Source organism: Equus caballus, chromosome 3 (genome assembly GCF_041296265.1).
Source record: "Equus caballus isolate H_3958 breed thoroughbred chromosome 3, TB-T2T, whole genome shotgun sequence".
Taxonomy (NCBI): Eukaryota; Metazoa; Chordata; class Mammalia; order Perissodactyla; family Equidae; genus Equus; species Equus caballus.
In genome coordinates, this window is record NC_091686.1 from 84,049,132 (window position 1) to 84,120,752 (window position 71,621).

General features: G+C 46.1%; 1 protein-coding gene across 5 annotated transcripts; it reads right to left on the minus strand.

Moving 5' to 3' along the window:
* Window positions 1–3,491: 3,491 nt before the first annotated feature.
* On the minus strand, window positions 3,492–47,747 carry PDGFRA (platelet derived growth factor receptor alpha). Of its 5 annotated transcripts, none has more exons than XM_005608767.4 (24): window positions 47,450–47,664; window positions 46,285–46,523; window positions 37,540–37,600; window positions 35,495–35,812; window positions 32,916–33,176; window positions 31,757–31,887; window positions 29,698–29,869; window positions 29,416–29,605; window positions 26,768–26,883; window positions 25,685–25,811; window positions 24,393–24,586; window positions 23,572–23,666; window positions 23,221–23,353; window positions 21,412–21,516; window positions 20,922–21,032; window positions 20,512–20,665; window positions 19,172–19,338; window positions 17,171–17,286; window positions 16,701–16,823; window positions 15,213–15,324; window positions 13,813–13,912; window positions 13,589–13,694; window positions 12,059–12,300; window positions 3,492–6,784 (listed from the first exon to the last, which is right to left on the minus strand). In XM_005608767.4, exons 3-24 carry the CDS (start codon window positions 37,586–37,588, stop codon window positions 6,637–6,639), a joined length of 3,270 nt encoding a protein of 1,089 aa, XP_005608824.2. In that variant the 5' UTR covers window positions 37,589–37,600; window positions 46,285–46,523; window positions 47,450–47,664; the 3' UTR covers window positions 3,492–6,636. The 5 variants fall into 5 exon arrangements, with proteins under 5 accessions (XP_005608824.2, XP_070118564.1, XP_001492327.3 ...); XM_070262463.1 differs by having other exon boundaries at window positions 46,285–46,548; window positions 47,450–47,620; XM_001492277.6 differs by lacking the exon at window positions 46,285–46,523 and having other exon boundaries at window positions 47,450–47,747.
* Window positions 47,748–71,621: the final 23,874 nt, after the last annotated feature.

The window sequence follows — 71,621 nt, forward strand, 5'->3', positions numbered from 1 at the left end:
GCTCCCCATTCTCAAATGTTCCAACAACACTTTGTGTCCTCTGGTGCAGAAAAGTTTTCGTTTCATCAGGAGGCTCCAGTAAGCGGTGCTCTATATCCTACTCCTCTGGCTTTTTGTGATTCCCAAGTAAGGACTGTGGCCTCCATCTACCACAATTTTCTGCTCTGTGCTGCTTTGCTCTGTGACGTAATGTTCCCCTCAGGTAATTAGCTGGTTGAAATCAACTCTGCCAGCTGCCTCACTTAGGCTTAAGCATTCTGGAGATCCAGTAAACAAAGAAGAGGCTGTTCTGTACAAAATATTTGTTGAAGGAATAATTAAAAAATGACTTTCTGTGCCAAGGTCATTGCCTCATGTTCTCGTGCATTTTCTCCATTAGGAAACCAAATCCCAACCTTTCCAGAAAGAAAGAAAGGATGTTGAATAATCTCAGGTTAACAAAAAGAGGCATCCACTCTGGAATTGCCTTCATACACACCAGATATTACACGCAGCCCTGCGGGATAGCAAGCTGAACAAAATGAGAAATGTGATGGAATACTCAGGACAGAGAAGAAAAAGGTTTTCTCCATTTCGAAGACTTACTTAATTCCTTAAATCAAGTCTAAAACTTTGACCACCCAAACGATCTGCAGCTCAAGCACTACACAGAAAATACTGGATCCGATTCTGTTTGGAGCAGTCAGCATGAAATGTAATGAAATTCAAAATAGACAGGATACACATGCTCCAAAGGGAAGTCATTAATACCCATGAATAATAATAAAGCAAAATACCATCTGCCAGGATAATGTGGCAAATCTTTTTAAAATTCCAATTAGTCTATACACCAGAAACAGGGAGCAAATATGCTCCCCATGCCATGCGAGACCATGTGTCCTTGATGTCTCCATCTCTTTATATGCAGACTAAAATGTGGGTGATAGGAACGTTACCCATGTATGAATATATTTTGGAGGATGCATTCATTATTCCTTAGGACACAGGTGCTATTTATGTACCCGGGTGGAACAGAATGTGCTAATTAAGGCCGCATATGTATTTTCACATGTATTTTAATTGCAGGAGTGTCTGTTATAAACACAGTATATTAATTCTCCCACAACAATGTGGTTGGGCTTAATCCTTATATGTATTTGGAGTCGGAGATAATGAAGCATTTCTATTGCCCTATTTATCCCAGGGAAAATTGCTCGTTTATGATGGATTCATATATTCTAAGCCATTTTCCTGAGCTGCATTTTATGAAGCACATAGCTATTAAAATCACAATATCCATTATCAGAACTATTGTACTATAGCCTGAAAAGAAATTGTTCTTATTACGAATGCATCAAATAGTTCTACAGGCCGACTAGTCCATCACTTGTCTTTTGAAATATCTCAAGAAGCAAAGCGACCTACTTCTGAACACTGACATTTCCCAGTCTCTCTTGATTTTCCATGCTCTGTTGTAAACAGCATCGGAATTAGTAGACTTGGAATTTCTCATCCCAGTGCTCTCATTACTCAGTTGTGTGCTTTTTAAAAGTCACTTGGTTTCCTCGTCTATAAAATGTCTTCCCTGTCTCAAAGGGAGACTATTGTAAAAACCAAAATAAGTAAATGTGAAAAGGATCTTTGAAAAAGTTTTAAAACCCTCCAGTAGTATAAGTCATTTTTTTATTGTCATGATGAGATAAAGTAGGCATAATTGTCTGCGGAGTATTAAGAGGTAGAATTATACATTAAAAGGAGGACAAAGAGATCTCTCACAGGCTTGCAGCACGGCCTGGATGCTAGATTAAGCATCTGTTGTTTAATCGGCGGGTTGCTGTTCTCGATGATCTGTCTCCTTCCTGGGCTGGGACTGAGGCGGAGCCGATCCCCAACCTGCGAGCTCCTTCCGTTGAACGCCAGGGAGGTGTGCTTTGATATGCAGGCTGTTTAAGTTTGGGTAATAGGAGTTACATTGGAATAGGGTGCTACATTCCAATTATTCGACTATTAACAACATAACAAATTTCCACTATGGATGAGTTGAAAACAAGGCGAGTTGTATGATTTTCTTTTTCATTCCTAAAGTCATTTGATTCAGCATGCTTCAGAACACAAAACCCACATCCTCCCACACATATCACATCACAGTTAGCAGGTGAGGCAGAGGAAACCCTGGGTAGCTGCAGATAACCTGCAAAGCAGGTGATTCGTGTGCAGATATTCAAGAACTTCCTGTGACAATCATATCTGCAGGCTTGGGCTCCATATCAATTTATGTCTGGACACCCTTTAGCCTAGCAATTTTATTTCTAGGAATCTATCCTAACAAAACTACGTGTGCACTAGGATATGTATGCAAGGATGTTCATGAAGTCCTTTAACAGCAAAGAATTGGAAACTATAAATGCATCTATAGGAACGTGATTCCATAAATTATAGTACACTAACATAATGAGAGAATACACAGCTGATGAAAAGGAAGGGAGGTCTATCCATATATACTTCTCACAGAGATCTCTAAAACAGAGCATTAAAAGAAAAGAGCACTGTGGACTCTGGTGATAATGATGTGTCCTCGTAGGTTCATCAGTTATAACAGACGTACCACTCTGCAGGGGATGGTGATAATGGGGGAGGCTGTACATGTGTAGGGGCAGAGGATAGAGGGGAAATCTCTGTACCTTCCACTCAATCTTGCTGTGAAACTAAAACTGATCTAAAAAATAAAGTCTAGGGGCTGGCCTGGTAGCATAGTGGTTAAGTTCGTATGCTCCACTTCAGCAGCCTGGGGTTCACAGGTTCGGATTCTGGGAGCAGACCTATACTCCCCTGAGCAAGTCATGCTGTGGTGGCATCCCACGTACAAAATAGAGGGAGATTGGCAAAGACGTCAGCTCAGGGACAATCATCCTCAAGCAAAAAGAGGAAGATTGGGAACAGATGTTGGCTTAGAGCCAATCTTCCTCACCCTTCCTCCCCAAAAAATATTTAAAAAAAAGAAAAGAAAAAGTACATTACAAAGCATTACATAAAGTACAATCCCATTTAGGTAAAATATGAAGTAAAAATAGAGATGTGTGTATATGCATATAAGCAGATGCACAGAGAGGGGGCCGAAAGGATAAAAGAACACACACCAAATGCTGCAGTGCGGCCTCTGGGAAATGGGACAGGGGCAGCAAAGAAGAGATGGTGGAAAAGGCGTTTAACCTTTTATTTTAGGAACTTCTACAATGTTTGAGTGCTGTCCAGATTAAATGCAGTCTCGTATGTCTTCTGAAGGGGAGAAAAACACCACACAATAAAACGCTATTATAACAAACAAACTAAATGATAGGATCAAAGATGAGCCAAGAGCCAGTCATCCTTTAAGTCAAATGCTGGGTCTGAAAACGAACTAGCTCAAATAAATAAGACAGAGTCCTCCTGGAATGCTGCTAACAAAATAAATTGAATAGGATTGCTTTAATCTATACGATCCAACTAAAGACAAAAATCCTGGAACCTTAGCATAACTTTAAATTATATATATATCTCATTTATTGAAATATAAAGATCTTCATTTACACGTTTTAAAACAAAAACACGAACAGGAGTATTTGTAATACATTTTGTATCGTAGACCCTTCCTATCGAGTTAGTTCTTCTCACACATTTACCACACCACTGTTTTGGGAACACTTACGTAGTTTTCTCTTTATTATTTCTAAAATATAAATTTTGGACATTCAAAAGTGCAACAGTTAATGTGCCTGTGGGGAATATCACAGTTAAAAAAATATAAACAAAGGCAGTGATACAGCTTGTCATAAACGTTTTGGCAGTATTCTCCAAGTCTATATAGAAATACATATATACACATTGATGTATAACATCATTTTATCTCACGTCCCTCTTCACAAAAACAGGACCACTTTGTACAGATTGGCAGACCACATTTTTAAGGACATCATTGATCATTTAAAAAGTCACAAATTGGGTTTCTCAGGCCAGCTTTGATTGTCTTCATAAAAATAGAAAGCAGGAAGGATTGGTAAATTTTCATCCGGGGGCTTTGCAGGAGGCCAAAAACAAAACGAATCTGTGATGCATTGAAAACACTGTTTAAAAAAAAATGCAGGGGCCACCTGGTGGCATAGTGGTTAAGTTTGCATGCTCTGCTTTGCCCAAGGTTCGCTGGTTCGGATCCTGGGCATGGACCTACACACCGCTCAGCAAGCCATGCTGTGGTGGCATCCCACATACAAAATAGAGGAAGACTGGCACAGATGTTAGCTCAGGGCCAATCTTCCTCACCTCCAAAAAAAAAAAAAATGCAGTCACATACAAACTCAGGTGGGAGCATTCATTAGGACTGGAACCTGCTGGTCTGAGAATTTTCATCCAGCCTCATGATGTCACACAAGACTCAAAGGAACATCAAAATGCAAAGCACCAAGAAAAGAAGGCTGTACATGGGAGAGTGAGTGGTAAATAGAATGCTCGAGCTGTGATTCTAGAAACACATATGTATTTCAAGTCTAATTGGTTCTACAGAACCTAGTCAGGTTTTCTTTTTTAATTGGCCAATCTGGCTCAGTCTTCACACTTACTATGAAAAAGGTGGATAAGAAATTCGGGGCTTGCATTGAGATTACACCAGTAGGTAGTCAAGTACCTTGTTATTGCTTCTCCATCTTCCAGAGCATCACCTGCCAGGAGCACATACAGTGATTGCAGTAATCATGCCCATGTTTCATTCATATGGTGTCAGCAATGTTAAGCCATACTGCAAAGAATGCCAATGAGCTCACACCCACCAGCGTGACTGTTTAGATGGATGCAACAATTTGTCCTCCCATTAACACCAAAATTTCAGTAAAACTTTTAAATTTTTTTCACCCAAAGATTGACCTGGTTACACAGAGACTCAGCACACAGAAGTGCGTCCTTTGTGTTCACGCCTTTTCCGGGGGAGGAGGGCAAGTTCAGTTCCCCCATTCAGAGAGAAGCAGTGTCTTTACTTTTAGAAGACCTGCCAAACCAAGATTTAGCTTTCCCAGCCTCAGCTAAGACTGGAAAGTTCAATTAAGGGTGGCAATTGCTAGATAGATAGCATTAAATGTCAACTGACCCAGCGCCAAGGATTCAAATGGTAGGTTTCCTATATGGTTGACTTCCAGCCCAGTTCCACATTTCAAATTATTTTTTTCCCATGGCAACTTCCTGTAACCCAAGCTGGTGTTTCCCAAACCTGGCTGATCAGAACAGGCAGGGAGTTTATAAAAACATAGGTTTCTGCTCCCCACCAGACCTAATGATTCGGAATCTTTGGGATGGGGACCTAGGATCTGGGGACTCTGGTTGCCAGTTACATTTGGGAACCAAGGATCCAGGCTCATGCACACACAGCCTCCACTAAACAATGCCTTTATAGTCTCAGGGTTTCAAACTACTCCTCTTTGGGGTAAGAGATGAAGGAAGGCAGCTGATGTGCAGGGCATCCTTCCAACTCTTGTAGGGTTTGTAGAATTTAAAAACTATGTATGTTAGGGCCCACCAAAGTTATCACTAGGCATGAAAAAACCTCTGCAAATCCAGTCTTTCTGCTGATGACCATATTTTCCATTGGTAACAACATGAGAAGTCCTGTTAGGCATAGGCCTGCCTTTCTATTGAGAACGTTTAGGATTTAGGGGGTTGGTTTGCTTTTCGAATCCCATTACTTCAGAGGGCAGTTGATTGTTTAGTACAAGGGACTAGGGAACCTACTCAGTACACAGTTAAAAACTCTGACTTCCTGGAAGACACTACTTTTACTTTGTTCTCTATGTTCAACTAAATTTAATCCACTAAAGCTATTACCATATTTTATAGAGAAACATATGTTATTTAATATAAATGTCAAAAACTGTCAAACTTGTCACCTACTTAGTAAGGATTTTTAAAAATTGTGCTTTCTCTGTAGGGAAAACGTGTTACATATTATACATTTAGCATTACTGATAACAGTAGTATTATTATAAACATAGATTATAGTATAAAAATGAGTTGCTGGGCTTCTAAATGACCCAAATCTATCAAATGAGTTCGGTTAATTGTTATCTTTTATCCTTTAACACTAAAAAAAAAGGAAAATGCTATAGTACCAGTACCTTTTAAGGTTCAAAAGTGGTTTTGCATGTACTTCATAAAAAATTTCAACAGCAGCTGACACCAGGTTTCAAGCGGGAAGTACATGGATGGGTTGAGTGGTCTTTTCAGAAGTCCAGAGAAGACAGTTAATACAAATCTAAACACGCCCTTGGTTAGAGTTATTTACATAATTACAATGCTGGAGTTTTGTTGCAGTAAAAAATGTGTATGTTGGAATCTCACCAATGCCCTTGAAATACAAAGTTCGTCTTCCACGGCCTATTATTTCCTTGTCCGTCTACTTCCAAACTTCACACACAGCTGAGATGCTACTAAAGCACTGCCAAGAGGCAGTGCTGAAAAAGTTCACTCCAAAATATCTCATCCATTCATATTTAGAAGGCTCCCTGAGGCCCTTGGCTGGGAACTTCTCTTTACACGTCATCCAAGTCCTCCTCTGAAACTCTGCACTGCAGTAAAGTGGTTTTCGTGAAAGGATCCAAGGTGGCTCCAGAGGTGGAAGGTACCCCTTGAATCTGCCAGTTACAGGAAGCTGTCCTCCACCAGGTCTGAGGAGTCTATGCCAATGTCGTCCATCATGTCGATGTCCTCAATGGTCTCATCCTCTCTCTTAATGAAGGTAGAACTGCTGGAACCTGTCTCGATGGCACTCTCTTCAGAGGTCTGCGAGCTGGAGGAGGGAGAGAATAGGAAAGCTTATGGCCCACGCACAGACCAACTAGACCACGGTGGCGTTTCTAAGGTGGCCCCCCAAAGGCAAAGGAGCTCTTCCTGTAAGATCCTTTGGCTTTCAAATTCAGTCTACTTAGTTGGGCAAGATTCTGCCACCAAGTCAGACAGCTACTCATCATCTGTTGCACTGCAGAGGTCCACATGGAAAACCCAGATCCACAGGTCATCTCCACACTTCAGCTTTCCTTCTCTTCTGCCAAATTTTTCATCGAAGTTGCTAACAGGCTGCAACAATCTCTACTTTCCCTACTGAATCCTAATGGGAGAGAAAATCAGCAATGCCCGATCAAAAGGGCATGTGAAGACTCCTTACTTACTAGACTAGTGGCTGCGAAGGTGCGTTCTAGAGTCAGAAAGCCTTAGGTCTGAAATGGTTCACCACTTACTAGCTGTGGGACTTCACACAAGTCACTGAACCCCATGAACTCTATAAAATGGAATGACAGTAATGCTTGACAATTTTCCTGTCTGTCAGGGTGATTCAATAAGGTAAGAACCATAAAGCACTGAGCACAGCGCCTAGAACATAATAAGAGCTCAATAAATGTTAGCTATTATTATTCAAACTCTTACCTGAATTTAAATAGGGCCTGGTTATTAGATGATGTCAGGGGATAGTTGTTCATTTGCTTACGTGTGATCATGCTATTATGGTTATGGAGGGGAGTATCCTTATTCCAACAAAATGTGTGCTGGAGTTTCAAATGATTTAGTAAGGAAAAAAAACTATGAGAGTGTGTGTGTGTGAGTGATACACCTATTATATCTTACAGCAAATGTGACAACTGCTCAATCTACATGGTAGATGTATTCTCTCAATTTTTCTCAATATTTAAAATTTTTTACAAAAATTTTTGGAACATAATCTTCCCGAAAGTCTCTAGCCTGTCACAACTCCCTGTGTCTTCTACCTTCTCTGAACTCCTACTGTCTTATTGTTATCTTGCCTTGTACTGATACATTTTTTTTTTTTTTGCTGAGAAACATTCAAGCTAACATTTCTTGCCAAACTTCCTCTCTCTTTTCCTTCTCCCCAAAGCCCCAGTATATAGTTGTATATTCTATTTGTAGGTCCTTCTAGTTCTTCTATGTGAGCTGCCACCACAGCACGGCTACTGACAGACATGTGATGTGGTTCTGCACTTGGGAACCGAACCTGGGCCACCAAAGCGGAGCACACTGAACTTAGCCACTAGGCCACCAGGGCTGGCTCGAGTGCTACATTTTTATGTATATCTTTTTGCTCCAAGCAGAGCATCATCTGCTGACAGGCAGGACTATGCTTCTCCTCCTCACTATGAGGCTGTAGCACTGGGCTATATACATAGCACATAAACTACACTGTTGGCTGGCCAGCCAGAGGAAGGAATCTTGTGCCCACATACCAAACAGGGGCTCTCAGCCCTTGCAGTTGTTTCCTGCCTATCAGGCCAGGCCTGATTCCTCAGCCTTTCTCTCCTCCTCTCCATTCAGTTTCCAAGCAGAGGACTGAACCCGGCCAAGTAGAAGCCTACAGGAAACAGCCTGCTGCCACCCACCCCAAGGCCCCTGTGGCTCAGAGAGCTCTTAGAACCTACAGGGCTACTGAACTGAGGTTTCCCTTCACAACCCCACAGACTCGGCCCTTCCCTGTGATGGAGCTTTTGCCTCACTTCCTGGTTTGTATTCCACTCTACCCCTGACTTACACCCCGGTCATGGAGCCTCCTTGTGAACCCTAGTCCACTTGGCTCCTCTTTTTTTTTTTTTCTGATTTTTCTCCCCAAATCGCCCCCCCAGTACATAGTTGTATATTTTAGTTGTGGGTCCTTCTAGTTGTGGCATGTGGGATGCCACCTCAGTGTGACCTGATGAGCGGTGCCATGTCCGTGCCCAGGATCCAAACCAGCAAAATGCTGGGCCGCCAAAGTGGAGCACTCGACTTAACCACTTGGCCACAGGGCCGGCCCCTTGGCTCCTCTTGAGAACTGTCTAGTCCTAAGAGCCCCTCTCCCCAGGAGGCCAGACCTGGTTCTTGGGGTCCTGGCCAATGGCTGGAGGCCTGAGTCAACCATTGGATATTGACCCCAACCCAGCTAGGACCTGCGTTTATGACACTTCCTTGGATGCTGTGATTTGAACTGCTGGCCCTCTCCTTGGGGGCGAGTTCTACAGCTGAGTCCTACAGTAGAGTCAGTCCCCCTGGCACTCACCTCCTGGGCCTGGCATACTTCTCTCTCTGTCAGTCCATCTCATAGAGAAAAGACAGGGGTGTGGGTACAGAAGAAGCTGACTTCCACCGAGACGAGCACCAGATCATCCTTGCTGCTTGTCAGGATTCGCAGTGGGTCCTACAGCTGATGACTGGGCCTACTTCTGGTTCCTGAGCCACAGTGCCCACCTTGTAGCCTGGAGCTTGGCTTCTGATAGGTTCTGACCTGTCACCACCAAGCCCTCTACAGCAAGGCCCTGCCTTCCTCACGCCTAGTCCTCTCCCAAGACCAAGCATCCTGAGGCTGAGGAGAGGGCTCCTCTGGACCACCATGCCGACTCCTCCTAGCCTGCCTAGACCCAGAGCATCCCAGCTCCGGGCTTCCCCTCACTTTTATGAGCTGAACTGTGCCCCCACCCCCAAATTCATAAGCTGAGGCCCTAAACTCCAATGGGACTATATTCAGAGATATGGCCATTAAGGAGGTAATTAAGGTTAAATGAAGTCACTAAAACGGGTCCCTAATCCCATAGGACTGATATCTTTATACGAAGAGGAAGAGACACCAGGGATGCACACACAGAAAAAAGCCGTGTGAGGACACAGCAGGGAGGCGGCCATCTGCAAGCCAGGACAGAGGCACTAGAGAAACCAAACCTGCCAACCCCTTGATCTTGGGCTTCCAGCTTCCAGAACTGTGAGACAATAATTTTCTATCATTTAGTGCCCCCAGTCTGTGGTCTTGTGTTATGGCAGCAGCCCAAGCTACGACACTCACCATGCTCAGCCCGCCTGTCGGGGCCACAGTCCCCCCTGACCTGGTGTAGTCGTTTGGGACATACCTTTTACAAGTCAAAGATCAGACGTACCACCCTTTCAGGAGTTCTCTTCCTCTAATACAACAACTACCTATCAACTAAAATTGTTCTCGGTCATGGAGCCTCCTTGTGGAAGAGGTATCAAATTCTGCACTCCAGCCTTGTGTACCCCTAGAAAAGTTCTGAGGACCCTTCTTATGTTATTTATCCCAATGTGACTTTCTAACTTTATTTAGAAGCAGAACTCTTTTTCACAACTGAAATATTATTCAGAGCCCACAAATACAAAGAAACCAAATGGATGGCAGATGTGGGCTTGAGCGCTCGGAGACCACTGCTCAGCCTTCTCCCATCCCCATGCAGTTCTACCACAGATCCCCAAACTTGGAGAAAGACTGTTGCATAAGGAATATAAGCATATTTTATAAACTGTCCTGAGCAAAGGATAATTAGATAGGTAAGTCATACAGGCCACTTTGCCCTATCTCCAAATCTCATAACACATCCCCAAAAAACAAAAACAAAAAAATCTTTGTACTTTTAAAATTACCTGGTGCATACAAATAAAGGCTGTCTATACCTTACACCTAAATTGGTTGAGAGAGGTCACAGCTCTAAGCCTCCAAAATAATAATGCAACGTGCCTAAATAATTGTATGTAGTCAACTGAACAACTGAAGAAGAAGAGAAAACAACATCCTAGACAAAGAGGGAAAATAAGAGACTCATAAGCAACTTGGACCTTGAACCTGGACCTTGAACCAGGGGACCTTAAACCTATCACCTTCTCCTGCCTCTGTTTAAAGGCTATGCAGAGAGCAGGGAATTGGGGCATGGTCTCCATCTGGACCACGTAAACCAATGGTTCTAGTCTTGGCTGTGCATTAGCAACACCTGGGTAATAAATTAACACATCTAGATAATGATCACCAGTGATTGTCAATGTCACAAAAAGACAACCGAAGAGTAGGGACCTCCTGATGGAAGTACACAACACCATCTCTGAAGCACGCCTGCCAAAAATCCAAGCTGAGTCAGATCAAGCCTCTAGACCAACTACCAGTTTACGACAAATACAGGAGACAGAAGCATGTGATAAACCACACTACGAGATGCAACCAGCAAAATTCTGAATGTGGGAATTCTAGAGGCAGACACTCTGGGTTCTTCACAAATAACACGTAAGAGGGCAAAAAAGAGGCATGATGAACTTAGAGACCTATCAACCAAATGCAACATGTGACTCTTATTTGGGTCTTGAATAGAAGAAACCAAATGTAAAATAATATTTGTGAGAGAATCATGGAAACTTGAACACTGACTGGATATCTGATGCTTTTAATGATTTATCGTCATTTTTGAGGGTGAGATAATGGTATTGTAGATATTTTTAATAACTTTTTAACTGTAGCTATTTTTAAAATAGAGCCCTTATCTTTTAGAGATATACACTGGAATGTCCATGGATGAAAGGATATGACATCTAGGATTGCTTCAAAATAATCTAGAGCGGGCAGGGGAGGAGGAGTAGATGTGATCATGCATGCAGATCAGCCATGAATTCATAAACACTGAAACTGAGTGACACATTGCCTGACAGTTCACTATACTTCTTGAATTGTGCATGTTAGAAAACTTCCACAACACAAAGTTAAAAAGAAAGAAAGAACAAATCAGCCAGGGAGCGCTTGGGCCCCACTCCCCCAGATTCTAATTTGTGGGTCTGGGTAAAGTTTGTAGATCAGTAGTTTTTAAATCTCCCCAGGTGATTCCAACTTGCAGCTAAGGTGAAGAACCACTGAGGTAGCATCAAATAGCCCGGTCCAGCCTCTCTCTCAACTTTCTCCTCAGTTTGATGACTGACTAAGAAAACAGCAAGAGAGGCTTCTATTATCTCAACCACAGCTGCTCTGTCAGTTTGATCAAATTATCTGAGGACTTACCTGAGGTCAAAGATTCTTCACCAGGGAAGCATGTCCCTCCCCACCCTACACCTCCCTCAGGCCCAGGGGGCACATAATAGAATCATCTGGGAAGCATTTTCAAAATTGAACTGACCCCTTGGGGATTGGTCTGCCCACTCCCCTAGAACAGATCCATCACCAGGGGAGCCTCATTGTCTGCAGCCATGGCCCCTCTCCTTTGGGGTGCTGGGGGAGGCACAGGTGAGCACCATGGGAAGCTGAGGTTGTGCCCACACCTACCTGTGTCTGTTCCTCTTGCCCAGGTCTTCCTCCTCCGGAACAGGGTCGATGTCCGGCAGAGGGATGATGTAGCCACTGTCCGCACTCAACCTCTGCTCGTCGAGGCCACCCTCCCAGTCCTTCAGCTTGTCTTCCTCATTTTTGTAGGTGACGCCAATGTAGGCGTTGTCAGAGTCCACGCGCATGCGTGCCACGGCGGGATGATCGCTCTTCAGGAAGTCCAGGTGAATCTTTTCATAACTCTGCAAACATTCATGTCACATAGTTAATCAAGTATTATTGACCAAACTGCAAAAAAGAATACAGATGCTCAGAACTTACTATTTTTTAACTGTCTGTGTTTCCAAACTACCTCACAGATATGGGATTTAGACACCTGAGGGTGTGTCAGATGTCAACTGTTCCTAGAGATGTGGAACATGAAAAAAGGACCACCAAAGGCAGAGATCTCCTGCTGGTAGATCTTAAGATACCAAGAGCCCCTTCTCCAAGTCAGTAGCTACAGCTGTGCCCCATACATACACACTCCCTGCTCTGGGACTAGCACCGACCCTCCGGCCCCCATCACACCATCTCTCCAGGGCTTGGATGGGCCCCGATAAGAGATGACAAGGACTTCCACTGGGAACAGCACACCTGAAGCCTTCCTGATCCTTAAACATTGGAGAAATCGAACTCAAAACTTAGAGACCTTTGATCTAAAAAGGTCTGCATTTCCAACAATAGTTCTAGTCTCTTCCCATCAACACATCTTCACCAACCAGAGTATCTGTGACTGACCTACAGTTAATTTCCTCCTGCCTCCTCACTGCCTCACTTATGGACTTGTAATGGGCAGTGAGATAATCAACGGACAAAAGTATTTAACTTCCAGTTCAGCGTGCAACCTCCTAGCACTGTTCCTCCTTGAGAAGAAAGAGAAGCAATAAGGATGAAATGTCTACACAGTGAAGAACCTGAATCTAAGAAGTTGAGTTTATTATACAAGTGCATCTGGGCTTCCTTCTCAGCATCTCCACAGGAAGTTGTTTCATTCATTAACATATCCTGCTTGGTTCCATGAAATTACATTTGTTCCTTTGAACAATGCTTCCTATTCCACAAAAAAACCAGCTGGAGCCACAGATAACAGCTGAGGTTGTTCCTTCCAGTCAGCTGGTAAAAGCCAATTTTGCATGGATTTAAGGGCATTCAAATTAGAGATTTAATGGCTGTGGATGCCCTGAGACTTCCAACTGCACAGTCGCTTCAGATACTCAAACATCTGGAGACTAAAGTGCTTCCAGGTGTTGCACACTTCAGATGAAACGGGAGCCCTGCGGGCAGGGGAGGGTTTTCATTCATCATCACTACCAGGGGCCCGCGGGGCCCTCCCTGAAGCCCGGCCACTGGATCACACAATCTTTATCCTCCTTTGAAAATGTTCTTTTAAAACAGTGTTGAACAATGCTTCTCACTGGCTTAACTACCAGCTACTATCTTCTCTCTTTGTCCATTCCTTTCCACCCATCTTAAGAGGCCCAGACAAACCTTTTTATATTGTCCAGGCAGCAGATTCTCCACAATCTCACTCAGGTGGTAAAAGGAGGGCCTCTTCTCCGGCTCACTGTTCCAGCACTTCACCATGATCTCATAGCTGGAGAAGAGCACAACTCAGAGTGGGTGCAGGGAGGAGCGTCAGGGGACCCCCACCCCCAACTACCACAGACCCACTGGGCATAACCATAAGCCCCACGGGATGGGGAGGGGCTCACACTTCACTGGTGGCATGGTCAGGCTTGGCCATCCGGTACCCACTCTTGATCTTATTGTAGAAAGTAGAATCCACCATCATGCCAGGGTAGGGTGTGCCACCTGGAAGCCAAAGAAGAAAACCCCCAGGATTAACGTGTGTGGGACACCATGGAAACACTTGGGGTCATACAGCACCTTTAGAAAACGTTTGTGGATCCCCACCTTGAAGTAGTGATTTTTTCTTGGAAACTAAGTGTTATCATCCTCTTGATTTCACAGCCTGCCCAGATCTTAAATTTAACCAGGACTTCTAAGTTGGTCAAGACCAGGCACCCTAGGCAAAAATTCTACATCTTTAGAAAAAGATAGAAGCGTTTTTCAATGTTTCTGACAATTGGATCTACACATACAAACCAAAAGAGAAAAGCAAGAGAAATTCTGAATCAGAGGCCAAAAGAGTCATTTTCACCAGAAATGCTCAAACAATTAAAGCAAAAGTCAAAGTTGGGGTCTGAAATGTCTAGATAATTCTCTGCTCTTAAGGGAGTGTGAGACTCAGTGAAGGCACACACTGGGCTGACCCACGTGACATCCATGGAGAGAGAGCTAAGACAGAAAAAGGAGACCAGGCAGGGAGGACCTTCACTATCACATCAGGATGACAGTAAATTCATGAAATAGTTCACATTTTTATGGTCAAAGCCAAGTCAAGTTTAGTTTCCTCTCTAAAGCCTTCCAAAACTAGTCCAGGACTCCTTTCTCCTTCCTCTGGACTCCCGCTACAATTTTAAATTAGGACCACACAGTGTATCAGTAAGTATGTAAGTCTCATCTCCCCAGATGAACTGTCTGCAGGTCGGGGTCCTAATTCACCCCTCTCTTCGGGCCCTCGCCTGGCAGCATGGGGCACCTGTGTTGTTTAGTACCTGGTGACTGACTGACTGACTGAATGAATGAATGGGAGCTTTCTCTCCTCCAGAATGATGACCAGGAAGGAGAGTCACGCCCTTTTCGTCCCCACACTAGTTTCATGTGAGCGTGATCACCATAAGGTGAGGGGGTGGGCAGCTCTGCACTGGTGAACCCATTAACCCAAAGTCCAAGATGAAAGAGCAGCTGGTGTGTGGATGTCAACAGGAGCATTTCCAGTGGGAGAAAGTCACTCTAGCATAGCCCAAAGGAGAGGGAGGGCAAAGGCTAGGGGTGAGGGCACAGCCCCCCAAGACCCCCATCTCAGTCCTCATGGGCACACCCCAGACATCACGAGTGTACAATGTGTGACATAAATGGGCTGCAGCACACTTGCGTCACACCGGGTATTTTCACATTGTTTACATTCCTGGAGCTTGGAAAAACACAGTGTTTCCCTTCCAGTGCTCTTCCAGAACAACCCAGACAAGCAGAGATGTCAGGCCCATACCAAGAGAAAAGATCTCCCAGAGCAGAATGCCGTAAGACCAGACGTCACTCAGCGTGGTGTAGAGGTTGTCGAAGATGCTCTCAGGAGCCATCCACTTCACAGGGAGAAAGGTCTGCGGGGAGGGAGGGAGGACATTAAACCCAGCGGACACACCAGGATCCACAGCAGCAGAAGTGGGACGGGGTTCTCTCAGGCCTAGTAACAACTTGCAGTGATAGCCTTGCCCCACACAAGCGTCTCCTGTGTGTGTTGTTCACCGCTGTACTCTCAGCATGCAGAGGAGGGCCTGGCATCCTAGTGGGTGCCAGATAAATATCTGACGAGTGATGAATGGGCGATGTTGCCTCTATGTCCTCCAAAGGAATAACATCCAAAAATATCTAACCCTGAATTTCGACCCAAAAGTGTGAGCCCTGAATGGACCTGTCCTCTCTTTTCAGGTGTTCCTAAGAATAAAACTAAGAAACAGATCCAGTGATCTGAAAGTCAATTACGTTTTTGAACTTTAAGAAGTGGTCATTTCCTACCACTACAAAGAGCGCGACAGTATGATAATTCTGCAGCCTCTTTTGCGAGGCTGGTCCAACCTTCAGTGGAAATAGTAAACTGAAGCAGACACATAAAGGAGCTGCGCCTTCGGTCCTCTGAGATGGCTAAGGAGATAACGGAGATTCATAACCTTTACGGACGGGTGAGAAATTGGCACCACCAAAGTCCATTGGTTTGTTCAGAGTGCCTGAAGCTACAGGTCATGGCCACACAGTACATGAAACACACAGAGCATGGACACAGGTCAGCATCCTTCTCTAGGCAGATGCAGCAACCCCATAGGTGTCTCAGGACCAGTGCAGTGGGGTGGTTAGAATGGTACCAAAAGAGGGCAGATGTAGCCCAAGTGACTTTATCTGCCTAGAGGTGGAAGAGGTGGGGAGAAAGGCTCAGGTATAAGGAAGAATGGCTATCTTTAAGGAAATTATGCTTCCAAGATATATTAACTCAAATGTTTTTAACATTTTTAGAGGTCAGAGATACCTTTTGAAAATTCGGTAAATTAGAGATGCCCTCCTTGGAAATGCACGTATGGACACACACCAAACAATTTACATATTAATAGTCAACACTTATTGGGTGCTTTTTGTGCCAGGCACTGTCCTAAGCATTTTACATGATTTCACTGATTTATTATCCCATGGCAACCCAGGAGATAGGTACTGTTATCACTTCCCAGCTACAAATAGGGAAACCGAGGCACAGAATGGTTAAGTAACTTGCCACAAATCCCACACTGGTGAGAGCTGGAGCTGGTGCTCACACCCAGGCAGTCTGGCCACAGAGTCTGTGCTTCACACTGACCCCCTGAAGCCCATTCATGAGTCTCATGGACTCGATGTTAAAAATATGGGCACCAAGTGGCTAGAAGCAACACCTGACTTCAGAGATTCGAGCGAGGGAGCGTGACAATGCCAAATGAGGGGAGAGAGCACGTACGCTGCCTTTGGACACGTAGTTGGAATCATGCATGATGTCTCTGGCCAGGCCAAAGTCACAGATCTTCACAATTTTCCCTTGTGCCAGGAGGACGTTGCGAGCAGCCAGGTCCCGGTGGACACACTGCCCAGAAAGAGAAGAAACAATGTCAGGGTCAATCTACCTGCCTCCAGACAGCATCACCCCTGCCGGGGGCCACTTCATGATAGCACACGGAGCTGCCTGGCACACCTCAGTGAGGCTGTCCTGGTACAAAGAGCTCACCTCCCCCAGGCTCTCATCCCAACCACTCCCAAGAGGGAGAAAGCTCTGGAGAAAAGTAGACACCAGAGGATGTCCACCTCCCTGCTCTGCTTTGGAGAAGAGGAAAGAGAGAAGCAGCCATTGCTACTGGTCTTCCAAGATCTACCTTCCACGCAAACCTCACTCTGAGATCTGTGGCCCAGATCTAAAATCTTGAACACACTTACATTCTTTGAAGCCAAAAACTCCATTCCTCGGGCAACTTGATAAGTGAAGCTCAACAAATCCAGCAAAGTTAGGCCTTCTGAGTTATCATCCGAAAGGAGGTTTTTGACTTCTGAGTCTGCAGAAAAGGAATTAAGTGTGTTGGTCCCAGTGAATCCCATGAAACATCACCCCCTGTGACACTCTCGTAGGGATGGGCCACTTGTCAGGCTACTGAGGCTTGTCCAAAAAACATCTAAATTATTTTTTATACAATTTCTAGACCACACAGGTGGGTATCTAAACTATGCAAAGGTTCCATCTTAAAAAAGAAATGTATCAGCAGAAACACATATCTGGTTAAAAAACATATATCTCCATAAGAACCAACCTACCGGGGTCTCACACATATTTTGTTGTTTGCCTTCCAAATTTTTTAGTTAGCAAATCACTTCAGCCACCTTTAAACTACACACACACACTAAAATCTTCCATGATGAATGTACATGAGGGCCCTTTGAAAAAGTAGCTTCCAGGAATTGCTTTTTTTCTTTTTAAAGCCACCTTCCTCGTAGCTGACTTATTTTGTGAATAAAATCACCCACCAGTCAGACCTGAGGTAGCAATCTTAAAGATCAGTGCCAATGACTTTGTGTTTAGTTCCCTTTGTTTCTAACGTGTCCACTTTCCCCGGTTAGTCCCATCTGGAAGGGTCCCAGGGTTTTCGAGGAAGAAGGCAACCCAGGCCAGCAGTTCTCAGTTCTTTTTGAAAATTTTCAGGCAAGTCAAGAGTAGCTGCAGCCATTCACATTTTTCCAGCCAGCGAGGGGAAGGCCAGAAAGCAGCAGTCTGCCTGCCAGCAGGCCTGGGCTGTGCATGAATCAGCTTCCCCTGCAGTCCAGAGCCAGGTCCAGCCTGGGAAGCAATGTAAACTATTTTTAACAACACAGGAGGGGAGAGGAAGCACTGGTTCCGACAACTCTCATTGGCTAATCTTTAAAAAGGGCCTGGAAGCTTACCCACTTGGCAATGGGAAGTGCGTGGAACTTGGAACTGCAGCAGTGGAAAATATTAATGCGTACTGAGCTTTGCAAAACAAGCACATTCTTTTTTTTAATGGATTGTACCTTTCACTTAAGAACCTTGAAAGCATTCAGAGCGCATTAGTGATTTCCAAAACAATTTCTATAGCAGCTCAACATTTTTTTGCAGTGACCAAAGGGAGGGCTCACACCCAATAATACAAGAGCAGGGACAAGTCAACATCAGACTCATTAGTAGGCACCCTCCCGTTCCCCCTCCAAGCCTGTGATGAGGCTAGAACCCTGGAGGGGCCACCTCCCAGCAGATGTGGGACAGTCCATCTGGTCTGGGCATCAGCTAGGCTCCCCGGAGTTTATCAATCAATTCAACCCCGCCACATGCTCATCTGCTTTGCAAACAGATGGATCTTCCTTCAAACAACATCCAGTAGAAACACTCAATGCCCCTGTCAGAAAATAAAACCTCAAATCATCTGCTTTCCAGTTTCTATCACAAATTGGATACTGGCAAAGCTAAAAGCGGGGGCTATTGAACTCATAGATATCAGAGGTATAAAACTAAATTTAAAAAATAATATTAGGAACCAATATAAGATTGCCAATTCTTAATTTTGCCAAATAAGGGCACTGAGAGAAAAAACACCAATTACCACCACACTCTCATTAAACAAAAGAAAAACATAACGTTAACACCAAAAAAGAAAGATCATTCTATCAGAATAACTAATTCTTTACAATGACTACATTATAGTCTGAAAAATTCATTATATGAAGTCTCTTTCTTCTTTTTCTTCTTTTCAACCCACAGGCTACAAACCTGTGAAAACATGTCACAGACTTGGTTGTGCAGACCTGCCTTTAGGGACCATGCAGACTGGTAGTTGTGCTTACCACGCTTCTCGCTTTCTTCTGAGTATTTTACACATCATAGTAAACCACTGGAAGATCACAACACCCAAAGAGCGAGCACAGACATTTTACCTAACATAGCTTTCTTCTTATATGAGGCTGGGCGATCATACAGCGACCTCTGGATGTCCGAATATTTAGAAACCTCTTTCCTCTCCAGCATGGGGACATACTGTGTGGTATCAGCTTGCTTCATGTCCATGTAGTCACCATTGTTTTCAAAAGATAAAATAACATAACTGTAAAAACAGAAAAAGAAACCTTACCAGGGGTCCCCCTCTGGAGTAGTCATTCAACATCCAGCAGATGATGACCAGGTGCCTACAGTGTGCAGGGCAACAGGGGTGAGCAAAAGCAAAACCAACCCACACCCTTCACGTGGGGTAGGCTTGCTGGGGAGATGAGCACTAATCAACAAGCATCTCAACTCAGGTGTGCTGTGAAGGAAGGAAGGTTTTGACAGCAGACAAGGAAAACGACCCAATCTGGGGGCTAAGGAAGCACTCTCTGAGGATGTAGAATGAATCCCATTTACAAAGATGGGAAAGACTCGGGGGATATTTGGAATGGTACCTGGCACAGGGGCGCCACAAATGTTAGCTGCCTAACATTATTATTATTTATTTACCTGTTTGCTTTCAGTGTCAGTGTCCTGCACATCTTCAGCAGGAGCATAGACATCCTGAAGAGCCAAATCCAAGACAGTGGGGCTCCCAGAGGCTTATAAAATTTTATGTCTATTACATTTAAAGTTTGAAAATTACATTACATTACGTCCATCGTTATTCTTTCTGTTTTTCAATTCACAGGCCATGAACCTGTGCTACGTGACATGCAGCCTGGGCAGACAATTCCTGCTACTCAATAAATTTAGCACCCATTTAGCACCCATTTGGTGGCCATCAAGTAACTTAATATGAAGGAACTCATTGGACTTTCTGATGTTACAGAACTTCCTATCTACAGAGATCTTTATAGCCACTGACAGGTTTCTACAGTGGGGATCACTATCACTGGCTTAATTTACTGGCCCAGGTTCAGCAAGGACCAGCATATCAAGCTTAGAGATGCTCAGACACTTTCTCACAAGATACAAGCTCCGAGGCATCCCTGGTCAGAGGTGCATTTTATAGGTCCTAAGTGAACCACACATCAACAGCAGAATGGCTCCCAGAATGATTCCAACTCTCGCTCTCATTCAAACCTATCAGCAAGGCTCCCTGAGTGACAGCCCAGTCCAAACGCCAGCAGGCATCATGTATCTCAGGGATGAAGGGGCAGGGTAATTGGACTCTAAGTCTTGCTACATCCTGGCACCGAATCTGCAGGTGTGGCCTCTCTCAGGACAAGCGTTCTCCTCACTGGTGAGGCTCGTAAGACCACGATTCACAGCAACATCGCTCTGCACCCACCTCCGTGTGCTTTCATCAGCAGGGGTCAATCCAAAGATGTCCAGCTCTTTCTTTGGCTTCTCTGGGTGGCGGCTCAGGAAGCTGTCCCTATTCTTATGCAAATAGTTGACCAAATCCCCATAGAAGCAGTACTCCGTGATGATGTAAATTGGGCCTGTGGAGACCAAAACCCGTTAGGAGATGAGTATGAAAATGAAGAAGAGAAAAGCCATGAATGGCTATGTTTGCACTGGCAAGAGATGTTGCTCAAAAACAATGAGCTTCCATGAGTTCAGTGGAATCCAGTCAACTCCATTCAAGGGACTTCTATTTGCTGGCATCTTTAGAGGTAGAGAACAGGGGTTTAAAAAGCCTGGTTCAACAGTTTTCACAGCCACAGGCAACCCTCACTCCCAGGTCAATAAGCCTACCTGACTTGGTACAGGCTCCCAGCAAGTTCACAATGTTTAAATGCGGCCCCAGGTGAGTCATTATCTTCAGTTCCGACATGAGAGCTTGTTTTTCACTAGATCTGGCTGTGGCTGTTGAAGAAATAAATCACATATCAGCTCAACTGAGCTACTTACTTCCTAGAAAAAGCCAAAACCTGGCTAATCCTGTGACTGGATTATTATTCTATTTGAAAAGAGTCTAAAAGAGAAACAGATAGTTACTCTCATGACTAATCTCTAGTCTTTAGGATAAAAAGACATCACTACAAATAACAATTCTTGATTTTCCAACATACAGGCAACAAGAACAAGCTACATAAACCTAATGGATGAAAGAGTCTAAATACACATAAAACCTAGACTCAAGAGAAGCAAGATCTAGTTAAATTTGGTATTTACTGGCTGTGTGATTTTGAGCAATTCACTTAATAGCTCCATGTTCAAAAAATCCCCAGGAAGGGGCACTTACGTTTTAGCATCTTCACAGCTACTTTCATGACAGGTTGGGACCGGCTTAATCCATAAGCAGTTCCTTCGACCACTTTCCCAAACGCACCAGATCCCAGGATACGACCTGTGGGCAACCAGAACCATTAACATACACAGAAGTCAGGCGTCTCAGCAGCTTTATTTACCAGCATCGGGGGTGCACAGCTGGGCGGTGTTTTTCCTGTACGGTGTAAGCATAATGATTCCTCCAAGTCATCATGTCAAAACCAGAATTGAACCCACAGGGAAGGAAATTAGTATAATTGCTTTTGTCAAATAACATTTGCAAGGGAAAGGAAAACAGACGGGGGGGAAAGGAGGGTGCAGCCCTCCCCGGTGTGAGCACTCTGTCTACCAGTTCGCGTGCTGAGCTAGACCGTGGGCTCCTTGTACTTGCTTTCTGTGGCTCTTGCCCAAACCTCCTGGGTCTCTACCCTTCTGTTTTCCACATGCAAACAGGGGCATCTTTTGCATCAGTAAATCCTTATCCACTGGAAATACTTCAGTATTCGAGATAGCCCTGATTCCAAGGAGTGATGAAATAAACTTCCAGCTGGTGTCCTCACTGTCTATTTGTCAGGGAGAGCAGAAACAGCAAAGACTCAACACGCCCTGGAAGCACAGCCCTTTGCTACATGTTGGGAGAGACAAAAAGAAAGGGAAGCTGTGGCCGCCATTCTCAAAAAGCTAACAGTCTAAAGGAACATTTCCCATAGTGGTCAGTCTCACCATGGAGAGCCAAGTCAAGGGCAGCCTCAGCTCACAGGGGACACGAACAGCCAACACTGCCTCTGACTGCCTGTCTGCACTGCTGGAAACCGTACCTGGAAAGGAGTTGCTTCCATAGCAACCTGCGAATACACAGGAGCAGCAAGACACAGAAATGCCTCCTGCCAGATTAGGGATGTTGCCCTTTTTTTCCCCATATTTTATTACTTTTTAACTTCCCTAAGCGCCTCATTCCTTTTGGTAAATCGGGGCAAAATATAATAAAGAAAGCTTAGTTCCCAGGTATAAGTATTTGAAATTGGGAGCAGCTCGGGTGTCTTGTTTGATTTCAGTTTAAGTAACTCTTTACAAGACCTAACCTTGCTGTTTTTTGGAATGAGACAAGCGGATAATTAAAAACCGCCTTTGGCATCCTGCAAAGTACATACCGTTAGAATATTCATAGCTCTAACTTTCATTTGTCTTTGTCCTGTCTCCATTCATTCAGGATGTGATTTAAAAAAGAAAAAAATCCCCTGGACTAAAGTTTATGTACTTGGTCTCAGCCCAAGATTGAAATATTTGAAAAGCGTGTCATAAGTTGGCTTGATTATTTTTACGTGTTTTTGCTTTAAAATGCACCTATATTTTTATATTCTATATTCTAAACATATATATTCTAAAGAAGTATCATACATCTTCAGAATGTACTGGATAAAAATATATTTTGTGGTTATCCTCATGCATTTCTCATCTGTTCTTTTCAGTCACAGAAATTCACCTCCTTTTCAATTTGTGTCATTTCCAAAGCAAATTGGAAGTGGCAGCCCGCCTCAAATTCTCTTCTCCCTTTGTAAAATTTTCTTTAACTATAATTTGCTATAGAATGAGATTAAAAAAAAATCATTTCAGTGATTCAGTGAACTCATTTTCAAGACAGAAAAGTATTTCTGGAAGCCAATTTCTATTCCCTCGCTCTCACTCATCACCAGCTCAGGTCCCTGTTCCTCCCCAGGCATATAGAGTAAAGTTGTGTACAAATCAAAAGGGAGCCTTGCGAGACCACCCGGGAGGAGCTTACCAAGCACGAGGCCATCTCTTGGAAACTCCCATCTCGAGTCATAAGGCAGCTGCATCGGGTCCACATAAATATATTCATGTCCATCAGGGCTGATTGATTCAATGACCCTCCAACGAATTTCGTACCTCGGTTTCTATAAACGACCAGGACAGGGAACTGGTGAATCCCCAAAGTTGCAATGCACCAGAGCTTAACTGCAGCAGCAAAGCCACTGGATACAGTAGGATCCAACAACACTCACTCAACATACAATTACTGAGCTCCTTCTCTGTGCTAAGCACTGAATTACGTTGCTATTCTTCTCGTTCTTATTGGTTTCAAAGATTTTTAGTTCTTTCAGAAAATATCTACCTGCTTCCAAATGACAACCAGGACAATAAGTGAGATGATCACAATCACCAACAGCACCAGGACCGCAGCTGCCACTGTGAGTTCAGAACGTAGAGCTAGAGGACGAGAGAGAGGCACAGTGGAGAATTCGCATGAACATGCAGGAGGGCAGGAAGGCAGGGTGGCTGTTTCTGGGCCAGAAATCTCTCAGTAAGAGGTGGGGCGAAGCATGAGAGCTGCCTGGCGCATTTTAGCGACGGGCAATACCATCTCTCAATTATCCACACCCATGAAATCACTGCAACTCTTCCCTTAGATGAGAAAGGGACAAAATTCCATTGGGAACACAATACTTTTTCCAAAGGTGCTCCAACATTAATCTCCCAGACAGAATGTGAATTGGAATACAAAGACTGATAAACAAGATTGAGAGCTCCTGGAAGTTCCAAAACTTCAGTTTATTTTGAAAGGCTGCATTTTGTTTACATTGTTTCAGCTTCATTATTTATTTATTTATTTTAAGAATTCAACCTGTCTCAACTGTTGCAAGGAGCAACAAGGCAGAAGATCCTCCTTCCTCATTCTCCCTCCTCATGCTCACACTAAGAGACCCGGTAGCTACACTGTTGGACAAGCAAAGTACCCAGGGGCCTCTGCAAGATGCAGTTTTGAATCTGAATCTGAAAGAAAGGGCTCCCACACAGGTGCCCAGAGGAGGCCCTTCAAGAGTACTCAAAGCTGAATTTCTGCCTTGGGACCTTCATTCCTATCGGACCCCATCTAGGATTCAAAGTCCTGCCTGAGGGAGAAAGGGCTCAGCTGATGACTGAGGAGCAACTCACTGGGAGCCACCAGCTTCAGCTCTCGGTTCTCAGCCCCAAGGAGATTCTTAGCCAGACACCGAACGGCAATGGTCTCCTCCACTTTGGCAAACGTCACTCGGCCCTCCACAGTACTCCTGTCTCGGGGGTGGACCTCCGTGATGATGTTTGAGATGTTGTTAGCCAAAATCGTCCACGAAGTTTCATTATTACATCTGGAGAACAAAAGGACATAAATATAGAGCCAATTAATGGGAGTAATGGAGGCGAGTGGGGCAGTGAGAATGATCTAGGACGGCAAGCAGTTCTGACCTCGTCTACATTTGGGGATGCTACAGGTTGATTTTCTTATTTTATGTGCATATTAACATTAAAACTAGTTTGCACACACCCAAGAGAGAATAACCTACAGGTAGATAACTGGAAAATTAACTGTTTATGAAGGTGAGGCAGAGATAAACAAGTTCAATCTAATGGAACTACCAAACCTAAGCCTTGAACCATAAGCAAACTGAACAGCTCAATTTCAAGAATGTTTATCCCAATTTCCCACCCCTTCAAAAAGTCTTGGGGCCCTCCCTTCTCTCCACCCACACTCTGAAGAGCCCCTAAGGTGTCACTTGGGTTGGAGCAATCCCCTGAGTGAGCTATGAGACCTAGATTCCAACTCCAGTCAAGATCCAAGTCTGGTCCCTTAGCCCTCGGAGGGGGTAGGTCTAGGAGTCTCAGCCTTTGGGGGAAGCAATCGAGGATTCTGAACACAGTTGCCATGGGCGGAAGTGAGAACACGTCGCTCATGTGCCCATTTGAGAAGGTTGAGGAATGGGAGACGAAGGAGGAACTGATGAGTTAACTGCCACCAAAAAAGCAGGTAGGCAAATGAGGTAGTGAGCAGTCACATGGGCAGTATTTTCATTTATGTTCACATGCCATTCTAGCCAGCAAACAAAGTTCACCATATAAGAAATGGGAGGTGAAAATGTGGGCCGGGGTAGTAGATATCCCCTTACAGCAGCAGTTTTTTAAGTTCATCTTCTTTTCAGATTAGAGACCCTTTGAAAATCTGATAAAAGTCATGGACCTTCTCCTTACAAGTATTCATGTACACACAAGTACACGTGCGCGCGCGCACACACGCACACACACAAGGTCCATGTTCGGAACCCTATCTTGTAGTTTGTGAGACTTAGGCCAAATAAGAATTACAAAAACAAAAAAGGGCCAGTAAAAGAAACAAAATGCATTTGAGGTACTTTGCGTCAAGGAAGAAACATTCTGACCACAAATGAAAAAGGAACATCTGGTTTCCATACTTCTTAATATCCTTGCAAATCATCCACTCAATGTCAGGAAGAGGGGTCCCTTCAGCTGTGCATCTCACAGTCTGACCCCCGGTAGAGCCATGGTGGTCGTCGACCAAGTCCAGAATAGATGAGGGAACTGCAAGAGGTGGAAAGAAGTCGGAATTGAGTGGTCCGTGTCCCCACCCTTCCAGGAACTACAAAGTGGAATATGAGCTCAGAACTGCCTTACGTAGCACTCGAACCCACAAATCAAGTAACCACCCGAGAGACAGCTGAAATGAGTTGGGCGCATAATCACACTCCAGTTTGGACAGACCCATTTGGTTAAGAGCATTTTCACAGCTTCAGTGTTTTGGGATCTGTGCCCTGTGGTGTTTCAAATCTGGAGTAGGAAAGCAAACAGCCCCTGTGGTTATTTGGCTTGAAAAGCAAGGAGACTCTTAATTATATTATGGCTTGGGATTCAACTAACAGATTCAGCTAAAGTGTAATCTACAGCATCATTTACCACAGTGCATCTGTGGGATATTATTAGGTTTTAAAGATGTTTTTTAATCCATCATCAAATAAGTTAGAAATACACTAATCCCTATATCACAGATTTACTGTGAGGGTCAAATGAGCCCACCTGAGACAGTACCTGGCACGTGGCAGGTACTCAGCAAATAGGTGCTGACCCTGAGTGTAAACAGACTTGGGCACTCCCTTCTAGTAAGGCCATTGTGCAATGAACGTCTACAAGAGAAGCTAAGCAAAAAGCCCAAAACTCTCTGGAACAATCTCAACTCATCTGGACCAAAAAGCATCATTTCACTCTTCCCAGAAATAAAGGTGCCAGACTGAGAAGCAGATGGTAAGGAAGTTGTTGGAGCCTAGGAATTCCCAGTCAGACTATTCTAGAGTAGCCTGGAACCTCCCAGAATTATGCGAATTCACAAGTCCAACAAAGTTATCCCTGACATGTGACATCTCCAGTCTCTGCTTCTCATGAAAAGTGTTGCTTTTCCCTCCAATGACCTGGGAGAAAAGTGCCAGGCTTTCCTTGGGAGACACTCACTGAGCTAGCAGTATCTTAATACCGCCCTCACATACCTTGAGTTAAGAGTTCAAAGGTATAGCTCTTTACATCATCTTCATTTTGAACTACAATAGTATAATGACCACTGTCTTCTTCCTTTGCACGGATCAGCTTTAATTTGCTTCGGTACCTGAAGAGAAGAGAACTTTGTTTCAGCAAGTAGTAGCCAAATAAATTCCAAACGTTTAAGCAATTACCATATTCAACTTAAACTTTAGTTTTGTAAAAAATAAAAATATCTTTTTTTCTTGTCTGTATCATCGCTTTTCTGGGATTTTTGATATGTCACTTTCTACATGGTGAAGGTCCGGGTTGTAGACACTGAATTCTTAAACAGAAGACCAGACATTTTCAGATGAGCAATGACTTAGGGGGTTACAGGAACAATCAGCGGTGGTCAGGCCTGGCTCCTGAATGGGAATAAACACATCCCAACTTGCCATTTTTTTAAACCCTTGATTTTTATCTTTTTAAAAAATACTTGCTTCCCCTAAATATCCATCATTTAGATGGTCCAGCCAAACAATGGAACATCATTGGAAGAAAGAACAAGGACACTGTCTGTGTATTGATATGGAAAGACCACCAGGATATAACATTTCTACCTGCTTGTATTCACTTAAAGAAATTCTGGAAGGTTTCATAAGAACCTAATGAAACCAATGGAAGTATTTCCCTGTGGGTGAGGAGGAGAGGTAACCTGGACAGACGGGGACAGGAATGGAGTGAGGCTTCTGAAAATGTACCTTCTGTATATTTGAATGTTTTTAAAGCACGGGATTCCATAAGCTAGTGAAAAAAAATAAATTAGAAAAGTATATTTCTTCATACTTTATTAAAGGGAAGTTTCCGCAAAAGATTTCTTATACGTATTGACAATGACATTTGGCCACACATGTGTGTGTCTATGTGTGTGTGTGCGCATCACCGAAATATTTGTCCATTCCATTGTCCTTCTTTATGAAACATCACAGTGTGGAAAAGCAGCTGGAGTGGAGAGGAGGAGCCCTGGGCACGGAGTGAGAGAACCTTGGGCACCAGTGAAACTCTCCGTGCCTCAGTTTCCTTATTTGTAGCATTGGATAACAGCATGCATAGCACACAGTCATCCTGAGAATTAACTAAGTGAAATTACACATGTGAAAGCATTTCATAGGCTCAAAAGTGCCCAGCAAACGTAGTCTTCTAGCCCAAGACACCAGGCACTAGGACCTGGGAGGAGAGCATGCTGGGCTGGTCTTGTCCGGCTGCCCCACACTGACCGGCTTCAGGACTGGAGTTCCTCAGGCACACCAGGTGCTGATTATTAACACAATCCTCTGGCGTTCATTTTCTACACTCGTTCAGCCAAGAAAGCCGGAGGATCCACTAGTTCTACACTCCAGGAAGCCACATCCCCGAGCCATTGTGGTCATCCTTCTGTTCCCCGGCCCATAATGGGAGCTAGAGGACTATCTGCTGGAGGGACTCGAAACACTTCACAGGCCGCCCTCCTGAACCACTCACTTGGCGAGCCTTGTGCTGTTGTTACTAATAATTATAGCTTGCAGACAGCGCTCACACAAGCGTTTGAAGAGTGGGCTGTGCCACGATCACCCCGCTCCTCTCTGGCCTCACAGCCTGGTGGAAAGTTCGGCACAACCCACCTCGGTGCGCCTTCATTTCGCATCATCAGAAAGCCCTCCAGCTTCAGTATTCCACTTCTTTTTCTATCACTGTTCTACAGAGGTTGTAAAATTCCATTTTCTCAGACGCCGCTTCTCAATGACACGTGGAATTTAGTTCAGAAAGAAGAAAGCAAATCCTGAGGTGAAGTGAACTGACAAGAGAGGTTCTGTCTCCTCTTCCCTGAAGCCTTGACATAGAAGACTGGCTTTTGTCTCTCAGGGATGCTGTCTGTCAAGGACGCAGGGCTGGATTAGCCGGGCCCTTCAAGATATCCTTTCTGCTCTTGGATTCTAATCAGAGCTCAAAACTGCAAGAGTCCTCAGAACAGCATCTGACCCAAACCCCTGCCTTGAAGGACATAGGTGTGATTAACCCTACGTTATAGATGAGGAAACTGAGGCTGAGGGCGACTGACCCAGAACTCCAGCACTAGTTAAGAGATGAGAGCAGCCTACCGTCCACTAAAAGGGCAGAGGTCCCAGCTATTCACTGTACGTTCTCTCCTAACCAAATTTAACCAGACGCCACTCTTATTTCCTGTGGAGGCCTCACTAGCGCAAATGTTTCAAGTTAAGCCAATGAAGTTTTCTTTCAAGTGGGTTCATGTGATAATTGACTTGCCAATGGAATCGCCATGCATGTCTACTTGCAATATGGATGATGGCTATCACGGAATATATATATTCAATCCAAGTGGGTCCAGATTTTACTTTCTTTCCTCCACCCCTGGCTGGATCCAGGAACCTGTCTTTCACTGGGAGCAGAGATTTTCACTTCGTCTTTCTTCTTATTTCATCGTTAACTACTTACCAACATACTATTACCACACTGCAATGTTATCATGAAAGGTGCTTGATTTGAAGTATCTCCTTTCTCAGATGCTCAGTTTTCTAGACTGACTCTTGGGTTGGGATGTAAGACACACATGAACCATAGTCTATCTAGGGATAAACAATAAAAAGAAAAAGCAGACTAGGGAACGCTGTTTCTTTACCTTATTTCCTGGATCTTTTCTATGTCAGTGGTGATCTCAGTGAGATTTTCGATCAGAGTCAGGTTGTCCTTCAGCCAGGATATCCTAGGAGGCGGGTAGGCCTGCACATCCACCACAAAATGTTTGACCTCATGCAGGTCAACGGCTTCCAGCCGGCTGAAGTTGGGTTTGATTTCAATGAAGCCTTTCTCTGCACAGGGAAGAGTTTCCATTAAATAATGATTCCCGCACAGCGGATCCCGAGCAGTACAGACAACTGACATTTCAGAAAGCAGACTGTACCATGGACAGAAATGGTGACTTTCTTCATTTCTTTGACCTCCCTGGTGGCCTGGCGGGCAGCACATTCGTAATCTCCACTGTCTTTCACCGTGGCCTCGGGGACGCTCAGGGTGTACACCAATTTGATGGACGGGACCTTGATTTCCTCCAGCATTGTGATGCCTTTGCCTTTCTACAGCAGAAGGGAGGAAAAGCGACTTTAAAAAGCTGGCTCTGAAGAGTGACCCTCGTTAAACTATGGACTGTGGGTGACGACGATGAACCACTCCAGGTTCCTCGATGGCGACAAACGTACCACCTGTGGGGATGTTGCTAATGGGGGAGGCTGTCCATGCAGGAGGGCAGGGGCTAACAGGAAATCCCTGTACCTTCCGCTCAATTCTGCTGTGAACCTGAAACTGCTCTAAAAAACAAAGTCTAATAAAAAAAAAATTTTTTTAAGCCAGTTCCTTAGAATATGTTTTAAAAGGATGTTTAATAACATAGTAAAGGGGTTGTGCAATACTGCCAAAGGAAAAAGGATATAACAAAGTACTATTTACAGTATGATACCTATTAATTATTACATTTATCTATGTATACAAAGTATTTAAAGGATTTATCTCTCTAAAATATTAACAGTGATGCTCTGGGAAATGGCTTTTCCTCTGTTTCTCTAAACTTTATAAAGTTACAACAATAAACCTGCATTACTTTTATTATTAGACAAAAAAATGCGTTATATAAAATGATCCTTTGATTATAGACTTTTGGGCCAAATAGCATGTACTTTGGTTTGGGGGTAAAAAAATTGATCTTCAGTGAATGAAGGACCAGCCCCAGTGGCCTAGTGGTTAAGTTCAGCACACTCCACTCCAGCGGCCCGGGTTCAGTTTCCGGGTGCAGACCTACACCACTCGTCTGTCGGTGGCCATGCTATGGCAGCAGCTCACATACAAAACGAGGAAGATTGGCAGCAGATATTAGCTCAGGGCGAATCTTCCTCAGCAAAGGAAAAAATAAATAAATAAGTAAAAAGAAATGTTTATGTTTTAAGGATTAAAAGCAATCGAGTATAAACAAAAAAATCAAATAGCTTCATATTTCAGGGAAACGTACATATATTGGACTATGAATGAGGCTCATGAGGCAATATTTGAAAATGCCCAACTTCCAATTAGATGCCCCAGAGAGAAAGAAAGAGGCAGCAAAAGTATGTGGGAGAGAAACAGATAAAAGAAGAAAAGCCATCAAATGCCAAAAAGAGCAGGGAGCTGTTATTTACAAATCAGGAGTGAAGAGAAAAATATATATATATGGTTTTTGTTCCCCCTGAGGCTGCTGTATTAAGCATCGTGAATCACTTCTGCATTGGTCCACCACAGCCTTTCACACTTGGTTCTCTTATATACCTACCATAATGCATCAGAATGAATGAGAAATCCCCAGTGTAAATCCCCAGTGACCAGAGATGCCATGTGGCCCCCTTTCCCCAATTCCATCTCCACTCCTCCCATCTTCTTCCTCCTTCTGTGCACGGGCCAGCATCTAGCAGAGTGCTTGGGATTTAGCAAACATCACTCAGTCTTTGCTGAATGATTCACTGAACGTGAGCCATGCAAAGAAAGACCAGGCAGGGAGGAGGCAGAAGTGTCCTGGGTGACAACGAAGCAGAAATGGAAGGGGGGCAGGCAATCAACATTATCAAATGCCTCAAAACCCAAAGGCATGGGAGCCAAAAGAATGAGAACTAATGACTCTCAGCAATTAGAAAATTTTAAAACCCATTAGTTTTTTGGTTTTCTAATTTTTTTTGTTGTTATCTTGTGGCCATAGACCCTTCCTATTTCTTTCTGACTTATGAAAAAGAAGGCTCAGTATACAATGTTCATGCATTCTGAAGGTCCTGGTCCAGCTTTTGTCACCGCAAACTCTCCCACTGCTCAAAGGGCCATAAAGTCATCTAGTCAAATGTGCTTCTTGTAGAGATGGGAAGCTCGGTGATGCGCCCATCGGTGGCTGGTCTTTTGAACCCTGCTGTGCTCCACTCCATGCCACAAGGAGACTTGAGGGTACCTACCACTTCTCCAGGGTAAGTCCACTGAAGGTCAACCACCTCGTTGTTAAAGACGGCACAGGTGACCACAATCGTTTCCCCCGACTTATACACAGTCTTAAGAGCTTCCATCTCTAGATCAAGTTCTGATGTTGCTATTAAGAAAAGAACAAACACAAGGACCTAAATATCCATAGTATAGTTAGGATCTTACAGGTTCAGCTTTTTGTTTTTGTTTTTTTTTTAAGAAAACTACTGAAAAATAATTTGCAAACCACTTTGATCAAGATCAAATTTTGAAAATCTCAGAAGCCTTGATTTTGTGTTGGCATACATAATTTGGCATTTAGTTACAATACAAGATAACAAACACACACACAAAAATAATAACAGTAAAAATAAATTCCAATTAAACAGAACACCACACTCCTGAGTATTTGGGTTGATTATGGCTATCTTCGTTCGCAATCACCTTACCGACATATTTGTTCATTTAATCAACGAACCTTTCGAGACCAGCACTCCTCCAGGTACTCTGCTCCTCCCCCGTCATTTATTCTCCTCTTCTCTCCCACTCTGCTCCCCAGTTATTCTCAGCACTTTTCTAGAACCTAGCACAGTGCCTGGCATAAAGAAATCCTTAATGAGAGTTAAGGGCATACTCGGCTGCTGCCATACCTTCATGGAACTGTTCAAAAAATCTGCTGACCTAAACACAGATTATATTTTCTCATTCACATTAACCGCTCACATCAAAGGGAAGAAGTCTACAACTACAAGCTTTTCTTAAAATCGAAATCAGTTTTCTTAAGTTACTGAAGTTAAACAAGGCGTCCAACCTCCACAGGTGTGTGTTTGTTTTTAGGGCCTCTGTAGTCAGGAATGTGAGTAAAACAATAAGAGGCTTATGCAAGAAAAGAATTCCTTACAGTATTTTGAAGTCAACTGATGAAACACGAAATCTTACAGGGGTGAGAAAGCGTTTGCCTTTCGTCATGCTAAGCCTCGTATTACTGTTGCCACAGAGGGCAGCCCAACAGTGCATGGTACAGGTGGGGTCTGGAATCCCCAAAGGTTCAGGGTCTCCATCACCAGGGACTACGATTAAAAAAAAAATCCTACCTGCATCTGATTACTTTGCTTGTAACTCTTATTTAAAGAAGGAGGGAAAGGGTGCAAGTACCTTTTAAAGCATAAACATTAAATGGGATGGTCCGAAACTTCTTCCCTTTGACGGTGGCCTCGCAGATGTAGGGCCCGACGCTGAAGGTTCCGTTAAAGCCCTGTCTGCTGTCGTAGGAGGCGAGTACCACCCCGTCACTGCTGAGTAAGGTCACTGGAGTCTCAGGATCAGTCGTGCGACAAGGGATGATGGCAGAATCATCATCCTCCACGATGACTAAATAGTCTGTCATTCCTAGAGGTACGAAGGCCACATCAGGGTCTGTGGTTTAAAAGAGAAAGAAAAACATATGAGGCATTAATTTCACCTCTACGAATATATGCAGAAAAATTAGCCCACTGTCACTGATCACATTAGGTATGAATTTTACCTTCACACATGTATCCAGCGGCATCACCCCACTGACATTAGTCATTATCACAGCTGGAAGGTAATTTAAAGTATGAACAATACCAAATTGCCTGCACCCTAATAAAAAATACTGATGATAAATATAAATATTAGCCAGGAACTGAAATCAACATTTAAACAACTATTAAAAACAAAAAATGGCCAATAAAATAAGCAACTCTGTTCAAAAAGAGAGAAAAATTCATAATGTTTAAATTATGAAATACTTCTTTCTAAAATTCCTATGGCCTATAGTCAGTGTTATTGAAAAGTAGTACAGAAACCTAGCTACTGAAAAATAATCTCTCAAGTAATAAATAAAATTTATAATTTTCTGAGAATTTCCTTTTCAAAAGAAAACCAGCTCCTTAAGCTACTCTGGTAAGAAATACTGACAGTCTTAAGCGTCAGTTTCAGAAAGGGCCCCTCCCTCTCCATTCTTGCAAATAGAAAGACGGACTGTGTGACAACACTGCAGGGCCTGCTCGGATGGTGTCTGTGCTGGGGGGAGGGAGGAACAAGAATTTTCCGACAATCTTCGGAGGATCCAAACTCCAAGACTCATGCACCTCAACAAACCCACGTTCCTACCATTCTCTTCACAGCAGGGGGACATTGATGTGTGAATGAAGTTGAGGTGACATTCTAAATATCTACCCTTTTGAAAAAAAATTCTTTATTCTTAGGAAGAAAGGTTCATCTAGATCAGTGTCATGAAAGCAAGGAGGGTCTAGCAAGACGAGGACCCAATGAGAAGAGCTTGAAAAGAAAAGGCGGAGAGGCAGGAAGACCCACTTCAGAAATCCCCTTCCTCCATCTCTGCCAAGACAACAAGCATGGAGACAGTTGTGAATGGTTTGTATATGTTTATTTGTTTTAAACCAAGTCCTCTAGCTGTAGCTCGCTTTAATTCATCTATCCACATACTAAAATTGTCATTACTTGAATTTGTGTTTCAAGTTCCAAATTCTTGAACTCTGTTAGCAAAGCTTCCAGCAAATAAAGCTGCGAGTTCATTTCAGGTTAAAATAGAGAGTCTGAAATCCATAACACATCAGCCAGGGCTTCCTTCAAAATGCAAGTCTTCCCCACCACCATGCACTGTCTATGCAATGTTTAAATAACATCATGGGCCTTCTTTTAACAACTGTCCCTGGTAGAAGCCAATATATACAGATACAGATAGAGATACAGGTACAGAGACAGAGACAGATCATTACAAAAGAGCACACAGGGAATGTGAGGTGGGCGGTAGACCATATGCATCCCAAGGTGAGGACTACGCCTAGTCAGCCAGGGTGGCTGCTATGAGAAACACCACACATCCCTCCAACTCCAGGGGCGGCTCTGAAATCCATCGCAACCCAAGGCCACGCCCTCCAGGGATGCTTCCAGCCACTGACAGTGGGGAACGGGGGCTCCTTAGGCTGGATGATTCCCAGACCTTCTTTACACAGAGCTCTAGGCCTCATCTGCCAGCTCTCCTTCCCGCTCTCCTTCACTCATGATCATACATACCACGCATTCAGATGGGTCTCCCAGCCTCTGCTGGGTCCCTCCCGTTTTCTCTCCTAAGCCTCTCCCCTAATAAAACCCTTGCACGTCTAACCCCATCTTACTCCTATCTTGGCATCTGCTTCCCAGAAGAAAGGAGACAACATCATTAGTATGGGACTTCCCCCAACTTTTAATTAAAACAAAACAAAAAAATCCCTTCCAATTCATCAGGAGTAAATATATGTCTTATCGAACTCTGAAAAACAGCATGGTTATTTAGAAGCCATTATAATGAACTATAAGCAACTCCAAGAGAGGGCCTACCTAATAAATTTTTATGTCCCCACCACTTAGCAGTGCCTGACACACAGTAAATGCACAGGAAGTATTTGTTGAACTTGACTGAACTGAACAGAAATTAGCGCATTTCAGATTTTTTGCACAATGCCAATAAAAGACATGCCATAATAAAAATGATTTTCAAAACTTAATACAGTCCCAAAATGTTGATACTGAATTTCTTGATAATGACAATATAAATGATCTGGAATTAATTTTGTGTCTTCTGCTGAATTTTTCAGATTTTTCTCCAATAAGTATTTATTATTTTTATATCTTTAAAAAACTTTAACACAGTTAACAGCAGAGACAGGACAACAAGGAGCTTGGTCCAGGGGATGTCGCCAGCTCACCTGGCACATAGATGTAAATGCGCCTGCCTTCGATCTCGCTTTCTTCTGTCTGCGTGTGGTTGTAATAGCAAGTGTACAATCCCGTGTGGGCTGCTGAGGCACTGACCACTTCCAGCACCGTCACAAAAAGGCCACTGTTGTTTTCCTCATTTCTGATTTCCACGTTAGGGTTCTCTTCTTCAGACATGGGGTACTGCCAGCTCACTTCGCTCTCCCCAAAGCATCTCAGAGAAAAGGATGAGTTCAGCTGCACAACCTTTTCATCTTCATTTGGGAGGATGGAGGGTAATGAAAGCTGGCAGAAGCTTAGGCTGGGCCCTGTAAAAGGAAACACACTCTGAATAGGATGCCGCCAGAAGGGACGGGCTCACCCAGAGAACTGAGGGAAGCGACAGCAGCAGCTTATACGAACAATGGCCATTTCTACGCAAAAATCCGTTAGCCTGGAAGCCCATGAAAGGCCCCCCATTATAACAGCCACCGCATCTGCTGAGGGCAGCAAAGGCTCCAGAGGCCTCAACAGCACCCCCCGCCCAAGCCCCCGAGAGCCACCCCTCCAAACGTTCAAATGGATGGAGGGCGTTTAATTCCAATTCCAGATTTTAGACTCTTATGGGTGACCATAAAATATCCCAAGACAGCATAAGCTCAAGTCCACATGGCTTCTTTACTGTCCACATTCCCTCCAGAGATCTCCCTCAGCTAGAAATGGGCTGAGAACAGGGGCAGAGAGGCAGACCGAACAAAGCACAAAGCAGATTTGTGCTCAGGAATTACACATCTTCCCTTTCTTACGACGCCCTGGCATGCCTTCTCTCTAATGACTTCCAGAAACCCAAGCTGCACGCTGTGGATTTTCATTCAAAAGTAAGAATAACTAAAACCCTAGAGTGGAAACCTGAAAGTTCATCTTAGAACCGAAAATTGCAGTGTGGCTTCCCCTGCCTGTAAAACCGACAGAACAGATATCGGGACTTCATTAATTATTCATTTACGGTTTCTAATCTCCCCCGGAGCCCAATGTGGGAATCCCACCCGACTTCAGCGTGTGCCCACTGTGCTTCCTGCAGCGTGTTAAGATACAAGTTGTGAGCGCATCTGGGCCACGATCATCTTGTAGATGGGGTATATTTAGCGGGGTTTAGAACTACTAAATCACTGACCTCGCTCAATTCTACCGTAGCCATGTGGATAAGACCTGCAGACACTAACAGGCTTAAGTTAACTCCTCAGACTAGAAAAACATTGGTTTCATGGTAACGTCTGCAATGCCCAGTAAGTAGCTCAACAAATGGCCCCAGTGGCCTCCGCCTGGTAGAAGAGAGAGAGTAATATTCCCCCAGGAGTCAAACATTCTACCAGTCAGATTCCAAGGGAACAGGTGGCTCTCAGATTTTTCAGCAATTTAAGCATCTTCCATTTAAGACAGGTATGACAAGACAGGTATGAGTTCCTAGAAAAGAATTCTCCATGATTTATTTCCTTTGGACATTCTTGAATTTCTCTGACCCACCTCTACTGGAAACCCAAGTCCTAGACAGCGGAAGAGGGTAGTGGGTGAATTTAGACTATTATTTCGAACAACATTCCAACGCCAGGATTATGTATCTACTAAAACTGCCACTGGAAAGCATTCTTTTTTTTTTTTTTTCTTTTTCTCCCCAAAGCCCCCCCGGTACATGGTTGTATATTCTTCTCTGTGGGTCCTTCCAGTTGTGGCATGGGGAGGGCCGCCTCAGCATGGCTTGATGAGCTGTGCCATGTCCGCACCCAGGATCTGAACCAGCGAAACACTGGGCCGCCGCAGCGGAGCGCACGGACTTAACTACTTGGCCATGGGGCTGGCCCCTAGAAAGCATTCTTTTTGAAATGGAATTAGTGCAAAGGGAACTGAAGGATTGTGGTCACTTTAGATAATAGCCTATAATTGTCTACTTCTCTTCACTCTTTTGGATGGTATATGCAGTATATGCCCCCCGAACACAGAACTTAGAGGATCAGGCTTCCCCCAGGACAACAAGTTCAGACAGGACTGGGACCCATACCTGTGAGGAGCCAGCCTAAGACCAGGAGTGCCCGATGGCAAGTCCCCATAGTTCTGGAAAACTGCAAAAGTCAAAAGTCAAAAAGAAACAGTGTTAGCCAGTAAAACACCTGGGAGCCTAGTCCTCTGTGTGCTTGCACTATGGGAATGTTGATAGCATCACTGTAGTCCAAAACATACAGGTTTAACAAACACATGGACAAAGAAAACAGTTCAGTGGTTACCAGGGGAGGGGGAGTGGGGCATGGGCACAGGAGGCGAAGGGAGCACCTATGCGGTGAGAGACAAGAAATAATGTACAAGTGAAATTTCACATTGATGTAAACTATTATGAACTCAATTTAAAAAAAAATCTTTAGCTATGAACTTCAAAAAAAAAAAAAAAATCCTAGTTTAAGATTCATAGTTAAAACAGTAAGATGCCTAAGAAGAAAGAATCAGATGCCCTGAATAGCCCCCCAGATCATGACAGGAGCCATCTGAAGCTGAAACCCTTTTTGATTGCATGCAGCTTGCAAATTCCAAAGTCTCACTTTATTGTCCTGGAATGTGTCCAAGAGTACAGAAGGATTGTTCCTTTTAAACCATTTAAATTAAGAATGTGAAAAACAAATAAACATATGTATTTACTCAACTTCCAAACTTGAGCTGTTTTTGCTCAAAATGTGTTGTCATTTGCTTCGCGTCTTGCTACAGAAAGTACATGAAGGTCACATCTTCTACAACCTTTGGAAAAGATGCTTGGCTACAACAAATATCTTTTTTTTTTGGTGAGGAAGATTGGCCCTGAGCTAACATCTGTTGCCAATCCTCCTCTTTTTGCTTACAGAAGACTGTTGCTGAGCTAACAGCCATGCCAAGCTTCCTCTATTTTATGTGGGATGCCACCACAGCTTGAATTGAGAGCAGTGCTAGGTCCACTCTCGGGATCTGAACCTACAAACCCTGGGCTGCCGAAGTATGCGAACTCAACCACTACACCACCAGGCTGGCACCATGCAACAAACATCTAAAGTTTTTGCAAGTCCCACTGATAAAGGTCACTTAAAGGATGTCACTCTGTGGTCCGTAGGCCCATCCCAGGCTCAGGCCTGGACTCCCAGCCACCTTCTCCTAGGACCTGCTGCATTCACAATCTGGTTAATCGAGGCCAAGGCCGGAAAGCCCAGGGCACAGGCATGGAAGGAAGAGCGGTAGAGAAAGTGAAGAAGGGAGAGGACAGGGGAGAGGAAAGTGTGACTCCATTCCTGAGTTTCCAAAGGGAGACCACAGGCTCCCATTCGATGGCAGACTGATGACTCGTTTTCACGTTAGGGTTAAAGGTACCTGCAGAAACCACGTTCTCAACTCTGATTTCCTGCAACAAAACCTGGGGAATGGAAGAGAAGGGGAGAGAGAGATCGAAACTGAATGTCCATAAGACACAAACAGGGAACGCAGTGGGCAAGAAGAAAGGAAGGAAGGATAAGGAAAATTAAAGGAGGGAAAAATTAAAGAGGGGCCCAGGTTGCCCTGTGGAAAAACCACTGAAGAGCCATTCTGGTCGGCCCTCTGCAAAGGCCCACTGAGGTCACTGATAAACTCATCTTACCGAAGTCAAGGAAAAGGAACTGTAAAGCGGCTTATGGGTGTTGGGGCCGCCCAGCACCCAAGTTTTAATTGAAGAGGCCCCATTGAGGGGCCCAGGCAGGGGCACAAGCTTTAAGATAACCCATAAAAAATCACGTAAGCATTGGCCTGGACGTACTGGATCCCTGAGTTGTTCAAAGGCCCAACTCATGCAATGGAATGAGTTCGTGAGACTTAATTTGTTCCCTCTCTGACTTTGGAAACTAAGTTGTGTGTACATGATCCTTGAGTAAACTGTCGAAAAAACAAAACAAAAAGGGAGGAATTTAATGTGTGCCTGTGTTTAGCCCTCATTTTTTTCCCTTTTTTTTTTTGGTTGGAGAGGATCCAGTAGATAACAGCCCACTAGTTCCTGGTGGAGCCTGATCACGTAATGTCGCTTTCAGGTGGCAAGGCGCCCTGCTTGCAGAAATCAGCTTTCTGCTTCAATGAATTCTACCAGGAAAACGGAGGAGGAAGAAAGGCAGAGTGTAAGATGGAATGCTGGTAACCAGGCAGGGGGTGGGTTGGACAGGACACAATGATAATTCTGTTTTCTCCAAGACAGGAATGAGAAACCAATATTTACTAAGCCAAAGTTTTCACATGTATGCCATGTTTATTAATAATAAAACTGTGACATATTTGATTTTAAGAAATGCCAGTTGAGGCTCAGAGAGGTTTAGCAAATGACCCAAATTCACACAGCTGGTGGTTAAGCCAGGATTCTAACCCGAAGCCTGTGTGAGGCAAAAGCCATTGCTCTCTCCAATCCACCATATGGTCTCTCTCAAGAGAAGGTCAGTGTTTCAGCCTTGTGTGTGTGCTCCCCTGTCCCCCCCCACCCCCACCCCGCCAAACTATTTCCTAATGCAAATTGGGGCCCTGTTTTCCTTCTCTGCTCAGCATAGTGAGAGGAGCACAATTGCAGTGCTGTGAACGCAAATGTATTTTGCACAATGCTGGCTGGCTGGCTGGCGGCTTCTGCAGATCCTGGCATGTGCCCGGGATGCAGGGTGTCCCCACCGCTGCGGTGACGGGCACAGCAGGCCCCAGAGCCAGGCTGGCCAGGCTGATTTACCACAATTAGCAGTAAGGGCCTGTGTGTTTGTACATATAAATATCAGCCTCCCACCGATAATCCACTTAGCGAACTTCAAAGGAACCCTCCAGAGCCAGCTCGATGGCTGGGGTTTTATCACATTTATATCCCTTATTTCTTCAGCAGGGTTTGCCAACACAACGTCTCTAAAGCGTTCCCAAGCTCGAGAGAGGGGCTCGCTGCTCTTACAGGGCCGGCTCTGAGGTGTTTTCTGCCCTGGTTGGGCCCCACCAGATTTCCTTCTGTGCATCCAGATATGGTGGACCCGCTGCCAGCAAGGATTATTTACTGACATCCAAAGTGGGCAATGAAAACAGGGCCTCAGAGCGAGCGATAATGGTGCGAATACTGAGAATCAGCATGTGTTTGCTCAAGATTTCAAACTCCCTTCTCTGATAAGAGTGGTTCCCTGGCTAGGAATCCAGGCGTATTTGTGAAGTTCCACGTCATTACTCATCTGTAACTCTGACAATTTACTGGTGAATAATTGCAGTGTTGCCCTATAGGGAGGTGATGGAAAACAATGGGAGAGAAGAGAAGCTTCCCTGCCGACTGGCCCTGTAGAGAGACTCTTAGGAGTCCGTCTTGCTATTTCCCAGCTCTTTTCTCCTCTAGGAGTAAAAGCTCATCGTTAATCAGGAACCCCAATCCTGGAGCTTATCCAAAAGTCAGATGTGCAAATATAAGTCACTGAGGTTACAACTTCAGAGACACACGGCACTTCATGAGTCAGCAAGAACAAACCACTTTGCACGGAGGAACGATGGACTTCATCCAAAGCTTTCTAAAAAAAAATCATCATTTCTCTCATGCCAATCTGTGTTGGACTTCCTCTATAATCACAACTCAGAAAGCATTGCCACAAGTCAGAGACACAAAGGGGGAAGAGATCTCTGCCACGTCCACCCTCAGGCAAGTGACTTGTGGTTCTGTCCCCCATTCTCTTGTCCTTCTCTCAAAAGATATGATGAACATGGCATCGGACTGGGCTCTGATCTCATATCTGACAAGTCCACCTCTCTGAACCTCAGTCTCTTCTTCTGTAAATCAGGACCAATAACGCCTGACGTCCTGGCCTGCCTTACCGCAATGTTGTAAAGACTACATTACATAGCTTCATGGCAAGTGCTTCAGAAACTGCAGCTATTGGTTTTCATACAGACTCTTTTTTCTGCAGCCTCCTAAGATGTTTTAGATGAGAGGGACCTCAGAGTGGCTACTTCAATTTCTACCTACTGAGAAAGTCAGGCCCCAGAGGCCATTCGACTTGCTCTGCATCACTTGCACAGTGGAGAAGCAGATCTGAACTCGGATTCTGTGACGGCCTGGTGTAGCTATCAGGACTACTTTAAGTTGAACCACAAGATACAGTCACATAAACAGAGAAACAAATCTGTTTGCAGCCACTAACAGGTTGCCATCTCTGTCCCTGCAAACAGAAGTGAAGAGCCATTAATCGTGACTCTATCATCGAAGACAACATGCTAGACAGTAAACAGAGAGCAAGCGACACGAGAGCAATTTCCAGATGTAAGAGCACAACATTCTTCGCATGAACCCAGAGAGCCAGCTCCCCGATCACCAACCGCACAATGCATCCTGCTGCACAGCCACTGAATATTGAATTTCACCCCACCCTGGCATGATTAAAGGCCACACGAGACTCTCTCACAGTCCCAAAGCCACTGATGACTCCAGGATTCAGATTTCCGAGGGTCAGTTAATTTCAGCTCTCCTAAGTTAATTCTAACTGTGAAAATTACATATCCTGTTTTTTTCCCTGTGACAAATGTTCTCCTCAGTCTCGTAACTTCAGCCCAGGGGATCCAAATGCTGGTCTACACTGGTGGCAACTTCACCGAGGCTGTGTTTACCAGGATCTGCACCCCACCAGAGCCTGTTCTGTTATTTTGAGCTCCCTGAGCTCCATTAGACATTCCAGTGATGGGTGGGGGCTGGAGTATTTTTACACGGGAGCATTTTATGGGACAATCTGAGCTCATAAACCCTTCTGCTCTCCCCGCACCAGATATTTAACCATGGGAGACTAAAGTGACACTTCTTTTAATTGTCACCAAACTGGTGTGGCTCCTAATGGGACAACCTTAGGTGCAGCAGCTTTTAGTAGACTTGAGTTCCAGATCACCAAGCCCCTGACACTGGGACTTCAGTCATAAAGGGAAATGCAAGTACCCTCAGAAATAATCGGATGTGGTGGATCAGCGCTTTGCTCATTACATAAATGCAAAGGATTAACAACTAACGCGAAAGACTACACGAAAGTCCACAAAAATAAATGATTCTCGCAGCTTCATAGGAAAAGAACACCAGTCAACATCTGTCACTTGGTCCTAGCTGGCGAAAAACCGCATCTTCCTGACGCCACGACCCATTCCCCGCAGAGGGTCGTTGCAGTTCTCAGGTATGACCAGCAGATGGCAGTGTTGGCCCGAGGACCTGGGACCCAGAGTTTGCGGGGACGCAACGCCGCAGAAGTTCTGTGCTAAAAATTTATGTCCCAAATCTTAACTTCCAATCTCTTCCTTTCTTGGATTGTACTTTTAGGCTTCGTGGTGACCTCAGTTCAAAGCCCGCAGAATGGAAGCAGGAATAGGGAAACTGCTGCCGAAAATGCTTAACTCTCTCTCCGCGGGGCCCCAGGAGAATTCGGCGAGGGACAGACACCATCGCCATCACCATCACCATCTTCTCTGGGAGCGGATCCGCTGGGGCAGCGGGGCCTCGGGAGCCAGGAAAGCGACGCTGCCATTCCAGGCCGCAGAAGGTCAGCAGGAAAAGCCGCTCAAGAGGAGGCTGGGGGGGCTCAGGGTTCTGCCCCTCTCGGAGCTTCCGCCCACTCGGAGGAGGGAGACCACCTGGGCCGCGACGGGTGGGGGCCGCGACGCCGCTGCCCGGCCGCGCTGCCCAATCTGTTCGCACACCATTGTCACCCCTCGTAAACCCGCCCGGCGGGGGCCGCGACGGCTGCGCAGCCCGAGAACCGCGGGCTGATTGGAAACGACTGTTCCCGTTGCACAATAAGGCAGGGTCGTAAACAAACAAACAGCAAGAGGCCGCCTGCGCCGCAGGAGAACGTGCGAGGGGCTTGGAAACAAAAGTCGGCCACTCCTCCTCCGACAGCGCCCGGGACCCTCCAACCTCCGCCTCCTCCGCTTCTCCCACATCTAATGGTTATGACACCCCCTCTCTCATCCCCAAACCCGGGGACCTCCGCCCCCCTCTCGCCCACCCAGCGCCCCTTGGGCCCACACAGTGCCTGCGAGGCGTCTATTCGAGGTCTCCCGAAGAGGGGAAGGTGACCCAGGTGAGTGGCTCTGAGCCCCCGGGTCTCTGCGCTGCGCTCCTCAGCGGCGCCGACCGCCCGAGGCTGCCGGAGAGGGGACCGCGCCCCGGGAGCCCGCTAGAGGGCGCGGCCGCCCCGCGCATCTTACCCGGCTCGCTCGCTGGCTCGCCCGCCTGCCGCTCAGCCTCCGGGTCCCCGACAGCGCAGCCGGGACCGCCGCTCGCCCACCTCCGCCGGGGAGGTTCCGCGCTGCCCCGTTCGGCCTCCTGCCCCGCCACACCCCCACGAACACGGCGCGGGCCGCTCCCCCTCCCGCCGCCTCCACGCCCCCGGCGGCTCGGTCCCCTCCGCGGTGGTGGCGACGACCGCCCGTTCCGGGGTTCACGCGCCCCTGCCCGCCGCGGTCCTGGCCTCAGAGCTGCAGCGGCCGCTGCGCCCCAGGCGCGACGCTCGGCGTTTGTATTGTTTTCAGCTGAGACCTGAGAGGGGCCGGGCAGGGTGGAGGGAGAGGGGCCGGGGGGGTTTAGGGTTACAGTCGCGCGCCAGCGCCTCCTATGGGCCCGAAAGCGACACAGCCGCGGGCAGCTGCTAGCGGAGAAGGCCGGGGCGAGCCGAGACGGCGCCCCTTCGGCTTTAAGAACCCCGCATCCCCGGTGCCCCCCGCTTGCCCGACGCTCGCCTCTGCCGTGGCTGCCCAGCGCCCACTAGCGCCTGCCTGCGCCCTTCGCCCCCCTTTCACGGGGAAGCGGAAAACTGCGGCAGGCAGGGAAGGAAGCGCCCCAAGTCCGAGGTCCTCTTTATCCCCTCCAATCTACATTTCCAACTGATCCCTGGCTCACTGTTCAGTTTAAAACAAAAGGAAATGCCGCCGAGCCACTTCAGCAAAAGACAAGCACCGGCAGAGCCCGGACTAGGGCGCGGTGGGGAAAAGCAATTTGCCCCGACCCTACATCCCACGCGGGGGGCGCGCCCTCAAGACCTCCCCCAACTCTAGCCCCGACGGCTGATGCTGCGCGCGGACCCCGCGAGGCTGGACGCGAGGGACGCCGAGAGCCGCACCTTTAGGTCACCGAGCAGGCTTTTAGCTTTTCCCCCAGAATTGCCACTTTTCCATCAGCAACATGTAACCCCGTCGCAGCTCCCCGGAGGCCAGAGGGAGTCCCACCCGCTGGGATCTGCAGGAAGACGCTGGCCACCACGTCCCCAGAACGCGTCTCGGCGCTGCGCGCCGCCCACGGCCGGTCCCCAGGAGGCACAAAACGGGCCCGCCTCGGCGCCAGACGCGTTTGCAGCTGGAAAGCCCGGCCCGATGCCCCTCCCCCTACACCCCTCCCAGCCCGCGCCCCGGGAGGAAAGTGGACCTGGGGCCAGGAGCCGGGGCTCTGCTTCGGGTCCCTCTTGGTCTGTCTAAAGTCTGGTGCAAGGGCCGAGGGTCAGCTACGGGCTCCCTCCCGGTGCCTCCCCCCACCTCCTCTTTCTGCCTTCCCCTTCGCTCTCGGGACTCCAATCCTGGAGCCCAGCTACACTTGAGTCAAACCAAAAGCAAGACTGTGCAAGCAGGGACTGACCAGGGCATCGTCAAAGCGAGGCTTGTCGGGCCCTCGCTTGTCGGGGAGCGGAGGAAGGGCCCCCTGTGTCGTGAGGATTGTGGAAAGAAGGAAGCCGAGGGTGAAGGAAAAGAGGAAAGGGACGCAAAACAGGGTCCGGGCGGGTCAGACGGGGTTTGGAGGAGTGTGGTGGACGTAAAAACCCGAGCCAGCGCGGCAGCGGATGGGGTGCGCACGCCGGGGACGCCCCTTCCTCCCCTCCAGCCGCCCGGGGGTCTCGCTGGGCTCTGAGTTGTTAGTCTGATGAGCTGCGCGGCTGACTGTCGTGCCCCGTTTGCCCTGGATGGCTCTCTCTGCTCTAAAAGACTGTCTGGTTCTGGTCGGCAGCGACAGAGGCGAAGCGAGTCGGTCCAAAATGTTGAGCAATTCGGCTGCGGAGCCAAAAAGCCATTTCCCACACTGCCCAGCCCCGGGCTTTTCCAGGCAGCTCGGCTGGCGCGGGGCAGTCGGCACCTGGTAAGGGCCATCCACACCACCTCTCCAGCCCAGGTTTGCCTCTCACCCTCGGAGGAGTGAGTGGCAAGTCCTTCCAGGCATTCTTTCTGCACATCCTGAGGTCTTAGCCAGGGCTGGAGCAAAGTGCAGGACCGGCGCTCTGGTTGCGGGAGACACCGACAGCGGACGGACAGACAGCCCAGCAATTCCTTCCCAGCAGAGACGCGAGGCCAGGCCACTGGCAGCTCCGCACACCTGGCCAGGCGGCCGGGGCTCCTGGCCCCCTCGGGCAGCCGCACTCGGGTCGGGCCACACTCCCTCTCGCTTAGAGCTGGCCGCGACCCTTTCCGAACAGAACCGCTGATCCCAGTAGTTTCCGAGCCAAGAGGACGCCGCCCGCTCCCCTGGCGCTGCCGGGAGAAGTTAATCTCACGTGTAAAAGCCGATTTCCATGGGGATAGACGGCGGAGGAAGGAGGGGCGCGAGGAGACGGCTAGGGAGCGGGCAGGGAGGCCGACACAGGGAGTGGAATAGAGAAAGGGGGCACTGGAGAGGATGAAGCAGGCAGGGCGAGCGCAGGCGGCGAGTGCCACGCATCCCCGCGCGGAAAGGGGCACGCGAGGCGGGTCCAGGGCTCGGGTGCCTGGAGGGAGGAAGTGTGGGAGGTTCTCTCCCACCTTGCTTTCTCACCTGGGAACCAAGTTTCTCCGTTTCGAGTCGTCCTTAACTTCCCCTAGAAGTTCAGCACTTTTCTGGCGACCTTCCTTCCTTCCTTCCTGCGGCCGGGACTGGGCAGTAGCAGAGCCCCGGGGCTTTGCAGAAACGATTTCACCGAGGAAGGGGGCGCTCCGAGACGGGTGGGGGTGGGGACCACAGCGCACAATGAGGGCCCCTTGGAGCGCAGTTCGAAATTCCTCAAATCCCAGTTGCTGGAATGCGAGGCGACGATGACTTCTTTACTCGAGGCCAAATGTGTTTGTCATTACTCCAGACCGCCTGCCTGCCCGCCCGCCCGCGCCGCCGTCGCCCCCGCGCTGGGGCGCGCAACCCGAGCGCACTGCGGGGCCGGCGTCCGCTCTCCCTCGCACTTCCCTGATCCCACAAACCACTAGGGAGCTCCCCAAGTCCGCGCCGCGTCTGCTTATCTTGCAGCCGCCACGGTTGTGCTGCGTCTGGCCCCAGCTCGCACCCGGCGCAGCGCCGTCCAGTAATTACGCGCCCTCGGCCGGCGCCATGTGCACCCGGCGGGCACCCAAGGTCCAGCCGTCTCCAGCCGAGCCTTTCACGCCTCCTCTCCCCGCAACCCCCTCCGCGCCCCACTCGATGCTCCTCTCTCCCCACCTCCCCCGGTCCTCCAGCCGCGCTCCACACCACCGGCTGCAGCGCTGTCCCGCCAAACCGCGGGCGAGGAATGAAAATACTCATTAAAAACCTGTCGCCTTCCAGGACCCACTGCCAAGAAGAGGGCAAACACCTCTGCCCCCACTCCCAGCATTACTTGGTGCTGGTCCCAGTATACACGAATACCACCCCCAACCCTAAAAGAAACCTCAAAAATGTAAGCCTGAACAATTTCTTTGGGAGGCCATAGAGTTGTTAGAAAAACACTGCTTTTAAAAATAGGTCTGGAAAATGTGTTTTTTTAAAATCCCTAGACTTTCGAACTCTATGGTTATCTTCCCTCCAAGTGAAGTTTATTCAAAATAAATTACTCTCTAGACACACTGCTAGAATTCAATTCCAATTTTTTTTTTCTCATCGCCCAAAGTTTGAGTGAAGTTACTTCACTTCCAGCCCAGAGGGCCTGATCAGGGACTTGTCTTAGAAGCAAAAATCATTTTTTCTCCTCCCTTACCTTCTCCTTCTCTGTCAATTCGCAATGAAAATCCTACATATGGAGTAAAAAGTGTGTCCACGGCCTCCAGTCCTCTCCTGGAGTCCCCTCCTCTGTTTCTCTCCCTCTAGCTCCAACTGTAATGGGCTCAAAAACCGCTTTTTGTAATTGATTCAATGTTATAGTCCATCCTTCTAAAACTAATCATTTGCTCTAAGTAAATAGCTGTCAGGAAATGAAGCCCCCCCCTCCCTTGGCCTCTTCAAAATAAAAGTTTCCCTCGAACTCTGTGCGCTCTGAATCTCCCAGCCTCCAGATTGCGCCTTCGCTTTTTGCTCTTACGCAATCAGGGGGTCCAGCCCCAACCCCCAGACTTCGACAACAACTGGGGGGCGGGGAGAAGCAGACCAGATGGGGTGGGGGTGGTGGAAGGGGGCGGTGTTGATGCTCTGCCGGGAAAGAGGTTGGGGAAACTACAAGCTGCCCATCATTTCCAGAATGAGTTTGCCTCTTGATATGGAGGATATTTTCCTACGCTGCTATATTGCTATGTATTCTCTTCGAAAGGAAAAAAAAAAAGAACACGTAAAATTGCAGTTAATGCCCAGAGAGAATATAAATGTGGAATTGAAAAGTGTCCCTTCTGTAGAAATTCCTAGCCCAACTAGAAGTGGGGCCTTCGGGAGAGGTCTCCAAGCGGTGGTGTCGTTTTGAACCTGGGTTTTTTTAGGGAAAAGTGCCGTGTAGTTTCTAATCCTTTAATGGGATTAGGCAAACTGTTGAGTCCAATATGAAGATGATGGGGGGTTTTGTTTTGTAAAGGTTTTGAAAGAGGGTAAAAGAATTGAGGGTCTGCGTAAGTTTGGGACATCCTCCGACAGAACGACCTTTACTCCCTTGGAGCCACTTATCTTGTTGTGCCTTTGTTTTCGGGGTTATCTGGGCGAGGTTGCCCTGGCTTCTGTCACGCACACAAAAAGGCTCAGGCTCGGGCGTTTGGGGAATCGTCTACCGCAAGCCTGACACCTCCGCGTTCAGGGGGAGGGTGCACGCTGACCCTCCCCGCGCTCCCTCGCGCTGCGTGGGTCAGACCCTGCCACCGCCCTGGGGTTGAGAGCGGAACCCCAAACCCTGTGTCCCAGGCGCCGGGCCACAGACAGCGCCGGGAGAGAGCGATCCTGGTCACGAAGGAAAGGGGGCGCTGATGCTCCAGGAACGAGACCTGGGCGGAGTGGGGCTTCTGAGCGAGGGCGGGGGAGGGGAGCGCGTTCACCTTCCCCGCCTTCTCCAATTTTGAATTCTCTTGTTGGATGGAGGGGGCCATCCTCTATCCCTACCCCCACCCCCCACACTCTCAGAATGGCCAGGGCGGCCAGGTCGAGACTTGAACGTCGGACAGCCTTCACCTTCTCCGTCATCCGGAGGGTGGACACGGGATAGCCGGCAGGGGAGCGTCACAGAGAAGTCTCCGAGGGATGCTGTCCTTAACTGGGACGGACTCCTGGGGTGTCAGGCTCGGGAAGACGCCTGGGGCTGGGCCAGGGGCCCCATTCCCCCAGCCCTTCTGCGCGCCGCTTCTCGTGCATCTTCAGTTCGGGCGACTGCACTGCTCACTATTACTTCCACATGTTCCTTCAGGAAATCATGGAAGGCAAATATATGAACAGCCCCTTGTTCGGAATGCTAACAGGATACCGTAATGTTTGTAGATAATGAACGGGGACTAAAGACCCCCCCCAAAAAATCAGAATGCGGAATAATAGGAAAAAGCGGATGGGGCTTTCATGCTGTTAATAAAGACAAGTGAGACCTAAGTTTTTATACCAAGTACCCAAGAGGGTAGGAGGCGAGGCAGGGAGCCTACCCAGGAAGACCTGCTTTCCTGCCGGGAAAAGGCCAGCCGGGTCGCGCTGGGATCTCCCGAACGCAAGGCCCCAGCGCACCCCGCCCACAAATGGTAACTTCACAGTTCATTTCAGAGACACTTAAAGGGGCCCGAAGAGCTGGCTGGGCGGGGGTGTCTTCGAGCCCTAACTCCTCGCGAGTTTAAAGCAGAGGGAATGGATGAGCCAGGGAGCACCCAGTTGTCCTTCTGGTAGTAATTACCTGCCTAATTTGAATGATGCCTTTGTTATGATCATTAACAAACATTTGCTAAAGGTTTCCATGTGTGACATTCCAGAAGGTTTAAAGGCCTGGGGAGCTGACTCCCGGGAAAGCGCACCGGTGGGGGGTGGCGTAGGGAAGCAAATGGTTGGGGAAGATTTCTCCGAGTCTGGGCAGAGCAAAGATGGAGAGAGGTCAACATCTTCCTCCCGTGCAAAAGCAAAATAAATCCAGTGGTCAGGAGCAACCTCGGGGCTGGAGGCCCTAGAAAAGAGGCGGTTCGTTCCTGAAAACGAGTCCTGCCCCCCGCCGCCCCCACCCACCCGCCCCTCCCACTGCTCATAGGCGGGTTTGAATCGTGCTGTCCGCCCTCCTCCGCTGGTCCCCGGCTTCCAGAGCGGTCGGGTCTGCGCGCATCAGTCAGCCCGGGCGTCGGGGGGAGGTGGGCCGGGCCGAGCCGCGCTCTTCCCGTGTTGTTCTAAGATCCTTCCAGATTGCTCCCCCGACGCCCGGGGTCCTGGGTGGTCCCGGAGCAGCAGCGGGCGAGAAGCGCCGCCTGGTCTTTTCTCGTCTTCCTCGGCTCCTGCCCGGGGCACTGCGGGGGACCAGGCTGCCCTGTGCGCCCCGAGGAGCGACCTTTGCCGGCCTGGGCAGCTGTGCGAGCATCCCAGTCTGCACTCGGGTTTTGAGTTTTTCAGCCTCTTATGTTTTTCCTTGAGGGATCGTCACGGGGTTAAGAATGAGAGTTTTCTCCCCAAACCGGGAGTCTGGGCGGCTGCAACCCTCTGGGAAGGAAGTCCAACTCCGGAATGGGGTTGGGCCGGGCCGTTTGGGGAAAGCGGCGGTTCTGGCGTGGCCTCGCGCGTCTAGGCCCGCAGGAGACATAAAATTGGGTGCAAGGGTATAAAGGGATGTGTAGAGCCAGCCATCCAAAAGAGGGCCCCGCAAATTTGTTACAACCGAATCAAAACGGTCTGAAACAAACAAACAAACAAAGTCTGCCCCTGCCCCGCCGCGCGGCCTGGCTCCTTGGGCTGCCTCCTTGGCCCCCACTCCTCCGTAACCGCTTCTGCCGCTCCGGGCGTCACACCTTCGGCTTCGGTGGGCGTTCCCGCTGAGTTGGCTTTTTGTTTCTTCTCTACTCCTCCCCTGCTCTCCAGCACCACCCCCCAATTCTACTTTCCTCGGAGAATTCAGAAGGTTTTTTGCTTTAGAAGACTTATGGTTGTAGCAGTTATCAAAGCCGTTAGTTGTGAAAATCACATGTAAACAAACTTGCGAGAAGTTGATGGGGTGGGGGCGCATTTCTAGCTTCCTGATTTGAAAATGAAGGGCCTTTTGGTGGTCTGCAAAAGAAAACGGCGCTACTGCCCTTTCCCCCACCCCCTTCAGTTCCTGACCGCGCCTGCAGGAGCCCCCTCCCTGCACCCCGCGAAGGGACCTTCGTGGGGAAGGCTCGGAGGACGCTTGTGGATGTGGCGCACAGACCTGGGGTCCCCGTGCGGAGACTGGCGAGGACTCCGCCCTTGCCTCGGGTCTGCCCCAGCTGAGGTTTGGAAGAGGCTCGAGCCTCTTCGCACGCTCAGGATGCAAAGAGGCCCAAGTCTTGGAAAAGGAGGAGAAAACCTTCTCCAGAAGGGTCCATCCGGACCCGCGTGGGTACCTTAGGGTGACAGTTCTCTCTCCAGGACTCCTGGAACACCTCCTCTTCCTCCCTGTTGCTGGATGAATCTAAGGGTGCTGCGTCTACTCTGGGTTCTTTGAGGCTCTCTCTCCAGAGATGCGTCTCCAGAGAGAAGTGGAAAGTAGTCCCCTGTGACTGGTGACCAGCTGCACCCGCTCCAAGGGTTTCTAACCCCGCAGACTGCTCACTGACCTGACAGAGGACCAGAGATTGTGAGCCCTGTTTCGTGGCCCAGCCCAGCCCGGGTGGGCCTCCACCTCTCAGAGCTGGCAAAGATGTGGTCCAGGTGGACCTCCTCAGGGTCTGGATTTTTTGATGCCCTTTTCCAACAAAGGGGGGGAGAGAGAGAAAGAGAGAGAGAGAGCAAGACTGCACTGCTTCCTCGGTCTGGGGGTATTTCTGTGCCTCCTACTCCCCTCCTTCTCTTTAGGCCTTAGCTTTTAGTTACTTTTAATTTGAAAACCCATGTGAGGGGAGGGGGAGGGAATGTGAGATTGGAGGTCTGCTCTCTATTAGGGGCCTCAGCCATCCCGCTTTCCAACACACAGCTGTGGCTTGGGAGGGGAGGGAGGGCTTGCTCTGTTTAGGTCAGCCTGACTGAAGAAAGGGCCTTGTCCTCTGGAAGTCCCAGGAGTACAGCAGGGCCCTGTGATGTCAAAAAAAAAGAGAAAGAAAGAAAAGCTTCCAGCAGAAAGGTGTTGTGGAGTGGAAAGCCAGCGGAAGCTGGGTTCCACAATTACGTTAACTACAGCACGTAAGCCTGAATATGAGCCACATTATTTAATCAGGATATCATCTTATGTAATCCCCGAGACAACGCTGTGGGTTGTGCGTGATTACTCCCATTTAACAGATGAGCAAACCAAGTCAGAGGCGTTAAGCAATTTGCCTACAGCACTGCCTGGGTCTGCCTGACCATGTCCTGGTTCCAGTTACTGTGTGACCTCGTCAAGACAGGCCCTGTCTCTGAGCCTCAGTTTCCTCATCTGTACAAATGTCTACATTATGTCCCTGGATCGTGAAGATTAAATGAGATTATGTATATGAAGCCCAGGAAGGAGCTGAATAAATGTTCACTTTCTCTTCCTTCTTCAGGCTTTTCCACAGGCACAATCACTGTCACACTCATCCCCAGCTCCCTTGAATTGGCCTCAAGAGCTGCGTGAAGGCCAGTCTAGTTTTCTCTTTCATATTGTCAATTAACGGTGCATGGGGTGCATCTTGGTTCCCAGCTATTACCCTCAATGTCTCAGGCCCTCCCAAAAAATGAACCCCAGGCAGGAAGGATCGGAGAAAGCAATGGAAATCAGAAGACAGGTCTGGCATCACTACCCAGGGGGGCTGTAAGGAAGCCAGGAAGGAGGGCCTCAGCCTCGGAGAACCTAGGGCGAAGACCAGCGAGGGAACCCTGCGAGTGTCTCACTGGGGTTGTGCACCAGACGCCCTGACTTCGAGAGGATGCCCTTGGTAGGGCAAGGTGTCCCATACATCTCACACACAGCCACCTTCCTCCACACAGACTTGCCCCCAACCTTGGTTTTGGAAGAGTTTCTGCCTCCATTTTTTAATTCATCAAAAACTTAGGGCAGGGGCCAGAGTTTCTCCTCAGCTTTGGAGAGTTGATTCATTGATTCTAGAAACATTCGTGGAGCATCTGCCTTGAGTCTGGCTCAGTACTAGGTATTAGGGAACAGTAGTAGGCAGAATGGATGTGGTCCTTGACTTCAAGGAACTTGCCAGAAGACTCTTGCTCTCAGCTAACCACCAGGGTTTCCCCCATTGCAGTCTCACTGCTGAGTACTGAGGGAGCACCCGTCCAGACTGCACTCATTTCTTCATGAGACTGTGATGAAGATCGCTGGAGAAGGCAGACCAGGCAAAGTCTTGAATCGTGGGCCACAGGACCTCCCCCAACCCTCCGAAATGTGCACAACTGGGACCTCCAGGCTGGGCAGGAAGGAGCTTGTCTTGATCCAGTTCCAGACAATAAATACTTACTGAGCCTCACACGCCCAAGACTCTGTGCCAAGTGCCAAGCATGCAGTGCTGCCTGCACAGGGTTTATAGATTGGTTGAGCGAACGATCAATCAATCATAAAGTTTCCTATAGTGCTATCAGCAAATGTTAGAGGTACAGAGTGATGACAGAGCACAGCGGAGGAGCCTAACCCCAACCTGGGGATCAGAGAGGACCTCTCAGAGGGAAGGGACATCTCTGCAAACCTAAGAGGAATAAGAATCTAGTTGGGGAAAAATCTCACGAGCATGGGCTTGGAGGTGAGAGAGAGCACGAGGTCATCAGAAGAAGTGAAAAAAGTCTGAAATGGCTGGGACCTGGAAAGGTCCAGATGGGCAGAAGCAAGAAGGAGGCCAGATCATGGAGGTCTTGCAGGCCATGTAAGGGTCTGGACTGAATTCTGTGGAAAGACTAATATTGGTTTAAGGAGGGGCAGGAGTAGAGCAGAGTTGAATTCTAGGCAAGATCAGTCTGGATGGTTCCAGGAGGCAGGGAGCTACTGCTGTAATCTAGCAAGAGAGGATGCTTCCCTGGCCCCGGGCTGATGGGAGGGGGTTTGGAGAAAGCGAGAGAATCAGAGAGAAGGAAGTAGACTGCACAGCACTTCTGATTGACTGTGAGCTGTGAGGGAGAGTAGGGTCCGTGGCTTGGGCCCTAGCTGATGCCATTTAGTCAGTTGAGAAACAATAGGAATAGATTTGGGAAAGAAATTGATGAGCACAGTCTTAAACATGATACATTTGGAAAAGCTCAGGAAGAGGAGGATTAAAATGAGGAGAAAATCCAGAACAGAATCTTGGGTAACTCCAGCATTTCCTGCGGGCAGAGAAGATGCTGAGAAAGAAGAGCCAGGAGCTTTATCTCCTACATATTCAGCTATTGTCTCTGAATCCACACAATGGGAGTTGGTTGAATTTAAAGAGCTGTCTACACTTAACATCTAAATTCAGCAGTATAAATTGTGGCCAGACATATCTGATGACTTTATGAGTCTTTATGAGTGATTATGAACGTTCTATGAAAACATGAGAACTTAATTATTATATGATTATCTGATTATATTATAATACTAGATTATTTTTTCCCTTATTCATACTCTCGAATATGCATTTGTATCCACATTTGGATTTCAGATCACCCAGGGACCCAAGCAGGGGTGAAGCCACATCCTGGTCTCAAGGATACTCAGTACTAGCTCTCTATCCCCGCTCCCAGCCCTCACCATGCCCTAGAGAGACTGAGGCAGGGCTCACATTCAGGGACAATATGTATGATTCCAGTGACAAAGATTGCATACTGTCCTCCAGTAATCCTTCTACCTTCCTTCTCTGTAATTGAGCCTCTGATTTTTTTGCTTCCTAGGACAAAATCTTCCTTTCATAGTCTTTCTTGCAGCTAGATGTGGTCATGAAGGAAAGTTCTGGCCAATGGGATGTAAGCGGAAGTTGTGGGTCCAATTACCAAGAAGTGTCCTTAATAGTAAAGGGCACATCCTTCTCAATCTTTTTGCTGGATGGAAAGCAGATGTATGACTGGAGCTTCAGCAGCCATCTGAGACTGTGAGGTAACCTTGAAAATGAAAACCATGCACGATGGTGCAAAAAAACGGAAGATTCCTGACCCGTGAAGCTCCAAACAAATGCTGATAAACTACTTACTATCTTCTTGAAAATGTAGGAGAAATAAAACTCTATCTCCTTAAGCCTCTTATTTTGAATTTTTCTGTTACTTACAGCCAAGCTTGATTCTAACTCATAAAGTCAAAAAGAGTTTGCTCGTTCTAACTACAAACACAACCACCCTCGCTCACAAATGAAAACTGTCTGGGGACAGCAGGGCTGAAAACACATACACAGCTGTGTGACATCCCCATTAAGCCTACCGAGACTGGATGTCTCTCTACTGACGTGCTCACATTTACGATGTTCCTGTGGGATTCTGAGTGTGTGTGTGTGTTTTACAACCCTCGATTCAGACATGCTGCTCGTTCGACTTAATTTGTCTTTGGATAGTCTGTGACACAAAAGGAAATCTGAAGGAGAGAAAAGAAAGTGCACATTAGTTCTCTTTTCCATATCCTTCCTCCTGGTCTCATATTTTCTTTCTTCATTATGTTCTTGTTCTTACCCTTCATTATATTTATCGTCCACACACTTCTGGCCTTCTCTCTTTGCTGTTACCAGATCCTCAACGTATTTACCTTCCTGTTTAATTTTTAATGCTTAAAAAAGAAAATTTAAAAACCTTCAGAAAGGTAAACTTCACAGCCACATTTTAAAGTAATAAAACCATCCAGCTGATAAACCATCCACGGAGTTTAGGCCAACTTCCCCCCAGCCCTTGGCCGGAAAATGCAGCCCCACGAGGCGAGGAGATGATGATTCCTGATTGAGTCAGGAACTTCACGAGAGAACTCTGAGTTTCTCCTCCCTCAGCTCTAATGCAGCTACAGATGTGCGTTGGTATCTGGGTGCTAATCTTAACTCTCCAACCCAGCTATCACTGGGTCTGTAATCGTACAATTCTTCTGCTCATAATTTGAATGAAGGGGTCCCTCATAGCTCTAAAATGAGTCAAAAGCAACTTCCCTCTGTGGCCTGCCCCCTCAGCATCTACCCCACAGGGTGTGTCAGGCAGTCGACAATGTTTATTCAGCACCCATTGCCAGGCTGTGTGCTAGACTCTGGGAAGCTGTGGTGGAGAAACAAACAAGACCACTGCACTAGGGGGCTTAGCTGCTGGTGGGGGAGACAGACGGAAAACAAACCCAGATTAAATGGCTGGGGTGACAAGTGCTCTGCTGTCATCTGGTGCTGTGAGAGGCTGTCCTGGGAAGCCAGAGCTGGTCCAGGGCCTTGAGGAATCTTCCTAGAGGAGGTGATACTTAAAGCTGTGTACAATTCTGAGGAAAGTAGCTATATTCTGCTATTATTTTTAAGTCATTCAGAAAGTTAGGTCCCACAAGAAGTGCATGTCTTGGGTAGTTGCAAAGATAGCAAAATGCACTCTCCTGTTTCTGGAAATGACAGTTTTTAGTGCCCGAAAGTAACTGTAATTTTCTGATACTGAATCACGAAATGATGGAACACACTCAACTGAGGAACTGTCCTTGTTCAAAAGGGACAATTCAGGTCCCCTGGGATTGGCTATCATGAAATTTGAATGTAACCAAAACTCCCAACATCCCCAAATCTAGTTCTTCTGTCATCCTGGGGGGTGGAGTCGTCTTGAGGAGATAAGAGGAACATGTGCTGTCATCCAGTGTCCTGAGCTAATGTTTCACAGGCTGACAATGACAGAGTAACTGCTTTTGATTAAGGCGCATTTTCAATTGTCCGCAGGGTGCATACAGCCTATTAGAGTTTGCACTACAAAATAAGGAACCCAAGGCTCTTCAAGGATACCACAAGATGTTCCAAGTTCCTTTTCGTGTGTGCATTTGGTTAATTATTTTATTTCTCCCTAAGTGTATTTATGAAATTACTTCACTGAGTGGTGGATGTCTAAATGATTAATGCCGGTTCCTCCTTGGAGAAAACCTGACCTGTCTGGTGAGTTGCATCTCTGCCCCGCTGTGATTTTAAACCACTAGAGGGCGCGAGAGGCCAGCTCAGAACCCAAGTCCACCGTGGGCGAGTCCACAATTAGCGCCTGAAACGAAGCCAAGTGTTCCCAAATGTTCTGGAGAGGAACCAGGTCAGGGCCCCTCCCTTCCCTAAGACTCCCCAGCCACCCCTAGAAACTGGTTCAGTTCCAGTCCAGCTCTCAACAAGCCTCAGGTTCCACTTGAAGCTCTGTGTCTGGAGTCATCCTTAGAACGCTAAGGTTTGTGTGTCAGTGCGATGGGGAGTGGAGGAGGGCGCAGGATGCAATTAAAACTACAGCCGGTTTCCAGCCTCAATCAACTGTCAGGCTGTGTGCTGGGTAGACAGGTAATTTCAACATAAAAAGGTCAGTGATAACATAGAGGTACAAATATAAAGCCATGAAAGCACAGAATTGGGGTGCTTTACCAAACCTCAGAGGTTGGGAAAGGCTTCCAGGGGCAGTGTCTAGACTAAGACTTGAAAAGTGAGTAGAAATAACCAGGGGAGAAAGGTGGGAGATGAGTTCGTGGCAGAGGGACCGGCTGGAGCCAAGGCATCCAGGCCGGAGTGGGGAGGGAGGCCATGCGCTCCATCAGGGCCTGGGACCGGCTGCCCTGCTTTGCAGGAACCTCTAGAGCAGATTTGAATCCAACAGGCCCCAGGGACTTCAAAGAGAGAACTCAGGACCTGAACTTAAGTTCAACTCAAATTAAAATGGCCAAAATTGGCTCCTGTAACGACTATCAGTGCCTCATAACGTTCGGTCTGCATCAATTGCTGGAATTCCAAACATTAAAACAAAAATCTTAGCTGCTGGTAAGGAATGTTGTAGTAAATTTTACCTTTATTACCACAAAAACAGTATTTTGACAGACTGTGCTGCATGGTGGAGCTACAAGATTTAACGTTCTGAGGCTCTCCCACTAAAATCGCACCCTAAAATCAGCAGGCATCATGGAAAATATTTCTCATCAAATAATTTTCCATGGCAGCCCTGTGAAAACCTGATGTTATTACTGTGGGTCGGCCCCTTTATGTCCACTCGAGAACATTAAGGCCAATTGAACCAGTGATTTATCCAACTAAAAGACTCATGTTTTTATGGTTAAGTCATGGTACAACAGACACAACATTTGACTGACACATGCGCGCATCTTTAAGAAGAATCTTGATCATTCAGATCTAATACCTATTCCCAACCTTGTGTAAATCAAGCATGATTGTGATGACGTCCGGTCTTCACATTTAATTCTCTACCACTAACCCATATTCTACTAAATAAAGGTGCAATGCATGATTTTATTTGAAAAACACGTGAAAGTAAATTTGATCTAAGATATATTTTAATACCCCTTGAGACAATTAGAGACACACCAGTCTATCACACACACAAAAAGTAAAGAATGGCTAAGAGAAATTCTGTCAAAGATTCCTGTGGGTCACCTGAATTTGCCAGTGACAGAATGTGGATTAGATTCGACAACTCTGCCATATGTAACTGCGGTTTCTGTAGGTCCAAAAACAGTTGAAAGTCAGCAATTCATATGGTTTAACCTAATACCAAGCTTACTAAACTAGCCTGTTATTGCAGGTAGAAATTCATGTCATATATTTATTCTGCACACTTAATAAATGAATTGTCTATAGCTATGCCCTTCAATATTTGAGTTTTGTCCTGGGATTTAAATGAGATTGGATGTATTTCCAAATAAAAGACAATTTAGAACCGCAGGCTCCGCACTTGAGATAGTGGTTATCTTATCGGCTTGTCTGAGTGCTGTTTGCTTTCCCTCCAGCCACCAACAAAACCTGAGAAAGTGGAATTGTCCAGTCAAGAGTTCCCTGCCCCCACCTCACCTGGATGACAGAGGAAGAGCTTGTGTGATGGGTGCTGGGTCTTTGAGCACAGTCATATGCCGAGAAGACTGGTTGAAATGCACAGCCCTCTCCATGGCTGTTGCAATCTTCATTCTAAAGCTGCGTGACAAATAGCTCATCCTTATATCGCAGTCACATATACCATCCAGAGGAGAAACGTCCGCTGGATCTACATATTACCTGAAAGTTGGGCGAAAATAAATACTTCAATTATCTTGAACTTTCAAAATCCAGACAGACCACTGGAAGTACAGGTCACTTTAATTTCAGTTTTTCTGTCCCATTTTAGATGACCCCATACTCCCAAGCCATTTTATTCCTTCCAAAAGCATTTCTGAATATGCAAGCTTATCTGATGCCCTTCACAGCCACGGGCTGAAAGCATAGGGGTTCATCACCACCTGAAGACACAGAAACTGAACGGGAGAGGTTGCTGATGTATCCAAGCGTCATTCTCAGATAGAGAAAGAACGGGGACCCTCCTGGCTTCCAGCAAGGGTCTCCCCACAACCATCCTCATGCTCTTTGCAATTAGAAATAATTCATGTGGACATAATGGGAATAGAATTGCTAATCAAGAAACTCAGAAGTAAAATGTGCTTTTCCTCCTTTAATCTGAGTGAGGTAGGTTTTTCTGCTCCTGTGCCTTTTTTCTATTATTATGGTTCACACTATATAAATGCCACTAAACTCAAAAGGCATATTGAATACTTCTATGTGCAAGGCTGAGTGCTAGATGACCAGGAAGACACATCACAGAAATTACAAGAGATAGAAAGCTATTTTCCAAAAGTTTAAAGTCTAGTCATTAGGAAACAAACCATTAGCATATGAACAAATGCACGCAGTTGGTGATTTCCTGACTGGGGATAGGGCTCAGATATGGCCTGAACCATAAGGATTTTTTCGGGAAGCAGGATTTTGGCTTTCATCAGGTCAGGATACAATTGATCCAATTCAAGCTACTCTAAACCTGCTCCTTGTCCTGTATTCTCTCAGTTATTGATATCACAATTCCAATGGTCCCTCCAATCTGGACATTATTTTTGACTAGCCCATCTCGTTCCCCATCTGAATCTGTTAGTCCCCAAGACCTCCAGATTGACCTCCCAAATCTTCCTTGGCACCTTATTTTCCTTTCCTTCCTTCTTGCCTCCAGGGCCTGATTTCAAGTCCTCAGTATCTCTCCTGCAGAATGGTCACAGCCTCCTCAGCGCTTTGCCCAACTGTAATCTTCGCCCCTTCTTATCACTCTCCACAATACTGCCAGAGTGGTCCATCCAAAATGCAAATCGGACCATCACTTAAAGCTCTTCAATGGTCCCCGAATGACTATAAGATCAGCTTCCAGAATCCTTGGCACAGCTACAAAGCCCACCATAAAGGGTCCCTGACTGCCTCTCTAGGATTGCCCTGGACATCTCTGCCTGCACCCAGCAGCTCCAGCATGCAGCTCTCTCAGCAGACTGTTGTCTCGGTCAGAACCTAGAAAACGCTCAGGAAACACTCTTTTACTTTTCCTTCCCATTTGTGTTCTCTGATTGGTATTGGAGTTCTTTCCTTTTTTTCCGAGTGAAAGTGATTTCTTAAATTGCTTCTATCTATGACCTAAGGGGAAGAGATGGGAATTTTCTACTTCCTAGCCAAGAGAGAGGAATATAAGGTTATCTGTGCTGACTTTCTGGTGGCTGGAGTTTGCTTGTTAGAATTCAAAGCTAAGGGAGTGAAAAGGAATTCAAAGAGAGACTATGGAATCCTAGGAAGAGAAAATCTCATTGTGAATGGAAATGTTCCCCCTTCTTCTGTCCAGAGAGGCCATTTCAGGACTGGCAAGGCCTAGGAGGCCTAAGTCATACTGACCTTCTCCTTTTCCCCCGGATCAACCTTGTGCTAGAGAGGTGGTAGGAAGTCTTGATTCACAAACTATGGATTTTCACCCAAACTTGATTCTCCCCTAGTCTCTCCCATCTCAGGTAATGACACCACCATGCACCCAGTTGCCCAAATCCCAAATCTAGGCGTTTACTTTGTCCTTCATTCCCCCTTATGCCCCATATTGAGGCCATTAGTGAATTTGTTTTATTTTACCTTCTAAGGGTATCTCAACTCTGTCCATTCCTCTATGTCTCCATGGCATCCACTCAGTCCCAAGAGATTCCTCTCACCAGGAATCACCTTCCAATTGCTTATCTACATCTATTTGTGCCTTTTATCAATCCATTCTCCTTGCAGCAAAAGGGTACTCTTTTTAAGATATAAACTCTTATCTTTTATGCAAGTTAAATATGTTATTGAAATATAACATGTATACACAAAGAACACAAACCATAGTGGGTAACTCAGTGATTTTACATAAAATGTATAACAGCAATTTTCCATAAAATGAACACAACAGTATCTCAAAAATCCCCTCACACTCCTTCCACCCTACCCCCTTTCTGAGTGTCCCTTCCATCCCAACTTCCAACACTGAGATTGGTTTGGCTGCTTTAAAACTTTATGTAAATGGAATCATACAGTGTGTCCTCTTCTGTGTCTGGCTCCTTTCACTCAACATTCTGTTAATGAAATTCACCCATGTTCTTGCTTGTAGTTGTAGTTTGTTTATTCTCATTTCTGGGAAGTATTCCATTGCATGAATTCACCACAATTTATTTACCCTCTCTACTGTTGATGGATACTTGAGTAGTTTCCAGTTTTTAGCTATCAAAACTAATACTGCCATGAACAATCTCGTGCCTGACTTTTGGTGACCCTATGTACGCATTTCTGTTGGGAATATACCTCAGAGTGGAACTGCTGGGTCATGGGGTGTGAGTACTTTAGTAGATACTGCCAATTTCCCAAGTCCTTGTACCAATTTATGCTCTCGTTAGCAATGTATGAGCTTTCCATTTGTTTTGTATCTTTGCCAACTCTTGATGTTTATCTGTCTTTTTAATTTTAGCCATTCTTATGAGCAGTGTGCTCTTTCATAAATCTAATCAATGTCACTACCTACTAAATGACCTTTAATGCCTTCTCATTGAATTTAAAACAAAATCCAGACTGACTCTTAAATGTGGCCATGCCTACCTCTCCAGTGTCACCCCCATATCACTCTCTTTCCCTCTTTCTACCCTGGCCTTTCCTTCTTCAACTCTATCAATCTCTTTCCTACTCTGGGCCTGCACACAGCTCTCCCTCAGCCTGGAAGACTTCAAGCCATCCCACTCTTTCTCTCACCCTCTTCACAAGCTTCCTTCCTACCCTTCAGATCTCAGATGTAGAGTCTGTCCTCAGGAGGCCCCTGACCACTCCCTCCCGTTCTTCCCTTCACAGAACTAATCACATAGCACTCCCACAGTTTGTGGTTACATGTTTACCTATTTCCTTTCTGTTGGTCTCTCCCATTAAACTATAAAGTTCATGAAGACAGGGAACCTCTCTAGCTTCTGTGCCTGGCACACAGTGCTTGGCATGTACTGGGCACTCATCAAATGTTTATTGAAAGAACAAGTGAATGGATCCAGTCTATTTCAGACTATGAGTAAAATAATGCTTATATTATCTTTGAGTGTGGAGTTTTGACATCCACTGAAAGAAGGAGGCTATGCCTGGGTGCGCAGAAAAAACATGGCCAAAAGTGGACGTGGAGTGGGCCTGAGCGATGAACCAGCAACACTCAGACAAGCAGCCCAGGGCTTGTCCATGAGCAAGGAATCTCGGGAAAAATCAGAGTTGGGGTTAATCCAAAGAGGTTTCCTAAAGAAGGGGGAAATGAGTTCGTCCTTGGGGGAAGGTTTGGGTATTCCTGGAAATACTTAAAAAAAAAAAAAAATCAAATAGCCCTTCATATCCCCAGGAAACACCCGTGTCTTCAAGAAGGCATGCCCTTTTCTAAGGGTCAAATTATTCCTAGGGAGTAGTTTAGGCTTTAGGAATGTGAATGCATTTCATTCTTAAATGGAACTGGAGGGGCCGGCCCAGTGGCACAGCGGTTAAGTGCGCACATTCTGTTTCAGCGGCCCGAGGTTTGCCAGTTCGAATCCCAGGTGCGGACATGGCACCGCTTAGCAAGCCATGCTGTGGTAGGTGTCCCACATATAAAGTAGAGGAAGATGGACAAGGATATGAACTCAGGGCCAGTCTTTCTCCCCAAAAAGAGGAGGATTGACAGCAGATGTTAGCTCAGGGATAATCTTCCTCAAACAAACAAAAAGTTTAAAATGGAACTGGAGGGGGCCAGCCCTGTGGCTGAATGGTTAATTTCACAAGGATGTGGCACCACTCATCGAGCCATGCTGAGGCTGTGTCCCACATAGCACAACCAGAGGGACCTACAACTAGAATACACAACTATGTACTGGGGGGCTTTGGGGAGAAGAAGAAGAAGAAAAGATTAATAACAGTGGTTAGTGCAGGTGCCAATCTTAAAAAATAAAATAAAATGGAACTGGAGGTTATGTAATGGAGAATCTCAGCGTGCACCCTCAGGAGAATGGAATTTAAGATCTGAGAAACTGAGTTCCCGTAAATGCCTGAGTTACAGAAGACCGAGACTTATCTCCTGACCAATGAACATCCGCCAAGAGTCTCTCCCCACCCTCAAGCTAATACACTTACCGCTTCAACTCTGGTTGGACTTTGCACTCTTTACCCATAAATATAGCTCACTCCAAACCCCCTACAGACTCGCCTATAGCTTACTAGAGTGTGCATTTCTGGAACTGCAATTCTTCTGCTATTCCTGAATAAACTCAATTTCTGGTCATTTGGGCTTGCCTCAGTTTACCTCATTATTTAGATTGGTAAGGATCAGCTGGCTCAGATCCTAAAGCCAGTAAATTCAGTGTGAGAAAGAATATGCTTCAAATATTCTCACATTTCAGTAACAATAGGGACAGAATTTGATAATGTGAGAAATAGTGTTCTTGGCAAGAAATTTGAGAATACATTAATTGTAAGTTGGTAATTTTGTTCTTTTCTTAAATATGTTCAGCCTCTCTTGTGCTGACCTGATTTCCTTCTATTGTCTATTCCATCAAATAGCACCCATCTGACAACCGTTACTATATCTTTCCTACCGGACTAGAGAGGGGAAGCATCCTCCGTGTGTGAGCAGAATAGAAAAGTACCAAGTATTCAAATGAGAACAAGAGCAGGATTTATTGCCATTTTCATTTGAAATGCCATATTAACTTTCCAGATAATTGGGAGGCATTCATCCTCCATGGCGTGTGCATTTAAAAGGTTTACTTTGGCTCCAATAATCCTACTGATTTAGCCACAAAAGTATGTTTCAAATAATGAGCTGTGTGTTCAATGTATCTTAGCACCATATAAACCTGCATTTCCGTAGAGCATGTGGTATTTGAAATTTAATGTAGACATTTTATTGGGTAAAGTATCTAACTTCAGGAAAAAATAATTGCTGGTAGATCCTATCAGTAAAGCCTTGAGGGTCTCCTGGGTGCTCAGGATACAAAGATGTCCAGGCTGGGCTCTGGCCTCAAAGAGCTTATGTTTAATGGGGGGAAAAAACCAGGTAAACGGGCAATTGCAGTCAAATGTGCTAAGGGCTACAATAGGGGGCTTTAGTTGATGTAGGAGCCCAGGGGAGGAGTTTACTCCAGACTGGATTGCGGGGGTGGGGAGGTGCTGTCAGTCAAAGGCTCTAGGAAGCTCTTCTCTCTTGGTTGGCATTCTTTCCCCCAGTCTTTTAAAATTCAACTCAAATGACAGTCTTCAGAGAAGCCTTCCTAACCTCTTGTCTGGAATGTTCCCACAGGGGCTTTCGTACTCCTTTCTACAGGTTGTACTTGTGTTACTGCTATTTGTGCACCTTTAGAGGCGCAGTTTAACATAGAGGTCAGGAGTGTCGACTCTGGGCTCGCATAGCCAGGATTGGAATCTCATCTACTGCTTACTATCTGTGACACCTTACTTAACCATCATGTGTCTCAGTTTCCTCTTCTGTATGAAGACTAAATGAGTTAGCGTGAGTAAAGCTCTTAGGACAGTGCTGGCACATAGTCAGGGCTCAGCGAGGGTTCTATTATTGCTCTGTGAGTGTCTTATCTCTTGCACTTCATGGTAAGTTCCTTAGGAGCGGGTTCCGTGGTGTTCATCTTTGTGTCCTACCCATAGGCTCCAACTATTCCCCACCCCCTCCAGTGTCTAAAATGGTCCCTTGTGTATTTCAAGTACAAAAAATAACATTTGCTGTCATGGATAAGGGTCACCCAGGTGTCATGTGGACCAAATTTGAATTCCTCATGCAGGTCACTTTAAAAATGCATAGAGTGCATCCTTTACGTCAGATGCTTACTTAGACACACGCTGTCGCTGCGCAATGACACCGAATGCTTGCTGAGCACTCACTACATGGTAGGCACTTGGCTAAGCATGTTACACAAATTTTATTGCTTAAGTCACACTTGACTCTCCAAGGCACTTTCATACTCTTATAGGAAGCCTGAAAAATTACCATTACCCATTTTCCCGGCAAAAATAAAATATTGTCAAAAAGTTACATTTTATATTATCTAAATATAATACACTTAGATTCTATACTACTTTAAAGCCATTTCTTTCTGCAAACTTGCTATAATTACAGTGGTATTGTACTTCTCCACGTTATAATTCTAAAATTACCATGTGCATTGAGGGGAGATTCCTTTGTACCTTCATAATAGGAGATTTCTCCACCACTCTCGAGAATGCACACACACAAATGCACAGTCAGCCATGTTGTTAGAATATATTGTACAGGTCAAACCATAATTAAAATAATTATTATTTACATAGCACCGTAAATGTATCCACTACTTGAGTCATAATCACAGTAGTTAGAGGCAGAAAACAGCAATTATATAATCCAGTCAACCCCAGCAAATGTATGTCAGCCAAGATCCCAGCAGAGAAGACCTGAGAATTAATTTCAAACAAAATAACAGGCACCCGAATCACACTCCTTTCTCAGGTTTCCATTCTCTTCACTTTAGTATGGTTTTCATTCGTTCATTCACTCATTCATTCATTCATCAAACATAGTTTCTACATTGTTTACCAGGGGCCAAGCCCTTTGCTAGGAAGAAAAATCTAGAAGAATAGGAAAAGGTCTCTACCTTCAAGGAGCTCTCAGTTCCTAAAAAAAGACAAAGATGAATAAACTCAGACTCTGCCCCCAAGGGACTTAGAATTAAATGGGAGTGACTTGCATATATGCGAATAAGTCTCATGTGAAACAATAATAACCAGCCTTTATGGAACTCTTACTGTGTGTGAGACACCGTGCTAAATGCTTTACACATGCTGTTTATTTCACCTTTCCCCTACCCAACAGGTTATTAGGTAGAAATTATTATTATTTTATTTTACAAACGATGAAGATGAGACCTGGAAAGATTGAGTAACCTGGTCTCAAACAGCTGCCACCCTCTCCAGCCCCCTGCCCCTTCTCGTTAAATGTCTCTGAGGCCACAAGTGCCCAGCATGGGTCTGGGCTGCCTTGAAGGAACTAATCGAAGGCTCAAAGATGAATGGTGGCCCATTCTGCAATGGTGTCTTGCCTGGGTCGGGGCCCCCAGAACTTGGTCCTGGACAGGTCCCCTATTCCAGCTGCTGCCCTGGGCACTGTCCCCACTACAGTTCTTCCCTCTCTCTATAGTCCTGGCTGCAGAATGATCCCAGAGCTTGGTGTCAGGCAGTTGCAACCTCACAGAAACGCCTCCTTCCCCCAAAACATCTGTCACTTCCTACCCTCCCATCTCACTGAGTCCACATGCTCAGACAATTAAATTGTCTCTGACAAACTGTCTTCCAAGGGCTGAAGTGTCTCCTCAAAACTAAAAAGTGGTTTTCTGAAGCCTCGCTGCTTAAACTGGAAACACACATACACACACGTAAGCTCAACCTCCACCTGGGCTTCTGCTCGTTTCGTGACAGTGGGCATTTGTCAACACTGGAATACTTCTTACTTGTAAGGCTTCCTTCTCTGGTGACCTTTGGTGCCACCCCTCCTTGCTGAGGAGGCAGTGGGGAAAGGACCGATCTAGCGTCCCTTGAGACTGACAGTTCTCAGCAGTCTACCTGCTGGTGGATCTTGCCTATGGTGCTTCTGTCAAGGGTGTTCTGCTTCCTTCTTCCCTGGGGATGGGAAGCAGGAATGGTAATGGTTGAGCTCACAGACGAGCTCTCTGCCCCGTTGCCCTCATACCTTCAGGTAGGATCCAGTAGCAGTATCCATGGGAGGTAATGGTGGAAAGCATGAGTTGGCAAGGGGCTCTTATCTTCGCTTCACCCATTCTCACGCCTCCTGATTTATCCTTGCTCTAGCTCTCAAGGCTTTCCCTTATATGCTGATTTCTGGTTCCAGAGGTAAGAGCAGTCAGGATGGCATCAAAGCGTATCTTTAAAATTCTGTTAGAGATGCATTGAGCCTCCTTGGAGAAGAAATTGTTTTGGGTTTTCTAGTAGTTGTTTCTGTTGCGTGCCAGTGACGGTAAACGGCTCTAATGGCTGTCAACAAATATGAAATAGAACATGGGTGATTTATCAAGACTTATTTGCTGTTGGTATTTTTTTGGCCTCGGATCAACTGGTTGGAAAGTTGTGGGATGCTGATTCTGTCCTTGTTTAAACATTTTACCCCAGTGGGAGACATACTATTAAAATCATTGCCGTTAGGAGCAAGCGTGCCCTCGGTTCTCACTACAACGGTACAAGTCCACAACAGTGGAATGATTGCGAATATTTCAAGCCCATCAGAGGGCAATTTATTAAGAGAGAAAAGAGAGCATTCACTTAGCATCCTTCAGCAGTCCTTGACCCAGATGATCAAAACTCTCTTCTAGAAGCTCTTACATATTCTAAAACAGCAAACAAAAGTGTTTTTATGCTGCCCTGTTTCGAAAAATAAGCCTCTGATGCAGAATGTAATAAAATGATTCACAAAATACTTCATCACTATCATTTCCCACCACCTTCCCTTTTTCAGGTTATATAATATCCTGATCTTTCACTCACCAGCACCTCGGTGGCTAGAAAAACCCTGTGCAGTAGGCAGGACGGGCAGAATTAGCTTCATGTGATGGATGGGAAAATTGAGGCTCAGAGAAGTTAAATTATCTGTCCCAGTCACACAGTCTGTGACCATATCAGGTTAAAACACAGATTTCCAATTCCCTAAAGACTGACCCCCTCCCTAGGTCTGGTGACTTCTGACCCTTGACCTATAAACTCTGGGATCCAAAGATGAGCTCCCCTCTGCCTGTATGTTAATGGTTTACTTAAGCACTTTGTCCTCTGATAGGTCATCAGAGACATGGCTAATATCACACAGGATGACTATCACAGTTAATCAGATGTAAATGAAGAGGAAATTTGCTACCAAAAGTCCTTAAAAACAAGCAAACATGCACAATAACTTTTGAGCTCAATTTTTATTGAAAACTAGACTTAAATTTATCCTCTTGCTGCTTCTTCTTCCAACAGTTAATGAATCCAAATGTATTGATTAACCATCTACCATGCAGGTACAGAGAGAAGTAAAAGACGTTATCCCTGACCTCAAGAGGCCTGAGTCTAACCGGGAGGAGACAAACACAGCAGACGCCATTAGTAGGTAATGGCCGTAGCTTACTGTTGAATGTCGAATGGCCAGTAGCTCTTGAATGTGACTGTGAAGATGTGTAATGGGAAAACCGAGCCCAGGACATAGATGAACAAACCTTCAGCCTGACGTGTGCCAGTTAGGGCCGGGCCCGCCTGCACATTCCAAAGGAGAGAGGTCAGCCTCTATTATCGTTTACAGTCTTCGTGACTAGCTGTCCTCATGCATTGAAATCTCCTTAAGGGAGGAGATTATTTGTTGATACATCCCCTTATTCCCACAGCTCCTATCTTAACAGAGCTGTCAAAAGAGTGTGACCTCTGGAGCTAGACATGCTGGGTTCAAATCCTAGCTCTATCATTTATTGGTTCAACAACCTGGGGCCAATTACTTAAACTCTTTGTGGCCCAGTTTCCTCATCCTGTAGGACAAGTACCTATTTCATAAGGCTGTTGTGAGGAATAAATGAATTACTGCATGTCAAGTCTCTAGAAAAATGCCTGACACACAGTGAACATTCCATTCGTATTGACTGTTATTGCAGTGGTTTGCATTTGGTCAAGGTTTATCTGTTCAAACAGAACACAAAGACGATGGAGGAGAGTTTTATTGGCTAAACCTTGGTGAGTGTATTCATTCAGCTGTCTTTATTGGGCACCTACTATGCGCCATGGGGATAGTGGTGAACAAGATGGACAAGGGCCCTCAAGGAATGAGCATGGAAATGAGATGTAACAGAACAGAGTTTTCCTTTGTGATGAAAACTGACCGTTTTGACTCCTATTGTTGTTGTTTTTTAATTAATAGACTTTACTTTTCAGAACAGCTTTAGGTTTTACCGAAAAATTGAGCAGATAATACAGAGACCTCCCATGAAATCCTCCCACATATGCACAAGATTGTCCTATCATTAACATTTTGCATTAATGTTGTACATTTGTTATAACTGATGAACCAATATTGATATATTATTATTAATAAAGGCCACAGTTTTTATTAGGATTCACTCTTTGTGTCATACAGTGCTACGAGTTTTGGCAAATGTACGCTGTCGTGCATCCACCATTTTGGTGTCATACAGAACAGTTTCGCTGCCCTAAAAATCCTCTGTGCTTCACCTACTCATCTCTCCCTTCTTCCTCCACCCCCTGGCAACTACTGATCTTTTTACTGTTTCCATAGTTTCCCTTTTCCAGACTGTCATATAGTAGTTGAAATCATAAAGTATGTAGCCTTTATAGACCGACTACTTTCACTTAGAAATATACTCTCAAGCTTCCCCCATGTCTTTTCATGAGTTGATAGCTCATTTCTTTTCACCACTGAATAATATTTCATTGTGTGATATACCACAGTTTGTTTATCCATTCGCCTCTCAAAAGATATCTTGGTTGTTTCCAGTTTTGGGCAGTTATGAATGAAGCTGCTATAAATATCTGTGTGCAGGTTTCTGTGTGGATGTAAGTTTTCATCTGGGTAAACGCCCGGGAGCATGTTTGCTGGACCGTATGGTAAGACCATGTTTAGTTTTACAAGAAGCTGCCAAATGGTCTTCCGAAGTGGCTGCACCATTTTTCGTTCCCACCAGCAATGAGGGAGAGTTTCTGTTGCTCCACATCCTCACTAGCATTTGGTGTTGTCAGTGTTTTAGATTTTCACCATTCCAAGAAGCTTATAGTGGTATCTCGTTGTTGTTTGAATTTTCAACTCCCTAATGGCATAGATGTTGAGCACCTTTTCTTTTCTTCCTTTCTTTTTTTTTTTTTTTTTTTGAGGAAGATTGGCCCTGAGCTAACATCTGTACCCATCTTCCTCTACTTTATATGTGGGACGCCTACCACAGCATGGTTTGATAAGCAGTGAGTAGGTCTGTGCTCAGGATCTGAACCAGAGAACTCCACAAACTTAACCACTGCACCACTGGGCCAGCCCCCACGTTAAGCATCTTTTCATGTGCTTATTTCATCTGCTTATCCTCCTTGGTGGGTGTCTGTTCAGATCTTGTGCCCATTTTTAAATTGGATTATGTGTTTCTTTATTGCTAAGTTTTAAAATTTCTTTGTGTATTTTGGATACAAATCCTTTATGAAATATGTGTTTTGCAAAGGATTTCTCGCAGTCTGTGTCTTGTCTTTTCATTCTTTTAAGAGTCATGTTATTTTTTTTTGGTGAGGAAGATTGGCCCTGAGCTCTCTGCTTATCTTCCTATATTTTGTACGTGGGACACTGCCATGGCACAGCTTGATGAGCAGTGTGTAAGTCTGCACCCAGGATCCAAACCTGCAAACCCTGGGCCACCGAAGCAGACCTCATAAACATAATCACTATGCCACGGGGATGGCCCAGAGTCCTGTTATTTTTAACGCAAGTTAATACATCTTGATCCCCTCAGGTTAGTATCCTCTGTGCCATTGCCTTAGTACCAGTGCTAAGCTTCTTTCACAAAATAAATACAGAAGGAAGAGACAAAAACAGATAAAAACATCCTAAAGACCATGGAACAGTTTCAAAGTCCTCAGTTGTGGGTGTTCGTAGCCTTGTTGGCTACAAATGCAGAAGGAGCTCATCAGACATTTTCTGTTGTAATTAGAAATTAGAGTAAATAGGCTCAAACAGCATCAGAAAAAAATAACATCTGAATGGAGTTTCATTAAGAAAAATCTTGTCCTGAATAAATGTTTGGAAACAAAGGCTAGGTTTTTTCCCCCTCTCCTTTTACACCCACCAAGTTTCTTTGCTTTAGAATAAGCCTCTGTATTTAATAAGCTCCATTGGGAGCATGTCCACAAAAGGGTATTAAATCCTTGATGGGTTGTTATAAATCTTATTTCCTGGCCACACTAACAGAAACCCAGCCCAGGAACCGCCCCCCCCCCCCCCCCCGCCCCATCCCTAAAGAACTTTACAATGTCGGTTAGTCATCCACCTCAATGACTTCATCCATTACCTACGCACAGCCAGTCGGCCTGGCTGAAACATTGCAATCATTCTGCTTCAGAAATAACTCTGCTCGACATCTTGGGAGGGGAGCAATAGGGAAAATTGTAGGAAGGACCTAGGCATGGATGTGAACCAGCTGAAAGTTTTCCAGGAACATTTGAAACGTTCTTTTTACACTTGTGACAAGTGACATGGGTTTTCTTAATGAGCACATGCAGCCAAAAATCCCAGTTCATACATTGGAAAGAAAACAGTCTCGTAGAACAAGCAGCATTGCTCTGAGGAATGGGTTGAGAAACCATTCCAGACGCAGCATGCTGAGAGTTGGCTTCTGAACACCGTGTTCTCAGACCACCTGGCAGTTGTGTCCAGGGTTCACCCTGGCC

Excerpts from the sequence above, each read along its gene's own strand:
- PDGFRA (XM_001492277.6), bottom strand. The coding sequence starts at position 37,588 with ATGGGGACTTGCCATCGGGCACTCCTGGTCTTAGGCTGGCTCCTCACA. Across the intron at positions 23,354-23,571 it reads TGGTTGTCATTTGGAAGCAG|AAACCGAGGTACGAAATTCG; the intron begins GTAGATATTTTC and ends GGTCGTTTATAG. Across the intron at positions 16,824-17,170 it reads AGTTTTTGGCTTCAAAGAAT|TGTGTCCACCGGGACCTGGC; the intron begins GTAAGTGTGTTC and ends CTTTCTGGGCAG.